Below are 55,136 nucleotides of genomic sequence, written 5' to 3'. Positions count from 1 at the left end.
AAAAAAAAAATAAAACTAGCAGTGCCGGGGGGCCTGGGGGGCTCAGTCGGTTGAGCGGCCGACTCGATTTTGGCTCACGTCATGCTCCCAAGGTCGTGGGATCGAGCCCCACATGGGGCTGCATGCTGAACGCGGAGCCTGTTTGGGATTCCCCCTCTCTCTCTTTCTCTCTCTGCCCCTCCCCCACTCTCTCTAAAATAAAGAAACATTTAAAAACCTAGCAGTGCCCTGGCACCCTTTACTCCTTCACTCTGAATTTTCCTCCATAGCATTTACCTGCTCCTGACAGGAGCCTATTGCTTTGTTTTTGTCATCCCCACGAAAAAATGAGTGTCGAGGGGCAAAAGCTTTGCCTGCTTCCCTCTCTCCTGTATCCCCAGAGACTGGAAAAGGGGCCAACACGTAGAAGGTTCTTGATAAATATCTATTAGATAAAGAAAGCGGAAAATGGGCGAGTATTTCCTGAGCACCTGTTATCTACTGGTGAACTAGGTAAACGGCAGCCCTACCCTCAAGGTGCTCGTATTCTAGTGGGAGAAAAGGAGGAGATGTCACACTAGTTCCACAGTTCACGCGCCGCAGAGCCAAAGTGCATAGTGCCGTGCAAGCCTGCGGCAAGGGCAAGGTGCTGACCTTGTCCGGGAGACGGCGATGGCTCCCGTGTGGAAGACAGGATTGGGCTGAGATCCACAGGATGAAGAGGGGCAGCCAGGTAAAGAGGGCAGGGGAAAGAGTCCTGCCCAGCAGAGGGACTGGTCTGAGCAAAAGCCCTGGGAAAGAAGGAGGGTGGCGTGAGGCTTGGCGGAACCAGGGTGGTTGCCATGAGGAACATTCAGGGAGATGAGGGTGGACCGCCAGCAAGCCAGGTCACTCCAGAGCTTGAGGGCCAAAGCTTGTTCTCACCCGCGGGGCAGTGGGAGCCACCCGATCCGCCCACGGGAGGAAAGGGTTAACAAAACCTTTTCCTCTTTTGCATGAGAATTTGACCTTTGGTTAACTATCTAGCTCTGTTTCCTTGGAAACAGATAAACATATGTCCACTATGTTACTAGGCAACATTGCCGTGATAAAAATGACCCCTGAGGAAGAGGCTGGAATGATCCATATGGTAATTGATGAGAATTGGAGGTATCAGGAGTATGAACTCATGAGTAGCTTAATTTAGATGCAGAAGAGTACATATAGAAATGTTTGTAAATATGTGTGTGCACCCAGGTGAGTACACAGGTGTACCTGTCCTGTCTCTATCAGCTGCCTCTATCTCGTTCGCCAACGCCTCTATCTCGTTTGCCAACGTAAGGAACCAGGGAGAGACAGCTGATGCTGGGCCTGGAAGAAGACATATACAAGATGAGCAGAGAGTGCCTTAGAGTGCCAGGAAGGAATACAATACAAAGAAAAACAAAAAACAACAAACAAAAAATACCCACACACACAATACATAAACATACACACACACTCACACACAATGATGGGGTGTGTCAAGGGGTACAGGGAGCAGCTGAAAGAGCTTTCGAAAGCTGAACAATCTTGATCAAATAAAATAAAGTACTATTGGATGATAAACGTAGAGTATGACAAATGAGAAAAGGGGAAGAAGTGATCCATCTCCCACACAAAATTTCAAAGGTGTAGATACTCCACCCCCAAGGAGGGGGAACATAAGTCCCCAGTTAAGTGTAGGCTGAGCATGGTGGCTTTTGGGGAGCACAGTAGGAAGAGAGTGTAACTTTACAGGGGAGAAGCACGACACACTGACTACCTCGGCCACATGTTCAAGGTCAACATCAACAAATCGCGTTGCTGGCGTGTACCCTTGATTGAATGTCAACAGAATGGCCCTTTACCTCTGCGTTCTTCCTCCCATGACCCACAACCCCAGTCTACTTATGAGAGGCACATCAGACAAATCACAATTGAGGGACGTTCTACAAAACGCCCCACCACTTCTCAGAACTGTGAAGGTCATCAAAAACAAGGAACACCTGAGAAACTGTCACAGCCAAGAGCAGCCTAAAGAGACAGGTAGTGTGGTTTCCCTAGTGGTATCCTGGACAGAAAATGGACACTAGGTAAACACCAAGGAACTCTGAGTAAGCGTGGACATTAGCTAATAATAATGTATTGGTTCATTAATTGTAATAAATGTCCCATATTGGCTCCCATGAGGCATGAAGCTTTTAAGTCAGGATGGCTCCTGCTCTCACTGTTGGGATCTCATCTCCTGGTACCTGTGCTTTAGTCTGCCGGGTTGGCAGCAAGGACCCCCATGGAGAGAAGTGCCTGGTGCTGGCATTCATTGAGTGCCTTGCCAGCAAGCTAAGGTTCCTGTCCTATATCCTTCAGAGTAGGTCAACGTCAAGTGTGGCTCAGGGTCTTCTGTTGCATCTGAGTGTGTAGCTGAACCTGAGAATACCCCTTTTGCCCACTGCAGTGAGTGATCAGCCAGAGAGTGCTGTGATCAGATCTGCATTTTAAGAACGTTCTCTCTTTGGCGGCTCCCAGGTGCAAGGGGACAAGAGAGAAAACAGAGACCCTTCAGGAGGTTATTGTGGTCGTGTTGACGTGCCACAAAGTTTTCAGTTAGTTTCCTGTTTGTGCATCTATCCGGTGATACTGAGTCTGAGAAAGCACGAGAGTTCTTCTAGAACATTAGAGGATCACTTAATCTAGAATTTTTCAAAGGGTAATGGTGCATAACATGATTTTAGGTGTTCCGTAGATAAATATGTTTTAGTTACATGTTGCCGTGTAACAAACCATGCCAAAACGTAACAGCCGAATAGAAAATCACCATATATTTGCTCAGTTTCGCAGCTTGGGCTGGGCTCGGCAGGGACAGCTCAATCCTGCTCTCCATGGTGTTGGCTGGAGTGGTCCAGACAGCTGGGAGCTGGCCGGAAACACTCAGACATAAGCATGTATGTGGGACTTGGTTCTCCCCGTCAGGTGTCAATCAGCCGGATTTTTCTGTTCTCTTCCACACGGTCAGTAGGTAATTAGCTAGGGCTTCCTCACACAATGGTGGTCTCAAGGTGGTCAGAGATTTGATATGGCCCTCGACTTTCCCCCGCAGACAGAAGAAGCTGTTAGAGCTTCTTGAAGCTGAAGGTTGGAACAGGCCCACGGTCACTTCTACTACATTCTGTTGCTTTAGTGCAGGTCACAGTCTAGGCCAGATTCAAGGGGAAGGGGTCCTCTTGGAGTAAGGATTCCATTTCCCAGCCTCCCTTGCAGTTAGATGTGACCAAGTGGACAGTAAGCCATTAGACTATCAGAGAGGTAGTGTGTTGGCAAAATGCATTGGGGGGGGGCGGGGGTATTGAGAGAGAGCATGCACACATGTGAGAGCGGGGGAGGAGCCGAAGGGGAGAGAAGCAGAGAGAGAGAGGGAGAGAATCTTAAGCAGGCTTCATGCCCAGCGCAGAGTCTGACACCGGCCTTGATCTCACAACCTGAGCCCAAATCAAGAGTCAGACACTTAACTGAGCCACCCAGGCGCTCCATGTGTTAAGTGTTCTTAAAGGAAGTGGGTATGCCCTCCTTCTTCTCTTTTGTTGTTCCTGCTGCCAGGATGGAGACCTGATACCTGGGGCTTATGCAGCCATCTTGCACCATGAGGTAGAAGCCCGTTAGGATAGAGGAGAAACAAAACTGAAGGAACCTGGATCCCAGATGATCATGGAACAACCAGCCTGGGAGAGTTCCCCAAACTTGTATTTGTGAGAGAAATAAACTCCTATCTTATATAAACACTATCAGATGGGATTTTCTGTCGTTCAGAGGAACTATTCCTCTCTAATACAGTTGGTTTAAAGACAAATACAGTATAAATAAATCACTGTGGAGGTAGCAGGCAAAAATTGAGAAGAAAGTGCATGAGTGGCTGAAGTTTGAAAAAAATACCGATCCAAGTGAGAAAACTCTGGAAACAGCCTGTAGTGCGTCTGGGGGGAGATATGAAAGAATAACCCAGGTAAGATTGAGGTTTTGCTGGGAGGAAGGAGGAAGGAAAAGTGTTCCTGGAAGATATAATAACATTTAACAGACGCAGAGATAATCGTAATGAATTACTTGTGTGTTTGACAAATGGTTACATAACCCTCCCCAAATGCCAGACACTGTTCTAAGTGCTTTACAAATATGAACCCACTTAATCACCTTAACCACCTTATCACATAGATGCTATTATCCTCCATGTTACAGTGAGGAAACTGAAGCCCAGAGAAGTTGATTACTTGCCCACAGACCCACAGACCTTGAACTCAAATCCAAACCTCAACTCAGTGCTCATAACCGCTGTGCTGGGTCCCATCAGAATTTATTTTTTTAATGTTTTATTTATTTCTAGGAGAGAGAGAGAGAGACAGCATGAGCAGGGGAGGGTCAGAGAGAGAGGGAGTCACAGACTGAAACAGGCTCCAGGCTCTGAGCTGGCAGTCAGCACAGAGCCCGACGTGGGGCTCGAACCCATGAACCGCGAGATCATGACCCAAGCGAAAGTCGGACGCTTAACCGACTAAGCCACCCAGGCGCCCCCCCATCAGAACATTATCCCCGTTTTTACGTTTGGAACAATTCGCCGAGTGCCGAAGAGAAAAGAGATGGTCTGCGGTCACGCTGAGGGTTTGTAGAAGTACAACCAGAACCGAGGGCCTCTGACCTCCGTATTGATCTGGGGATCTCAGACAGACTTCAAGTTCCAGGGCTGATCGGCCATGACCTACGGTCCCCCACAGCATTCACTTTTGTCAATCTCTGGCCACCCTGCTGAGTTCTGGTGTTTGGGTTTGTTCACGTGTTTTATATTTAGCCTCTAGTACCAACCTCACCTGGTTTTCCTGGAACTCAGATGCTTGTATGGAGTGGCTCTGATTTCACGGTAATGGGACACTGTTCAGGGATTGGAGGAAATGAGGTGGTGGCCGTGTAGGGGGGGAGTCCACACCCCCCTCCCACACACACCCCTCTTCAGCCAGCTCTGCCTCTCCACCTGATCAGTCTGAAGCTCCTGGTCTTGGGGAGTGAAAAACCTGGATGCTGTGATTTCTCCCTACCCTGAAGAGAAAAAAGAAGGGGAATGGAGGCTCATATCCCCAGGCTCTGCAAAAGTAAGCCCCTCCACCTGGCAACTCGGACGGAGACCTCGTCTTCTCTCATCCACGCGCCATTCTCCCCAGGCCGGCACAGGCTCCCGGCCCCGGAGGTACTGGGTTAGCTGTATTTAAAGCACCTGCTTGGGGGAGAGTGGGCCCAGGAAGAAAGGAAGTGGAGCCTCAGTGGAGCACCTCCTGCGTGCCACCAGTCCCCGAGCTGGGTCACGTTCCCTGGTCCCAGGACAGCTTAGAGCTGGAGCTCAGTCACCGGGGGAGGGAACCGGAGCTCGGAACAATCAGACAACTTGCCTCGGAGTCTCATCCAAGGCCAGCCTGGGTCAAGGTCAAGGGACTTTCTTCCCACTGTCCCATTCTGCTTCACCAGAGTCTCCACCACCTCATCGGGGGCAGGGGCCACACTCCCCTGACCTAGGAGGTAGGGATGTAGGATGGTGTACTGGACACCCGGGCACGGGACAGGTGTGTGTCAGGCACTTGTATACCAGGGGGCTAGTATACCCTGCACAGGACACTCTGTGCCCAGGTGTGCTCAGAAAGAGGTGCACGTGACTCAAGTGGTCGGGTGCTCGCGTGTGCTTGCCTGGTGGAATGGGGGCGTGGAGGGCTTGTGGGCTGTCACAGTGCAGACGCTTCTCTCTGCTAAACTCCCACCTCATTTGGATTTTGAAAATTGGGGATGAAGACAAAGGTGCCTAGGATACACGAAAGGACAGCCCCAAAGGGTGAGTAGGGGTCGGGCCCTAGGGGTCAGGCCTGGAGGAAGAGCTAAATGGTATCTTCGAGCCCACCTGCCCCACCCAAGAGCTGGGGATAACTGCTCATGTACCTCGGGGCAGGTCATCTCGTATTCTTGCCTCTCAAGCTCCCTCTCTGCCCAGTGAGCATCAAAGACACCCTCCCTCCACTATGGCCTTCCCAGAGGAGCCGAGCAGGTCATGAACGAGAAAACATGTGTAAGGAAATAAAATATATGGGGGGGAGGGGAGATTATGGAAAGGACCTGGCGAGGGAAACCAAGGGCCTGGCTCCTGCTGTTATATTTTTAGGACACTGGCTTGACTCCTGTAATAAAGAGACCCCAAATAATCGTGGCTTCAATAAAACAGAACTGAATTCTCTCTCATGTTAAAGTATACTTCACAGTTAAGGCTGGCTGGTGGCTTCTCCAATCACAAGAGACCCAGGTTCCTTCCATCTTGTTGCTCTGCCATCTTCTACCTTGTGGTCCAAGATGGCTGCTCCACCTTCAGCCCTTCCGCCCACTGACTATGTCCAATCTGAGGGAGGAGGACCAGGGGACGGGGCAGGAACCTTCCTCCGCCTTCTTTTTAAGGCACAACCCAGAAATTGCACATTTCAGTTCCCTTCATATCCCATCAGCCAGGATTTAATCACGTGGCCACAGTTACCTGCCAGGGAATCTTGGAATGGAGTCTTTTGCTGTGTGTGAATGGAAGAAGGGATATTGAGGGACACCTTGCTTTGCCACAGCTGCCGACTTGTGTGGCCAATTCACATCTGCAGGGGAGCACCATTTCTTCATCTTCAAATTCATTCACTCATTCATTCATTCATTCATCCATTCATTCAATATCTGTCTATGTCTGTGTCTATAGCTACATCTGTATCTATGTCTATTTGTATGTCTATATCTATATCTAATTTATATCTCTCTGTAGATCTATATCTGTATCTATATCTATGCCATTCTTGTAGTATAGAAAACAATTTTTGAACAACCTGATTGCTAATGGGTCTTCTTATAAGCCCCAGAGTCTGGTGCAAGGTCTTTCTTGATCGCCACTAAATACCCACAATGCCCAGTGTAGGGTTTGGCTCACGGAGGCCCTGTTATTAGCTGCCTGTGGATGACAAATGGATGGCCATTCTGGCTTTTGTATTCAGTGAAGACATTTCCCCCCACTCAGGGATGTAAGCTTTACCCTTTGCAGGCCTCCTGGCTCTACCAAACGTATCCCTGTGTGCCAAGCCTTGCAGAGCCTGTGAAGTAAAATGTGCTAGGAACCTGAATCTTGAGGGTGGGATTTAAAATCGGTGAAAGTGCATCAAAACAAGGTAACCATGAGAAATGGCTTTCCAGGGTAATCAGGCATCCATGCTAAAGGCCAAGGACAGAGTGTGAGATTCTAAGGGCCGAGTGCTCCTATTCATACCACTACTGTGTCAGGCAGAGAACCTACGAGGCCTGCCCAGGGGGACAGCACATGGCTTGGCTTGAGCCCCTGCACGACCCCCCACTACTTTGAGACATCAAGCAAGACCCTCCCATGCAGGTCAGGGAGGACAGGTTCTAGTTCCCACCCGGTTGCTTACCTGCTAGGTTGATCCTAGGAAATTCCATGCCTCTTTGAGCCTCAGTTTCCTCATCTATAAAAGAGGTTAATAATAGGATCTATCTATTACCAACTATGAAGTGCAGATAACAATGGTACCTACGTTATAGGCAGAAGGTCACTTAGCATCTCAGTAATTTAAAAAAAATTTTTAATGTTTATTTATTCTTGAGAGAGAGAGAAAAAAAAAAGCATGAGCAGGGGAGGGGCAGAGAGAGGGAGACACAGAATCCAAAGCAGGCTCCAGGTTCTGAGCCATCAGCACAGAGCCTGACGCAGGGCTCGAACCCACGAAACGTGAGATCATGACCTGAGCTGAAGTCGGACGCTCAACCAAGTGAGCCACCCAGGCGCCCCACTGTTTTGAATCTCATTATACCTAAGATGGAAAGGATGAGGTCCAAGTTCATATACAAAGTTTAGTAGAGCTGGGGTTAGAACCCAGGTGTCCTGGCTTCCTATATGACCCCCCTTTTCCTGCCTGGTGCATCTCATGCTTGCAAGGAGCCCCAGGTCCCTCCTCCAAGCCAGTGGAGCTCCTCCCCTTTCCTCAGTATCCAGGCTGTGCTTCCCCACTCCGCTGAACGCCAGCTTGGAAGAATTCTGTGCAGTACTTTCCTTGTACGGAGTTGGCCCAGCGCGCCTCCCTAGGCCCTGTACTCACTCCCCTAGCTCTGTTTTCTGGGACTACTCTGAAGGTGCACTCTTTTTTTCTTTGATTTATACACATTTGCTTTCATTTTTACTTCTACAAATTCTATTTAGTTCTTTTTTGAACCCACCTCTTTTTACTGTTTACTTATTTTTAATGTTTATTTATTTAAGGTTTGTTTATTCGGCTCATGACCTGAGGCAAAATCAGGAGTTGGACACTTAACCAACTGAGCCACCCAGGTGCCCTGAACCTGCCTTTTTATAAGAAAAATTTTGTTTAATGTTTATTTCTGAGAGAGAGATATAGAGTGTGAGTGGGGGAGGGGCAGAGAGTGAAAGAGACAGAGAGACAGAGTCTGAAACAAGCTCCCCCCCACATGGGGCTCAAACCCACCAACCGTGAGATCATGACCTGAGCTGAAGTTGGATGCTTAACCGACTGAGCCACCCAGGCACCCTCTGAATCTGCCTTTTTCATCGTGCTTTTTCCTTATGTTTTTATTCTTTCTTGTACGAAGTTAACTCTTTTCAAAATACTTTGTTGTTACCTTCATCTGGAGTTTCTCAGAAAAGAGGGGCCTAAGCCTGCTGTGGATGGCGTCTACTGACTCTCACTTACGGTTAATGGTTTCCTTGTGCATCTCACAATTCCAAATTCTGAAGTCCTCTGTAGGGAAGCTTTGTGGACAGATTGTGCAGCCTGGGTTGAGGGCAAGTCCCTCTGAAATGGGTTGAGTTTTGCTGGTCCCCTTAGCTCTTTATCTGGGACCACAGTGTTAGTTCTTCGTTTGGGGTACCTTGTTCATGTGGATAGAATAAACTATTAAACTCTATGTGGGAATAGATCCTGTTTATTTCCATCATAATATTAATTTGATTACTGTGTTTTCCATCCATGATGACATGCTCCAGGATATCTGATTCGGGGACACATCCCCAGAGCCAAGAGCAGAACTTGGCACATAGTAGGCACTCAGTAAGTGTTTGTTGAAAGAAACAACTGAAGTATACCCACTTCACAGTGTGTTGTGAAGAATAAACGGTGTGTCTGTTGGCCTGGGTTTGCCCAATTAAAAAGGAGGTTTTATTGTCTCACATGAGAGGCAGATGCTGTTGGTGATTCTGTGACTCAGTGGTTTCTAATGTCTCCACAATTTTTTCGATCTCTGCCTTAGGTTGCAAGGGGATTGCCAAGCTCCAGGCATCACATCCACATTCCAGGATGAAGGACTGGGAAGAAAGCAGGAGTCCAAGGGGAGCTTCACTGACATTTTTTTCCTGTATCAGGAAGGTAAGTTTTCCTAGAAGTCTAACGCAAATGTCTGCTTTGATCTCCTTTTCTAGAAATGGGTGGTAAAGACACCCCAGAAGCAAGGGGACCCGGGAAGTGAAGATTTTCCTTTTTCTAGACTCTCTGGAGAGCTGAGGAAGGAGGGAGGGCATTAGGGACACAGATGCATTATCTGCCCCATGTGGGATCAGTACATGTAAACCACTTAGAGCAAATCAAGCCTTCAGAAAGAGGCACCTAGTTTCATCATTATTAATTAATAATTAATAAAATATTAATAATTGTTATCATTTAAAGCTCTATAGTCACTGTGATCCTGTTGGCATCAGACCTAGGATTCTGGATCCACTGGGCACTGGTGCCCATACCCCAGTGGCCTCTCTCCCTCCCTCCTTATACTGTTCAGAGCACTGAAGCCCTTTAAAAAAAAAAAAACAACTACACTTTCCAACGTAAGCCACTCCCTGCTCTCATTAACTCTATCCTCAGTGACTTAGGCAGCCCCTGCTCCTTGCCTGAAGCAGGTAGGAGATCACACAGATCAAAGGCCCCTCGGGCCCATCACCAGGTCAGTGTCAAGGTCTCCTCCAAGGACGCTGAGATGAAGACAGCAGAGGAGCCAACCCCAAGCCTTGGGCAGACCCTGGAGTGGCTGAGAAAGGAGCTGGTAAGACCTTGCATGTCTTTGTACCTGACAACTTTGCCCGTATCTTCCCAGGTTCCCTGCGCCCCCTTCCTAGGGCCCCTTGTCTGGGGCAGAAGCCCCAACCAGGGCATAGGCCACTCAGGCTCCCCTCTGATACCAGCCGTGAAGTGCATAATCGCTGTCCCAGGTGCTGGCGTAAGTAGGTCGTGGCCTACATAGGAGGAGGCCGTGGGTGCAGTGCTGGCCAGACTGGCCTTAGAATTACACCGAGTCCTGGGAGTGTGCCCAGCCCTGCTGCTGTGTGCCTCTAGCAAGTGGCTTTACTTCCGTGAGCCTCAGTCTCCTTACCATTAAAATGAGAGGACAATAGTAGCGACATTGCAGGGGTTACTGTCACAGTCTGGTAAGGAAACGGGTGTGATTCACTTAGTGTCTGCTTGGCTAGCACAATCCTCCCCCGGGTGGACGCAGAGCACACCCAGTGTCCTCACCCGGGCCCTCTAGAGAGCAGAAACCCACACGAGGAGGCGCAGCCCAGAGTGGTGAGAGCGAGGGAAATAGGGGGAGGTGGCAAAGAGCGATGCCATGGGAGGCGATGCACTGTGTCGCTAAGCAGGCCACCACTTTGGAAGGAACCTCAAGAGGCAGCCGGCTCCTCTGCAGGATGCAGGAGTTAAAGGGGATCTGCACCCTGGGGGAGAGAGGGGGAGAGGTGGAACTCGACCTGCCCGGCTCCCTCCTGTCTCCTGTTTCCTGTGGGTAAAAGTCCACCCTGTGGGCATTACCCCTCCTGAATTTATGGATTATGTTACTTGGTTCCTTCATGGCGGCTCAGGAAGCCAGGCCTTATGCCCCTCTGCGTGCTGTTTTATCCAAGTCCAAAACCAGGGGTATGCCCCCAAACGCATGGGGACACCAGCCAAGAGAGAGAAAGAAGGGGTTTGAGGAATCTCAGAAGGCACCCAAGGTTTGGATCCCAATAGGCCAGCTTTTCAGTCAGGGGAGAGACAGGTGGGATTGTCCAAAAATGACCTTTCTCGGCTGCCAGGTGACAGACGAGCTGGGACCCAACCCTGTCCTCACCCCCAGTGAGAGAGGTTGACCCAGGAGGGCTTCTCATGGGACCATGGGACTCCATCAGTGGGAGCTGCAGCTTCTCACAATCCCCAGAGATCCCGAGGCTGGGCAGGGGCCTTCTCCATGCTCCTCTAAACCTTGGGCACCCACACTGAGTCTGTTTGGTGCCTGAACCCAAAGGTCCATTTTCCATCTGATAAGGCACCTCTCTCTCTCACCACGTAAACAGGAAAACCAAACAGGGCTGGAGGAAGCCCACCTAGGGCACAGCCTCCCCGGCCCAAGCACCTCCCTCCACATGATGCCAAGAGATAGGAACCTTGAGTCTCCACCTGCTGATCCCAGTCTTGTAAATTGCCCAGTCGAGCCCATTTTATCCTCTGTCATGTGGATTTACATAACTCCATATCGACACCTCTGGAGCCCAGCCAAGAGGCTCCACTTGACCACCAGGGAAGGATCAGCATTGGACAGTGACTTGAGGCAGCAGAGAGAACAAACTGGTAACACCCAGGGCTCTCCCTCCTTCCATGGCCCTGACGTGATGGGGATCCCAGAAGCCCCAAACATCTGGTGAGATCTAAAAGAGGGGAGACAACTATAGCCATCTTGTGACCAAGCAAACCAGTCTGATGACTAAGGGGCATTCATTTCAGAGGCAGGAAAGACTTTCAGCCCACAGGACGTCTCACCCTGTGAATGGGACTCCTCTCTCCTGTTGAAGCCAGTTTGCTCAGGGTTTCCGGCCCTCAAGTCCAAAGGCATTGAGTCTACCACCTCCCTTAACACTTGCTTCCATGCTGCATGCCTCTGGGAGCTGGTGCTAAAGGTTGGATGATAACGTGTAGGAGGAAAACCCTAAAATTAAGAAAACACAGACTTCAGGTTTCCCCCAACATTAAAGGGGTGGCCCTGCTACCACTCACATTGCAGCCTGGGGAGCCCCCGTGTTCTCGGGCGGTGATTTTCCCTTTATCCACTCTGTTGGTACTACTACTGCTCGCCTGTAGGAAATAGGCTTTAAATTCACATTTGTGACGTAATTAATTTTGTCATGAAAACAAAATACTATCCTAATGGAGAAATAATGTTTTTTTATATATATTTATTTGTTTTTGAGAGAGAGACAGAGAGCAAGTGGGGGAGGGGCAGAGAGAGGGAGACACAGAATCCGAAACAGTCTGCAGCTCCGAGCTGTCAGCACAGAGTCCGACACAGGACTTGAACTCATGGACTGTGAGATCATGACCTGAGCCGAAGTCGGGCGCTTAACCGACTGAGCCACCCAGGCAACCCGAAATAGTGTTAATAATCATCTCTTGGAGAGACAGACAGACGGACAGACAGACAGAAGGGACGCCATTCCCAGTGGTGCCTTTTGGGGGAGCAGACTGAATTGCAGCATGGGGTGGGATGACTCCAGGGAAACTTTTCACCACATGCCCCTTTGTAGCTTTGCAATCTTGTATTGCGTGTAAACATTACCTGGTCAGAAAAGTGAAGTTTTAACATCTTATTATGTGAGTTACACTGACCAGCGATGACAGAATGAGAAACCCAAACTGAGAAATGCTAAGTGTTTACTTAATGCATTAAAAAAAAAGAAAGAAAGAAAGAAAGAAACAATTGTAGGGGCACCTGGGTGGATTGGTTGGTAGGGCGACTAACTTCAGCTCAGGTCATGATCTCACGGTTCGTGAGTTTGAGTCCCGCGTCAGGCTCCATGTTGGAAGTGCAGAGCCTGCTTGGGATCTTCTCTCTCTGCCTCTCTCCCACTCGTGCTCTCTCTCTTTCTCTCTCTCTCTCTCTCAAAATAAATACAACTTAAAAAAAATAGTAAGCTTATTACAATAGAAAACTGCTGGATTCTCTTATCCGCTTATGCATGCAATCAGATCCCACATCACACGTCATGTAGCTTCTGGAAAATTCCACTATATGTTCATAACAAGATGGAAGTGAAAGGGCCAATCGTGTCTTACTATTGTAGTGAAAGTAGTTTTGACCTCCCTGACCCCCTGAAAGGGTTTTTGGGATCCAAGGGTTCCCTGGACCTTACATTGAGAATCGCTGTTCTGAAGGTCTCCTGCCCACCTGCAGAGTTTACTCCACCTTGTTTTCATTCGAAGTCACTTTCCCTTCAGTACCTATAGAGTGCTTTGTCTGTTGCAGTGAGGATTAAAGCATAGAGCAGGGCTGTTAATAAGAATAGCTTTCAACACTGGTGGTGGTGATGATGATGATGATGATGATGATGATGATCACAGAGCCTGGTAGTTGTGTATGTTGTATTCTAGAGCCTGGGCTAACTCATCCAGTCCTCCTAAGAGCCTTGCAAGGTAAATAATTGACTTTCCACCTTGCAGATGAAGAAACTGAGGCTTTGGCGGACAGGGTTTCTGTGAGGTTGTGGGTTTGTGTCCAGTGAGACAGTGAGGGGAACGGGCTTTCTGGGGACTGCCGGGCACCCCTCACCCTCATTCTCTCTCCTAGGCTGAGATGCAGGTTCAAGACCAGAGGCTCCTGCTCACCCTGAGGCACCTTCACAGTGTCCTGGAGGAGCTGCGCGCTGAGAGCGCTCACTGGGAGGATGCCAGGTCCAGCAGAGGGACGTCCCCCATCAGAGCTCGAGCAGGCTCCGAAAGCAGGGGCCGCCACCCCAGCTCCTCTAAGGGGCTGGCCCAGCTCCTCCAAGGGGCAGACAGCCGGCGAAGCTCCCTCCCTTGACCAGCTTGCCCAGGACTGAGTCCGGGCTTGAACTCTCCCCTCTGTTTGTCCAAGCTTCTGACTGTGATGTTGATGGGGCAGAGCACTGGAACGGGAGTCAAGGAGCCAGGGCTCTGGGTTCCTCTCTGCCCTCATCTGCTATGCGTCCCTAAATCCATCACTCAACTTGTCTGTGCCACCGGTTCCTTTTCAGTTGCCTCATCGGGGGGTTTTTGTAGGGCACAAATAAGGTGTCACGTGTGAACATGCTTTGAAATCACAAGCAGTAATCCTGCCCTTGGGCATTTCTCACAGGGTGATTGTCAAGACAAAGAAAGAGTTCAATGTGTGCAGAAGGTGTCTGGTGTTGCATGGTGAAAATTAGAGCCACCCCCACCCCCACCCCACAGTGACTCCATAGTTGTTTTCTGTCTTCCCAGAAGGCCTTCCCATTCCTCCCTCCAAAAGCAAAAGGCCCAGTCACCACTCTGGCCACAGGGCTTGGCATGTGAGCAAGCCTGGCCAATAATAATTCATAACCACCCTAATAACATGATTGGCCCAACAGGGGGCATGTGACTCAACAGAGCCAATCACAGCCCTTCTCTGGGATCGCTCTCTGAACGTTCTTTCCACTGCACTTGCAAAGCAGGGGCGGGGCGAGGGGGGCAGATAGGGGCTGCAAATAGCCATGTTCCCTCCCTACCAGGTGAAGGAAACCTGACCTTGGTAGGAATGAAAGAGGTAGAAGGAGGGCCACAGGACAGATGGACAGAGAGGAAGGGGGCTGGCTCTTTTTAGTCCCTGGTGTCAGGCCCTAGTTGTGTGTTACTCCTGCATTCTTTCCAGTGACAGAAACCAGTAAATTCCACCACCCCATCCTCCACCACACACCCCCCCCATGTGTTTCTGCTTAAGCTGACTTGAGTACGGCTTCCCTCCTGTGCAACCGAAACGATCCTGAAATACATAATCCAGATGCTCAAAGAAACAAACACTAAAGAGAAAGGCGTTTTGCTCACTCGGCGTTGGCAGCAACAGCCGTGTAACTGCAGACAACGAGGTTTGAGATGTGGCCGAACACTCAGTCGTATGCAGTGCTGGAATCATGACTTTGACAAGTTATCTGCCTATAAGAAAGACTTTGAAAATAGGCAGGTGAAAATGAAAAGGCCTCGTGTTAAGATGGTCCGATGATTGGTAGGACTTTTCATTTTTGAAAATCGACTTGCATGTTAGAATATTATTTTTATGGCTTTGAAAAAGTAAATGTGTTGTCTACAGATGCAAAGTGTGGGGAGATGTGTTATATGTACAATGCTTCCAGTCAGGCTAACCTGGGATTTTAATACAATACAGTGTCTGAGAATATAAAAAAAGACTTCGGACACCTGGGTGGCTCAGTCGGTTGGGCAGCTGACTTCGGCTCAGGTCATGATCTCACAGTTAGTGAGCTGGAGCCCCACATCAGGCTCTGTGCTGACAGCTCAGAACCTGGAGCCTGCTTTGGATTCTGTGTCTTCCTCTCTCTCAAAAATAAATAAACATCAAAAAAAATCTTTAAAAAATACTTCTCTATCGCCAGCTGAGTGGATAAACAAAACGTGATGTATACATAAAATGGAATATCAGTCGGCCTTGAAAAGGAAGGAAGTTCTGGCACGTGCTACAGCATGGGTGAACCTTGAAGACATGATGCTAAGTGAAATGAGCCGGTCACAGAAGGGCACTGTATGCTCCCAGTTACATGAGGCACCTTGCATAGTCCATCCATAGAGGCGGGGAGTAGAAGGGTGGTCACCAGGAGCTTAGGGAGGGGACAGTGGGGAGTTGGTGTTTAAAGGATCCAGAGTTCCAGTTTTGCAAGATGAGAAAGGTCCTACGGATGGATGGTGGCGGCAGTGCCTAACATTGTGAATACACTTGAGCTGCACACCGAAAAACGGTTAAAATGGTGACTTTTATGTTATATTTTACCACAACTGGAAATAAATACTTAACAAAAATTTTTAAGTGTATTTATTTACTTTGAGAGAGATAGAGTGCGGATGGGGTAAGGGCAGAGAGAGAGGGGAGAGAGAGAATCCCAAGCGTGCTCCGTGCTAGATGTGGGGCTCAAACCCACGAACTGCAAGATTGTGACCAGAGCTGAAATCAGGAGTCAGATGCTTAAATGACTGAGCCGCCCAGGCACCCCTAAAAATAAATACTAAAAAACTACCCGTTCTGTGATGCTGGGTCTGGGACCCCAAAAAACACAGCTCTGCATTAACCAGCTGCTCTGGGTTGGACTTTAGACCTTGCCAGCAAGCGGGGTGAGCCTGGAGAGAAACTGCGGGGCTCCAGCAGAGAGAAAGAACTTGCTTCTTCTTCTTCTTCTTCTTTTTTTAATGTTTTACTTATTTCTGAGAGAGAGACAGCATGAGCAGGGGAGGGTCAGAGAGAGAGGGAGACACAGAATCTGAAACAACTCCAGGCTCTGAGCTGGCAGTCAGCACAGAGCCTGACGCGGGGCTCGAACCCACGAACTGTGAGATCATGACCTGAGCCGAAGTTGGACGCTTAGCCGACTGAGTCACCCAGGTGCCCCAAGAACTTGCTTCTTCATCTCTGTTCTCCTCAGCTGCCTTCATCTCTGCTCCGGCTTCAGGGAGCGCCAGCCAGCCAGCAGTATGTCTTCATCTCACTGCACCAATTCCCTTCTCAAGTCCCTAGATACCAGGCTTGGGGGGCCCCATGCCCAGAGCCAGAGACACCGGCTCCAGATAGCCTGGAGCCTCCTTCCCTAACGCTGAGTTCCCGCCTCATCTTAACCTTCTTTGCCAGACACGAGCCCCAGCTGAGCAGAGCTCCCTTCCCAAAGATCTGAAGTTTACTCCCCAGGGCTCCTCCTCTGTTTCTAAATTTTAATAATTTCAGTCTCTTCTCTTTTTTACCCTCAGCCCTGGGGGTGGTAAATGCTTCCTGCAAGCGCTACCTTCATTATATCTTAGAGTTCTTTTTATAACCCTTTAGTCACCCAGTTAACAGCTATGTACCTAGTTTGCAATTCTCTATATTAAACTCTCTCCCTTAAAATAACTGGGGTGGCTTCTGTCTCCCGCCTGGCTCTGGCTGCCACAGTTCTGGCTATTCCCACCGAGGTTGCTGAGATCCCCGGGGCTCATGGCCCTCGGTGCACGAGAGCGAGAGTTTCTCCAGGGCATGTAACGGAGGGTTGAATTGGAGGTACAGTACAAGAAACGTGTTTCCCACAGTCAGCCACTTACACTCCCACAGCAGCATCTCAGCATCCCTGATGCTCCATATTCTCACCAACACTTGGTATGGTCAACCTTCCTCATTGCTGTCCGTAGAATGGGTGCAAAACAATATTACATTGTGATCTAAACTTGCATGCCCATGATTGCCTATGTGGCTGTTCACCTGAGTTTTCATTCCAGCTCCACAAATTTTTTCAATTTGTTACTCAACCTCTCTGAGCCTCAGTTACTTCATCTGAAAAAAAAAAAACCAAAAAAACAACAACAACAAAAAAGGGACTGGGGTGCCTGGGTAGCTCAGTCAGTTAAGTGTCTGACTTCGGCTCAGGTCATAATCTCCCAGTTTGTGAGTTCAAGCCTTGCGTCTGGCTCTGCGCTCACAGCTCAGAGCCTGCTTTGGATTCTGTCTCCCTCTCTCTCTGCCCCTCTTCCCCTCTCAAAAATAAATAAGTGTTAAAAAAATATATTTTTTAAAAAGGACAATAATATCTACCTCATAGGATGATTGTCAGACTAAATGAGATGATGCACAGAAATCACTTGACCTGGTACCTGCCATCGGAAAGCATGGCAGCATGGCGTTGCTGTTGTGTGATTATGTCCTGCTTTGTGCAACTCGATCACAGAGAGACAGGCTTATTAGCAACCATCACAGAGCGACATATCTGCCTGGCCATGCAACAGAGGAAGACGCTGGTCTGTCATGCCCAGTGCCAACTGCCAGCACCCTCTGCCTCTCCCAGCTTCCTACAGCTGGGGCCCCAGACCAAAACCCCCCTGGGGGCTGCACCTCTACCAACCTAGGAAGAGAGCCCCGGAGCCCCCAGAGTCTGCCCCTCTGCTGGGGTTTTTTGCTGTTCTCCAAGACTCCGCATCCAGAACCGATGTTCAGTTCCCGATCCCCGGTCAGAGCAAACTCTGACTGAGCCCCATGGCTGGGGCTCCGGGGCTTCGAGTGGACGTGGCGTCTTCAGCACGGGCTCCTAGAGGGCTGGGCTGGAAATCACATATTCCAGGACAGACGGTAAGCACCAGAGGGAGCATGTGGATCGTGGTCTCAGAAAGGAAAATCCAGGCTTTCCTCTGCTGAAGCAGCAAACACAGGACTATACACCCAAGCCTTGCATCCAAGGGTGAGAGGATGTGATGTGAAAAAGAATTGATGAGATTGGAAGCCAAAAATGAGGAGCAGGAAGAAGAGCCTGGAGGATGTGACAGCCAGAGTGGGTTAGGGCAGGCAGCCCAGGACTTAACACTGTGACGAATGCGAAAAGGCCAGAGGCTCACCTTTACATGACACCAGCTTCTAGTCCTGGGCCAGGCATGACACCTTGCAGAGCCCAGGCATTCTGGCTGTCTTCTGGCACATAACAAACTGCCCCCAGATGTGAAACAACAACGATCATTTTATTACTGCAACAACCCGTCATTATCACGGTAGAGCGTTATTTCCCACGCTTCTGGGGATTGACGAGGCTCAGCTGGTGGCTCTTGCTGGAGGTCCCTCAAATGGTTGCAGTCAGATGGTGGCTGTGGCCCCGTTCATCTCAAAGGCTTATTCATGTGTCTGGCAGCAGATGCTGGCTGCTGCCTGGGACCTTAGCTGGGGCTGTACACGTGACCCCTCCGTGTGGCCTCATAGCATGGTGGCTGACACCAAGAACAAGCATCCAAGCAGAGCCAAGAGGAAACTCTATGGCCTTTCTATTGTAGCTTTGGAAGTCACACGATGTCACACATACTGCATTCTGTGCAGTAGAAGCCAGGCACTAAAACCGGCTCCTATTCAAGAGGACGAGAATTATACTCCACTTCTAGGTGGCGGTGTGTCAAGGAGTTTGGGGACATATCTTAAAGCCACCACACCAGGAAGGCTGGAGATCTTTCTAGCTGGGCACACTAGCTGCAAGGAATAGGCACTAACTCAGTTGGGGCTTATAGTAAAGACAGGCGGCGTGTTACAAGAGGTCGAAGGTCACCGCTGTCCAAGAGCAGGAACCCTTGGAGGTGAAGGATAAGTGTTGATGTACAAGAGTTCGTTCTGTTGCTCCAGCACCGAGTGTGGTACTGACAGGTGGGCTCAGCTCTGCTGATGCGACAGGCGGACCTTGAGATCTCAGTGCCTCCACACCACCAAGGTCCACTTCTTGCTCACCCCACCTGTCTCATGTGTAGGGTGGTCAGGGGACCTAGCCAACTGGAATGTCACTCGATGCCACAGCAGGGAAGATACATTTGGAGAGCCCACGATGGCTCTTTGACACTCTAGCCAAGATGTGATTGATATTATGTCCGTTCTGCCCACAGCCTGTTGGCTAGAATTCATCATGTGTTCTATCCCAGCAAAAGGCTGGGAAAAGTGGGAGGCACATGGACACATCACCCCATCGGACACACGTTCATTCTCCTTCCACAGACAGCTGCTCACCCTGTCAGAGGGGGTCCCATCAGTCTCTCATGGGAAGCTCCCCAGACACATGTTAGAAATGCCGAGCCCTGGGGCGCCTGGGTGGCTTAGTCGGTTAAGCGTCCGACTTTCGCTTGGGTCATGATCTCGCGGTTCGTGGGTTCGAGCCCTGCGTCGGGCTCTGTGCTGACTGCCAGCTCAGAGCCTGGAGCCTGTTTCAGTCTGTGACTCCCTCTCTCTCTGACCCTCCCCTGCTCACGCTGTCTCTCTCTCCTAGAAATAAATAAAAATATTTAAAAAAAAAAAATAAAGTAATGCCGAGCCCTGGGTCCCACCCAGCCTGCTGAATCAGCTTCTGGGTGGGGGGCTGGGGATTGAGAACCTGGGCTGTAGCCTGCTCTACATAGTTTGCCCTACCTTGTGGCTTCAGCTTCCTATAACTATGCCTGGGCTTTACTTTCTGGTCTCTCTGCATCTTTTCAGTCTTCACTCCAACGGCAAAAGATTTTGGCTTCCTGCTCTTTCTCTATGTCAGAGCCTGCACAGAGGGAATCTGATGGATCAGCTCAAATTTTGACACCTGGACACATTGGAGGTTGTTAGCGTCAGGTACCTTTATTTCCTCCTTCTTGTCTTCCCCCTCCTACCACATCTCTTTCTTAGTCATCATCCTCATCAATACATAGGTAATCTAGTGATTCGGAGTGAGAGCTTTGACACCAGGCTGCCTGGGTTTGAAACCCAGGCCTGCTACTTACAAACTCTGTGACTTTAGGCAAATAACTCTTCTTGCTTTGTTTGCTCCCCTATTGAGTGGGATAATAACAGAAATGATCTCATTGGGCTATGGAGCAAATGCAATGAGTCAACAAGATCTTGGCACATAAGCTGTAGCTATTCTATTATAATTAATAAGAGCTACCATTTTTAAAAGCCAGGGCAGGGTGAGGTTGTAAGTGCAGCCTGGAACCTCACTGCCTATGTTCAAATCCTAGTCACTAATTATGTGCCCTTGGGCAAGTTATTAAACTCTCTGTGCCTCACTTTCATCATCTGTAGGCTGGGAATAATAGTATTTCCTACCTCCTGAGGTTGTTGAGAGGAACGAATGTGTTAATAACGTAAACTATTAATAATAGTGCCTGTCATCGAATAAGGGCTATGTGTGTGCGCTACACAAGCTATTCATTTTCATTATTAATCATTTACACTAACTACCAGCACCATATGAAACCGTGCAAGGATTTTATTGCACTGAACCCACTCAGCGGCTCTGGAAAGGTGGCATTACATCTCCATTTTATGGACGAAGGAACTGAGATTTGGTGGAGCTAAGCTGACCAATGTAACACAATAAAGAAATAGCAGTGGTGGCATTAAATGTCTAGGTGTGAGAAATAAGCCCACTGACCCAATCAAAGGAGGGACGTGGAGAGTTAGGAGCACAGTGAACTTTAAACAACATTCTTGGAAGAGCAGGTGTCTGATGGACGTGCATGCTTGGGGCAGTTATAGCAGACAATTTATTTCCTAGCATGCAAGTTCCTCCCCTGATTCCTCATTGGCTGAGTACTACAGAGGTTACAGCCTTACCGGGCTTATGCCCATATAAGGCAAAAAGCAGTCTGATTGGACTAAATGTACACTCCCTGAGGTGATGCAGACACTTTAAGTCCCACCTCCCTCTGTTTGGCACACGCTTATTGCAAAGCCCACAAAAATAAGCCCATGACACGGAGAGGGGAAGAAGACCCAGGAAGTGAAGCATCTAAGGGTTTGAGACTCCATTGTGGGAGGATTCATACATGTTTCCAATAGGTTGTAAACCTCCGTTAACTAGACAGCACAGGTTTTCTTTAGTATTTCTGAAAATGAACCATCTCCCTTACTTCTCACATAGACGAACAAACGTATCTCCTGCCTGATATGATGCTGCTCTTGTGAGGAGCGATGGTTGGGGGAGGGCTGCCATGGGGGAGGGGAGGCAGAAACTTCAGGCTCACATGCCCCGTCTTCCTCCTTCTGCGGGGTCAGGGCAAGAAGGTATGTGCCTGAGGGGACTCACGGTGGTTAGTAAGCCGTCCCAGAATCTAGTGTAACCAGCAGTGTACCTGCCCCCTGCCCCCAGTATACCTTGAGCCCAAGCTCGTAGGTGGAGTTTCTGCCCTGCCTCTGCCTGTCCTGTCTGTCTCCCGGGTCACAGTGCTGCTCCTGTTTCACTGGAATGGTCAGTTTCCATGGGCCAAAATCAGGGTGTCGGCCAGGGTTGCATTCCCTCCGAGGCTCCAAGAGAGAGTGGGTTCCTGGCATCTTCTGGCTTCCGGTGGCCCCCAGTGCTCCTTGGCTTGAGGCCACGCCACTCCCATCTCCGCTCTGTCTTCACAGCTCCTCTCCTGTGTGTGTGAACTCTTTCTCCATTTTCCCTCTTACTGAGGATAGAAGTGAGTGCCTTTAGGGCTCACCCCGATAATTCAGGATCATCTTACCTCAAGATCCTTAACTCAATCACTTCCACAGAGACTGTTCCCCCTTCTCTTTTCCACGTAAATTAACATTCACAAATGCCTGGGATTAGGGTGTGGGAGTCACTTTTCAGCTACCACAGTGGGTAATCAACAAAAGGGAATTTTGCTCTCATGCCTTCTGGAAATCATTCTCTGGCCAATGTTCAGGGCTAAGAAGAATTTTGGATAGCTGGAGATAACCTTGGGCCCTGTCAGAAGGAGGGCACTTGCTTGTTGAACATTGACTCTGCACATATCACCTGGTGAGGAAACACATACCAATATTCCCGTTTGACAGAGGAGAAAACTGAGACCATGTGAGATAATAGAAAATATATATCGATCTCTGCCCCTGGTTCCCAGTACAGAGCTTCTCAGGCCCTTGTAGTCTCTTAAGTGATAAGACCAGCAGGGGCATCTCTTCTAATAATATTTGTCTTTGACCCTGACACAGAGCACCTAAGTCTCCGGTAAATTCCCAAGTGATAGGAGCACTGGACGCATCCTTTGTTCTAATGAGGAGACTCTGGTCAGCTCATGGGTGGCTGGTTCCCAGATAGGGGCTGGTCACCAGAGAGACTAAGCCATGGATAAAGCTTGGAATTTTCAGCTCCACCCCCATGCTGCAGAGATGGGACAGGGGCTGGAAACAGAGTTCGCTGATGGTGCCTACATGAGGAAGCCTCCATGAAATCCCAGTATTAGGGGGTCCGGGGAACTTCCAGTTTAGTGAACACATCCATGTACTAGAGGGTGACATACGCCAGCTCCTGCATTTGGGACACTCCAGAGCCCACCCTATGCATCTCTTCATCTGGCTGTTCACCTGCATCCTTTAATAAACTGGTAAAGGTAAGTGTTTTCCGAGTTCTGTGAGCCATTCTAGCAAATTAATTGAACCGGGGGGGGGGGGGTCATGGGAACCTCCAATCTGTAGCGAAGTTGGACCGAAGGTGTGGGCAGCCTTGCCACCTAACTACTTGCTAATGGCACAATCGAGCCCTTCACCTGTGGGATCTCCCAGTATATAGTGTCAAACTTAGTTAAACTGTAAGCCCACCCAGCTGGTGTCACGGTGATTTGCTTGGAGTGGGGGAAAAAAACACCACATTTGGTGACCAGAAGTACTAGAAGTGTAGGTATGAATAAAGGAGAAACATACAGGAGGTGTGGAGAACTGAATGTTTCCCTACTGAGGAGGAAAAGATCAGGTTTTTCTATGCAGGCCCAAAGAGTAATTGCCAAGGAAGCAAAAGCAGAACAGTTGAGAACAAATTAAACGGGCGGTTCAAAGTTTGATTTTTTTTACAAAGGTTTTGCGGTCCTTCCCAAAGGCTGTCAGCCTGGGGGAACTACTCTGTACATGGGCGCCACCTGGTGTCCATGCCAAGTAATTCCTCCGGAACCTGCCTGCCATGGGTTACAGGACTGGCTCCTTCACCATCGCTTTCCTGTTGTGGACGTTGTGGAATATCTTATTGGGAGGGCCTCAGAGGATGTGACCTTCTGGTCCTTGAGGTCTGGGTTTGAATTTCAGCTCTGCCACTGACTGGGTGACCTGGAGCGAGTCACTTGTCCCCCTCTGATCCTCCATTTAACCTTAACTCTAAAATGACAAATTACACCTCTCCGAGCTATGGAGAGGATCTTGAGAAAGTGCTTTGTAAACTGAGAATAATTGGAGGCAATGGAAAGAAGCATTACCTGTGGTCGAATAGGACTGGATTCATTTTTTAAAAATATGAATTGTGCACCTGCTATAAGCCAGGCAATATTCTAGATGTGGGAATGTAGCAATGAATCAAACTGACAAAATGTATGTTTTCATGTACTTAACATTCTAGCATTCCAGTTTCTGAGTCATTCATCCATCTACAAATATTTTCCTGGTATTACTATGTGCCAGGCACTTTCTTAAGTAATGGGCACAGAGGGAATCCAATATGGCTAGAGTATAGGAAGCAAGGGGAACAGAGTTGATCAGGGATAGGACCAGGTTTTGTGGGACTTGAAGCTTTTAAGATCTAGGATACTCTTCTTAAAGAAACAGAATACAAGTCTTACAGAACCAGGTTAGAAAGAGAATTTTTAAGAGAATTACAGAAGAAATAACAAATTAGAATTAAAAAAATTTTTTAACATTTATTTATTATTGAGAGACAGAGCAGGAGCATGGGAAAGGCAGAGAGAGGAGGAGACACAGTATCCAAAGCAGACTCTATGCTCTGAGCTGTCAGCACAGAAACCAACACGCGGTTCAAAAACTGCAAGATCAAGACCTAGGCTGAAGTCAGACACTTAACCGACTGAGCCACCCAGGCGCCCCACAAATTACAGAGTTTATAAAGCTAACAAATATCACAAACACCATACATTCTAGAGACATTTAATATTTTCATTAATTAGCTGCATGATATGGTTTTATGATAATTTTGCTCTGTTTATTTTATTATTTATTTTTTTGCTGTGTATTCTATGATCATCCAGTCACAAAACAATGATTTTCTTGTCTTTCTATAAAGATAAGGAAGGTAATCGGTCTTTACAAGATCAATTAACTATTTTGTGGACAATTTAAACAATTTTATTTAGGTTGTAAAGCTTAATGTCATGTAAAATTTTCAGATTATTGTCACATTTGTCGTACATAAGTTTCTTTTATGTAAGAGCCGTGAGTCTTCTTATGTACAGTAGCGACTAATTTTTTTAATGCTTATTTATTTATTTTTGAGAGAGAGAGAGAGAGATTGAGTGTGCCCTTGAGTGCATGCACAAGCAGCATAGGGGCAGAGAGAGAGAGGGAGACAGAGATTCCCAAGCAGGTTCCACGTTGTCAGTGCAGAGCCCGATGTGGGGCTCGATCTCACAAACTGTGAAATCATGACCTGAGCAGAAATCAAAAGTTGGAGTCATGCAGGCACCCAGTAGTGACTAATTTCAAGTACTCTGAGTTGAAAGCACCCTAACCAGTTTGTCAATATCACTTCCTTCCCCCAAAAAGAAATCTTTATCCATGTCAGTATTTCATGTCAAATAAGTGAGAAATTTTAATCTTTTCCTAGGGAATTTTATAATTCACTCCATTAAATTAACTAGATTATTAAACAATCCAAGTCTATTCATTACTTTGAATTAAAATGTACCTATTCTTTATTTTTTTTAATTCAAGCTAGTTAACATTTGGTGTAGTACTGGTTGTATCGATTCTTCTCAAAGAATTACTACTTTTGTTATGATTTGTAGGCCATTTTACCAGTAAGCTTCAGATATTGCTAGGGCAGGAATGCTAAGTACATATGACCCAATACAATGAGATCATGAAACATCCAACTTCCCACATGGATATGCTAGCTGTTTATAATACTGTTATGTCTTTGAGACACAGCCTATAAACCCAGAACTCTGATATTTCTAGTTTATGCCGTTCTTCTTAGAAAGGAAGGAAAAGACACCAGTGCATGCTTAACTGCATAGGCTGCACTGCCCAATATATTCCTGACAGTAAAGAACTTCTGCTTTAACTAGGCTTTGCTGAGAACCAAATCCTCTCCATGTGTGATGACTGGGAGAGTTTTTGGTAGACTAGCTTCTGGCTCTGTATGTTTCACATCCCGTTTCCCACCCACGATGCACATACTCTTGATGCTGGGCCCTAATATGTCATCGGAAGGCCTTGCACCTTCACCTCACAGTGCAGGATGAGTCCACAGTGGCCAGGAGGTGTATTCCTGACCTTACTGTAGATGAAAGCAACCGTGAACCATGGAAACAGGTCCCTCTTGTCTTAGTCTTTTCGGGCTGCTACAACAAACTAACCCCAGGCTGGGTGGCTTAAAACACAAACCTACATTTCTTACAGTTCTAGAGGCTGGGAAGTCCAAGAGTAAGGTGCTAACACATTCTGTGCCTGGCAAGACCCTGCTTCCTGGTTCACAGACACCTCTTCTGGCTGTGTCCTCACGTGGCCAAAGGGGTGAGGGAGCTCTGCAGGGCCTCTTGTAAGGGCACTAACCTCATCCATGAGGTTTGTGGCCAAATCACCTCCCGAAGCCCCACTGCTTCATATCAGCACCTTGGGGGGTCGGATTTCAACATATGAATCACTTCTCCAAGGATCCCTTAGGGTAGTAAGGGGAAGAGGAGAGTCCATCCTAGGAAGACCGGGCGGAGGGGTCAGATCACCTTTCAGAATTGTTCTGTAGGGTCCGGCCCCGCCCCTGTCACCCTTTCCCACCCCCTCCCACACACCGGTGCCGTCTTAGATTAGAACTCAGTGCAGGCACAGCGCGCAAGAGACTGCAAGCCTGGCCTGTACGGTCCGGCCGGTCTCCGCCCCTCGCCCCGCCCCATCCCCTCGCCCCGCCCCGTCCCTGGTTCCTGCCCCGCCCATCTTGCCGCCCCGCCCCCCGCCCCTCCCACCACCCCGCCCCGTCCTTTGCCACCCCGCCCGTCACTCCGCCGCGCCCTCGCAGACGCCCGGCAGCTCCGGGAGCGTGCAGTCTCCGACTCGACGCGCGGACCCCTGCGACTTGTCCTCCAGTCCCAGCTTGGGCGCACCTCTCCTCAGAACCGGCGCCGAAAGTAGGGCGCTGTCTGAGGGGCCGGGAGGGAGCCGGGCGCTGAAGGCGGGCCGAGTGTTGGGGGGCGCGGCCACCGGCACCCCGACACGCGCCCCGCAGGCTCCTCGGCGGCGCGAGCCTTGCGGACCGCGCGCGCGGGCGCGCGCGCGCGAGAAATCCGGTCGCCTGCAGCCCTCTCGGGCTGGAGGCGTGACCTGGCGCTCCTTCCCCGCGCGGGGGGCCACCCCTCTGGCCTCAGTTTCTCTGAGCAGCCGGCCTTGAAGTCTGAGGAGATGTTTGTGGAGGAAGCCCTTGGCGTCCCTGCCCTGGCGCTCGCCGGCTTTCCTTCACAGCCGGGGACCCCCCCCACGTCGCCTCCAGAGCCTTCCCTTTCCTTGTCGCGCACCCCGTTTTGCCCCCCCTGAAGGAGCTGGCCCTCTGGCGCTGTCCCTGAGCGTCCCGCCCGCTCGGCTTTGCGCCCCTCACTCCCTCCTGCGGGCGGCCGCCCTCCTCCGCCTCGCCCCCTTCCCCTCGTTCTCCTCCTCCCTCCTCCCTTCCTCGTTCTCCTCCCCCTCCCCTCCCCCTCCTCCCCGCCCCTCCTCCCCCTGCCCCTCCCCTTTCCTCCCTCTCCCCCAAGTAGTCCCCTCAGTGCCTGGCCCTGGCTCCCAGTTCCCTGGTTCTCGCCAGCTCCACCTTGTGCGCGATGCCAGTCCAATCCAGAAAGAACCTTTGGGGGTGGCGGGAAGGTGGGGAGGGTGGAATATGTACTTGAGAAAGTCAGTGTCTCAGGAAAATTAAATCACAAACTTGGTTTTCCTTAAAACAACGTCAATAACCACATAATTTTGGAACAATTTTATAAGATAAACTGGAGTATATTCCAAGATACCAAACAGCATAGAAAAGAAGGAAGTGAAACCAACGCAGGCACAGGCCATAAACATTAAAATCTCCAGCTCTTCTGTTGGAAAATGTGGTTTGGTACATTGCCTAGCTTTTCGTTTCGGGCACAGTGATTTGATTTTTGGGGTGGCAATGGGCATTGATCAAAGTTCACCTGAATTTTGAATTCTGTGGCTGAGTGTTTTGGTGTTCCTTTTGGCTCAGTTTTCTCATTTAGGCAGGACTTTAAGTAGAAAAGAAGCAAAAAAAACACAAAACCTTTTATACGTTCATAAAACTTTTATAGTGGAAGCTTAGGATTTCTTATATGTGAGCAATAACTTGATTCTTCTCTGGAAGTCAAGGTATTATAATATCCCTTTCCTTAAAGGAGCCTTATGTTATTCTCGTAGATACTACAGTTTGTAGAAATGTGCATAAATTGTTTCAGCTCTAAGTGAAGGTTTTCTTTCACCATTCTTGTTTGAAAACATTTAAATTTGATTCTTGTTTCCTTTCTTGCCTTTCGATTCTTTTCCTTTTGTTTCTTGTTTTCTTCATTTTTCCACTTTATTGTCCTTTCGAGTTCCATTATTTTAACTTCAAAAGTTAACAAGTTGTTGAATAAACCAGAGAATCTTGAAGAAAACAAAGAAATTCAATACCCTGTTATAAGTCAGTAGTCTAACATTTCTCAGTTTCCTAAGTTTTAGAAAAGAGGTGAGAGGTGTTTGCCTTTCTTAGTTTTGTGCACCTTTTCCTGTTCTGTTCTTTTCCCCCTATTTCCATCTCTTGTTTTTTCCCCAGGCTTCCTCCTCTATTTATTTGACCATATTAATAAGAGAACTCAAATCCTTTGCAGCATAAAATAAGTAGAATGTAAGAACATCAGTGATCAGAATACATTTAAAACAGGTGTGGTTCACAATCTAAGAGCTCTCATTAGTTTACAATTTTGTATTTTAAATAATGTGTTCTTTGCAAGAAACTGAAGTGAATAACAGCTTGAATCGGAAGATAATCTGTTTAAAATTGATAAAGAGTGTTTTTGCTAAGAAATAGCACTGAAATGTTTTTGTAACCAAATTTTAAATATCTTTTAATGTTCTCTCTACTATGTTAAATACTCCTAAGGAATATAGACAACATGTTCTACACACATGTGCTTATGAGTAAGCGAGGGCCATTGGCCAAAATTTGGCTTGCAGCTCACTGGGAGAAGAAACTCACAAAGGCTCATGTATTTGAATGCAATCTAGAGATAACCATTGAAAGAATTATTTCACCTAAGGTATGTTATTGATTCAAATTATAGTATGTATCTGGCATGACTTATGGAGAGGAAAGGAACTAAAATATGTTCTATCAGAAAATGCATTTCCAAGGAAGTATTACTTCCGAAATGGTTTCTCTCTTTTCATTCCTATAACATTTACTACCTGAGCACAGACATATGTCGATTTCTGTTGGTAGCTAACTGTTTTCATACGTTTATCATAAATAGATTAGACCCTGAAGGAGGAAGGTCATGTTTTGTACATGTCTTGTAATCCTTTCTTACTCCCTTAACAAAATACTGTAGACACAGTAGGTACCAAATAAGTATTTCTTAGAAAAATAGTGAGTGAATGAATATGGAGAGTGGAAACAAAGGATAACTGAGTATAAATGAAAATATGTGTGAAAACACTTCATAAAGTACTATGTTCGTAATAAAACAATATGATATTAGAATTTGTATTAAAATATGATTTTAATATTTTTAGAAGTCAAGTATTTTTCTGCTTGCAAGAAGGATGAATAATAATTGAAAACTTTCCATGTGTCGGGCACTGGGCTAGACTTTATGTTCATTAGATCATTGAATCTTCACATCAACTCTGTGAGATGGGCTTCTTTCAGCCTCAGTGAAGTGTGGTAGTTAAGAGCATGAACTTTCTGAGTTAGTCAAACTTAATTCCTGCTTCATCACTTAGTAGTTGTCTTACTTTGGCCATGCTACTTATCATATCTGAATCTCAGGCATTTTTCTTCTGTAAATGGAGGTTCATGTCAAAATTACATAATATATGAAGAGCTCTTAGGACAATTCCTGGCACAAAATAAGTATATAATAAGTTGTAGCCATTATTAATAAATTGAAGTTCAAGAAGATTGAACTTCAAGCCTCAGCACCTGGGCCAAAACTTGAACCCAAGTCTGCCTGACTGCAGAGTTTATATTCTTCCGTGAAACTAATAATCACATATTTCACTTAAATGGCACATTAGAGTCTCTTCATTGAATAAGAACAAAAGTTAATCATTTTACAAGATAAGTTAGAAGTTAAGTGATTCACTTTTTTTTTTTACTGTTTATTTTTGAGAGAGAAACAGAGTGCAAGTGGAGGAGGGGTGGAGAGGGAGACACAGAATCCGAAGCAGGCTCCAGGCTTTGAGCTGTCAGCACAGAGCCCGACAAGGGGCTCGGATTCACAAACCGTGAGATCATGACCTGAGCCGAAGTGGGATGCTTGACCAACTGAGCCACGCAGGCACCCCAAATGATTCACTCTAAATAAGAATACAGAATGTCTTCTTTTTAAAAAGAGGAAATTCTATGATTTTATAATTTTCAAACAGAGTTTATGAATCTAATGCTTAATGTTCTAATGCTTTAAAAATTCTTGAAAGGTGAAAATTGCACTTCGAACTTCAGGACACCTTCTTTTGGGAGTTGTGCGAATCTATAATAGGAAGGCAAAATATCTTTTGGCAGATTGCAATGAAGCATTGCTTAAAATGAAGATGACATTTCGCCCAGGTATGCTTGGAACATTGATTTGTCTCACTCATCTTGCTTCCCTTTTGCATTTTTATTTTGGGTGGGCTCTTTTAATTGGTGGCACTCTGTAATTCAGGGGTGTGTATGTGAATATAAACTTCCTTTTCACTGATTCTAAGTTTCCGTGGTTAAGGACAAATTATATTCTTTCCCTTGCTGTTTTCCTGTGTTTGCAGGAACCAGTTGTGCTTTCAAACACTTGCAAAGTTCCTGCATATTGACATTAAAAATCTATGTAAAGCTACCACACTTATGTAAGAAATTCTGATATTCACTTTTAATGGATTGCTTAATTTACTGTATCTGTTTTTGCCTGTATGAAATAAATTAGAAATAGTGTAATTGAGGGGCACCTGGGTGGCTCAGTCAGTTAAGCGTCTGACTTCGGCTCAGGTCATGATCTCACGGTCAGTGGGTTTGAGTCCCGCGTCAGACTCTGTGCCGACTGCCAGCTCAGAGCCTGGAGCCTGTTTCAGATTCTGTATCTCCCTTTCTCTCAGCCCCTCCCCTGCTTATGCTGTCTCTCTCTCTTTCTCAGAAATAAATAAAACATTAAAAGAAAAAAAAGAGAAATAATGTAATTGACAAAGCCTGGATATCGTAATTGTCATTGTTTTCAGAATTCTCAAAACTCTAAGTAGCAGACTATTTATGAAACATAAAATTTTTTTTAAGATTTATTTATTTTTGAGAGAGAGACAGAATGCGAGTTGGGGAGGGTCAGAGAGAGAGGGAGACACAGAATCTGAAGCAGGCTCCAGGCTCTGAGCTGTCAGCACAGAGCCCAATACGGACAGGGCTCGAATTCTCTAGCCGTGAGATCACTACCTGAGCCAAATTTGGACGCTTAACCAACTGAGCCACCCAGGCACCCCAAAATATTATAGAAAATCTCTAGGCCTTCCAGAATGCTAGGGATTTACATGTGTCATAAATATCAGGCCTTCAGATTTTAATTTAATTTTAAGACTTTCATCATTTCCACCTTGTATTATAGTTATTGGGGTACAGGCCTTGTCTCTCATACTAGTTTGCAAGTTCCTTGAAGGCAACATCTTTGTTGTAATATTTTCTAAACCTCTTATAGTACTTGTCTCAGTGCCTTGAACATACTATTCCCTCAATATTTGTTGAATCGGGGTTGACAGGTTTTTTTTTCTTTATTTAAAATATTTGTAAGTTCTCAGCATAGATTTTTTATACTCGTATCAAATATGGTTCATATGTTTATTATTTCATTTATATAATCCAAAAATATATATTGATCCCATATTTTGTGCCAAACACTATTTAAGGCTCTGGGATACAAGGACAAATAAGGCAAATAAGGTCCCTTTCAGTTTGGAGAGGATATCAGGTAATAAAAAAGTTTTTTAAAATTATTATAATAATTGTACATTGTGATTGTGCTATGAAGGAATCTAAGCAGCATATTACAACAAAAAATAGAAAACTTTACTTGCACTAGACTAATTAGAAAAAGCTTTTCAGAGAGGATAGAATTTAAGCTCAAACTTGAAGAATGAGAAGTCCCCAGCCTTGTAAAAAGTCCCTGAGGGAATAGCATTCTGGGCAGAGGGAACTGTGAGAGCAAAGGTCTTGGGGGGGGAAAGTGCTCAACTTGTTCAGGGAACAAAAAGGCCAGTATGACTAGAGTCTAGTGAGTGAGGGAAAGAGTCCTTAGATGATGCTGATAGGTTTGTACAGCTGCAGAGGCCCTGATTAGGAATTTGGATTTTATTTAAATACGCTAGGGAAGTCACTGAGTCACTTTAAGCGTGGGAGTGAGCTGATATGATTGCTTTTAAAATATTTTTTAATATTACTCTGGTTGTTCGTAGAGAATGGGCCTGAAGAAGGGCAAGAACTGGGAGTTAATTATCTTACATAGCATTATTGCTCATTGGATGTGGTTTTTTATTCTTTTCAGGACTGGTTGACCTTCCAAAAGAGAATTTTGAAGCTGCTTACAATGCTATCACATTGCCAGAAGAGTTTCATGATTTTGACACCCAAAATGTGAAGTAAATGATTTATTTTCCTTCAATTTGATTTTCCTTTAAAAAACAAAAAGTGTATTGATCAATTTTGAGAGAGAGGGAGAGAGGGCAGGTGAGTGGGGCAGAGGCAGAGAGAGAGAGGAGAGAGAATCCCAAGCAGGGGCTTAGTCCCACTAACTGAGATCATGACCTGAGCTAAAATCAAGAGTTGGAGGCATAACTGACTGAGCCACCCCGGGAACCCCCTCAATTTGACTTTCTTGCTTTCATCTTCAGATTTTATGAATACAAGTGGAATCTAGTTAAGAAGTGAAATATACATACAGTTGAGAAGACTTAAATTCAGTGGGAAATTTTGAAAAATAACAACAAAAATGTATCATTGTATTTGCTGAATGTAATTTGTGATATTAACAGTATGTTCCTCCATGCATTCAGCAAATATTTATTGGGTGCCTTCCATATGCCAGGAGCAGCTCTTGACACTGAAGACATTGAACAACAGCTTCTGTCTGCGTGAATCTTACATATTAGACAGACAATAAACAAAGAAATATGCCAGTAAATGATCAGCAATATGAAAAGAAACAATTGAAAAAAAATGATAGGATTCTCAGGAAAGGCTCTTCTAATAAGGTCAGAACTGAAACCTGAGGAAGGTATAGGAACAAATCATTCAGTAATGTGGGGAAGAATGTTCCATGTAGAGCAAGTGAGAAGGCCCTAAGGCAGAACACATTGGACCTGTTCAGGGAACAGCACGGAGGCCATGAGAGTCTGAGTGGTAGGAGATGAGGCGAGAGAGGTAGCTGGGGGTGCAAAGATGTAGAGTGCTGTAGGCCCCAATAAGAACTTTTATGTTACTCAGATAGGGAACACGGGAGGGTTTTAAATAGGAGAGTGACACATCTGACTTGATTTCAGCATAGTCCCTCAGGCTACTTAGTGTAAGTGGGAAAGGGAGGAAGCAGCGAGCCTATGAGAAAATTATTTCAGTAAGAAGTCCAGATGACCCTCCTACCCAACACCTACTCAGGGCTGCAAGGGAAACCTCACCCCAGCTCTTACCAGGAGCTGCTACAGGCAGAGTCCAGCATGGAATGGGTCTCCCCACCTCATGCCAGGCCGTATCTCCCCCCACTGTTGATTTGGAAGTGAAGGCGCAGGATACACGGGCAGAGAAGGGCATTGAAAACAGTTAGTGCCTTGATTCATGCCTGGGAGGGACAGGAAGGGGACATGGCACCTCTGCCTATCTGTGGGAGCCTGAGAGCCCAACTGGGGACATGTGCCCTCCCCACCAGTAGCCCGCAAATGTGGGGTCAGGATGCTTGCCCTCTGTGTCCTAGAAGGGACTCCCCTATGGTCATTGTCTTGACCTTCCTTAATAAATGGTGCTATCTCTGCCAAAAAAAAAAAAAAAGTCCAGGTGAGAAATGACAGTGTCTGTGGTCACTTCTCAGTCTTCATGTTATCAAGGTGGTAGCAGTGAAATTATGAATATATTTTGAAGACTGAGCCGACAGGATTTGCTGAAGAATTGGATATGGCTTTAAGGGGAAGAGAAAGGAAGGATGACTATAGTCATGGGTAAACTGGGCTTTAGAGATGATTGTTTCACATCCAAGGGGAGCAGGCAAGTCGTCGAATATCTGGGTCTGAAATTCAGGAAGGAGGTCTGGACGGGATATATAAATTTAGGAGTTGTGCGTATATAGTTGGAATTTCAACCCCCCAGAGAGTGAGTGTAATTATTTTAAAAGAGAAAGAGCTGAGAACAGAGTGTTGGGTCATTCCTAATAGCTAATAGTCTGGGAGATGAGGAAGAACTAATCAAGGAGATAGAAAAGGAGCAGCCAGTGAGGTAAGGAAAAACTCAAGAGAAAGTAGTATCCTGGAGGTGCAGAGAAGAACGTGTTCGGTGAGGGAGTGAATATGTGTTTCAGATGCGGTGGTTAGAATAAGAAAGGACTGAGAACTGACCATTGGATTTGGCAGCCCAGAGACCATTTGTATATATACATGTGTAATCAACCAGTGTTTATAAATAACACTATTGAGAAAATAAAAGTCTTTATTTTCATAATAAAACCTGTTTTTTGTTTTAGAGTTTTGGGCTTTTGCCGGTATACTGCAAAACCCTTGTGTTCTGTTGGCATATTTTTCTCAATCTTCCCAAATCTTATGTTTCTCCATAGTGCTATTGATGTTTCAGAACACTTTACTCAGAACCAAAGCAGACCAGAAGAAATCACACTTAGAGAAGATTATGCTAATGATCTACTTTTCCAAGCTGGGAGCTTTGGTGAGAATCTTTGAGAAATTAAAATCACAAGCCATAGTCAATTATATTTGCATTTTTGTATTGAAACCGTGTCAATAGAAATAGCTATCTTTAGAATGGATCTCTTAATGTCTAAATGCCACTCTCAGCAGGTTTGTCTTTACTTTTTTCTAAATAGGTGTTAATGCCAAGACTCAGTCTTAGACTATAAACTTCCCTTCTTAGTCTGCAGTCATTTATTGAATACTTACTATATGTCATGTTCTATCATAGGCATAGGCAGTACAAAGTTTGCAGAAGCACTTTCTGCTCACAAAGAGCTTCAGGCTGGGAGAGAGACATGCAAATAAACATTTGCTGTAGTAATATATGTGTGTGTGTGAGTGTGTAATATATATATATATGTAATATATTATAGTAATATATGTGTATGTATGTATACACATAGTAATATATGTGTATATACATATATCCATAATAATATGTGTATATGTATACATATATGTATTATATATAACCATATATATAGGGTTTTACATGTATGCTATATATAGTGCCTTTAAAATATGAAAATTCCTCCAATATATAATATCAATTGTAAAATGAAATATTTTAGCATGGCTTAGGACTGAGGAGGAAATAACACATGCTAAATACATAGTCATTGATTATGAAACAAACTGTTGAGTATATCTTATAATTAGAGGTATATATTATTTGTTCTTTTTATGGCATTTCCCTCTGTCTTGAACTATGATATTATGTACATCCTGTATTGGTCTGAAAACTCCATGAGGAGAAAATCTGTGTCGGATTCATCTTTAGCTCTCTTACAGTGCCCAAAGCAAGTGAGCATAGAAGGGTGGCCTACTCTGTGTTCCCTGGGGAGGGTGGTCAAGGCAGTAATGCTTGAGCTACATCTCCAACCTCCGCTTCTCATCCTTACTCTTTCTCCATAACTCTTATGATCTATAGCTGTGCTCTTAAATGATCTGTGGTGCGGGACAAGTTTTAGAATTTTGGTTAACTTCCAGTCTGTCGTAGAATGATACTTTTGTAAAATATTAAAAAGCTGATTACCAGAAAATTGAAAGTTTAAAAATCAAAATACATGCTTCAATGTTTTGTTATTAAATTCAACATATAATTCAAATTACTCTGTGAAATTGCTTTAAAATGCTCTAAACATTTACCTCTAATTTGTGTATTTACTCTGTCGTGGACAAGCACCAACCCACAGACTGTATTTTGAGTAGCATGGATCTCTTACTCTCTGTAACCCCAGAGAGTAATACACTGACAAAGGGTTAATCATATTTCCTACTGCCAAGACACCCTTTACACATTTCCCTGTAAACGCTGCTACTGTTCTTTAGGCCTAAAACTTTAGGACCACTTTTAACTGCACTTTCTGTAAGCTTCATACCAGTGCTGATTAACAACAACGACAAATTGGAAATGCTTCTTAGGTCTTCTTTCTATTTCTCTAGCCACCAGCATAGTTCACCAGTACTAAAGACCTCGAGTACTGTAATACCCTCCTACGTATCTCCCAGTCTCTTCCCACATTTTATGTATCTCTGCAAGAGCAATTGTTCTTAAATCGAATTTTTTTTTCATATCACATTCCTCTACTGAAGCACCTTGAGTCCCTATGACTTACTTTAGACACCCCTGCTTATCCTCAAGGCCCTCTACCAATTTATCACCTTTTTTGTTTTATCAACTTTATTTCATTTTATCAACTTATATTCATTTTAATATAAGTGATACTTCATGATTTTGTTTACTAACTAGCACTAACGTGGGTTGTTGAGAAAGGGAGGAGAACACCAACCTCTGTCTGATCTCTAGGGTTTCAGACTCCTGGACCTAGAGATTCAAACGCAAGGAAGGGAAAGAATATACATGTGCTGACAACCAATGTGAAAGCAAGTCGGTTTGAAGCAGAGAGTTCATTTTATCTGCTGGTGTCAGCGCCTTAGGAGTTTGTTCTCATAAGTCTCCATTTTGCAAGATATTTTACCAGTGGAAGTTTTAACTATCACTGTGTCTGCTGGATTCAGATCCTAGCTTTGTCATTTATTAGGGTATGACTGTGTGCAAATTATAAAACCTTTCTATGGACGTGTTCCCTTGTCTGTAAAATTAGGATTATAATAGCATCTTCTATTACATAATATAATACACATAGTAAGTACTCAGTTAATGTTAGCTGATTGGGTTTTTTATCACTGTATCTCTAATCCCTAGCCAATTGCCTAATACCCAGTCATTCAATAAATACTTATTGGATGAATGTTGTAAGCCCATCCTTTAATATTTTACCTACCTTTCCATTCCCAAGAAGGCAGATATGCTCCTTATTTTCCAAACCCCACTGTGGACAAACAATGCAAGAAATTGTGCTTGAAATAATATTAAATAATACTTGATCAAGCAGGACATGACCTATCTAAAGTAGAAGGAGTCATTCTGGGAAATTATTAAATTGAACCACAACTAAAAACTCTATCCTGATGTTTTTTTCCCTATTGTTTTGGAAAAAATGTTAGACTAGAAATCCAGCCTCCACTGATTAACTGATTGACTTTAGTTGAGTAATTCAAATAAGTTTTTGAGCTCTCATTTTTCTTATCTGCAAAATGGGAGGGGCTGTACAAGAAGATACCTAAATTTCCATCTAACTCTAAAACTCTATGTTTCTATGGCTAACTCAGCGTTAATGATCTATATTTATTTAGGAGAGGAATCTGAAATTCTCAGAAGACATAGCTTTTTTGATGACAACATATTGCTGAATTCCAGTGGTCCTTTAGTTGAACCTAGTTCTGGAAGCCTCATTGGAGAAAAATCTCTGTTCTATGACAGTGGAGATGGATTTGGAGATGAAGGAGCTGCAGGAGAGATGATCGGTATGTTTTCTGGTTATATAGAAATTGGGTATTAAAATAAGAAGAAATTGGATATTTATTTCAATCATTCTAAGAATGTATTAATAGGCTTATTATATCAAACTAAATTCTCAGGTATGCCTCTGTGTCATATAAATCAGTGCCTTTAAAATTTATTTATTTATTTATTTTGAGAGAGAGAGAGAGAGAGACTGAGCATGTGCACATGCAAGCAGGTCAGGGGCAGAGAGAAAGGGAGGGATAGAATCCCAAACAGACTCCACACTGCCCGGACAGAGCCTGATCTGGGGCTCTATTCCATGAACAGTGAGGTCATGACCTGAGCTGAAATCAAGAGCCACACATTTAACCAACTGAGCCACCTAAGTACCCCTAAATCAATACACTTTTTTTTAATCAATTCATTTTTTACATACATTTTTAAAGTCTGTGGTGTATTTAAACATTTAAGCTAGGTCTAAGTAAATAGGCATCTATTTAAAAACATTTTCCCTAAAGGTTATAAAATACTACTTGTTTTTATTTTTACAAATTCCTAATTTTTAGAGGGAAAGGAGTGAGTTTAGTATATTTCCTCACAAAATATATTAGATCATATATTGGAATCATTGTTTCCTTAACAGAAATTGTGAAACAGTTATTCTAAGGATCTGTCCAACATTTTATATTATATTTTTATATTTATATTATGATGTTACTATAAAATAATCATAGAAATGGGGTAGACAAAAACTGGGAAATCTGAATACACATACCTCTATTTTAAAGATATTGATGGTAGGGGCGCCTGGGTGGCTCAGTCGGTTAAGCCTCTGACTTCGGCTCAGGTCATGATCTCACGGTTTGTGAGTTCCAGCCCCACGTTGGGCTCTGTGCTGACTGCCAGCTCAGAGCCTGGAGCCTGTTTCAGATTCTGTATCTCCCCCTCTCTCTGACCCTCCCCTGCTCATGCTGTCCCTCTTCTCTCTCAGAAATAAATAAAGCATTAAAAAAATAAATAAATAAAGATATTGATGGTTAATATAGCAAGTCTTTTCTAACTTCTCTAGTTTACTTTAAAGGGCTGGTTGTGGCAAACTTTTTGAAATTTCAAATTATGGAAAAATAGTGGTTCTACCTTAGATATCTACCAAAGCAGTTTGAAAGCTTTCACTTCTTGATCTGAAATTTAAACATGACTTTGTAACAAGATTATCATCTTGGTATTAGTTAAGTAAATATGTCCTGAAATTAAACATCTACTTAATAAGGGAAAGAAAATGAAATATATGAAATTCTATACTATCCTGCATGAAATATGATAATCTACGTAGCCAATCAAATCTACTTAAGTAGGGTTGATTCCTTTTTGTATCTGTTTATAATCCTTATATACAATAATGTCAATTAAACGTTTAGTGAAAAAAATGACAGATTCTATTCTGTATGACAAAAGTATTTCTTGTACTTTTCAAGACAATCTATTGCAAGATGATCAGAATATCCTGTTAGAAGACATGCATTTGAACGGAGAAATTTCCATGCCTCCTGAGCCTCCTGACACTATAGTGGGTATGATGAAATTATCTTTTGTGTAGAAAGTGAACAGATACTGATGTTCAAACTAAACCTTACAACTTCCTCAGTTTAAGTAGTGATGTAATATACTCAAACTCTCTTGAGTCTGACTGTAGACAATAGGGAATAGGAAACTGGGTTTCGAGAAAGATACAACAATGGCATTTAACCAGTATTGGGTTTATTTGATATGACAGCGCATCTAAATACTCTGAGAAAACACTATGCTTTTGAGTCATTAAAATAATATGTTAAGCACTCTCCACAATAGCTAAAACATGGAAAGAGCCTAAGTGTCCATCAACAGATGAATGGATCAAGAAGATGTGGTTTATCTATACCATGGAATACTACACGGCAATGAGAAAGAATGAAATCTGGCCATGTGTAGCAACATGGATGGACCTTGAGGGTGTTATGCTGAGCGAAATAAGTCAGGCAGAGAAGGACAAATATCATATGTTTGCACGTATAGGAGGATTAGGAGGAACTTGATGGAGGAACAAGGGAGAGAAGAAGGGCGGAAATGGTGGGGGAAAGGGAGAGAGGCAAACCATGAGAGACTCTTGAATGCTGACAAAAACTGAGGACTGATGGATGTGGGGGGGAGGAGGGATGGGCATGGAGGAGGGCACTTGTGGGGATGAGCACTGAGTGTTATGTGGAAACTAATTTGACAATAAACTATTTGTAAAAAAATAATAATAATAATAATTACCCAAGAAAAAGATTGTTCCTCTCTTATGCAATACATTTTAGAATAAGAAGATGATTTATTCATTTTGCTTTATGGGTAAGACATAATTTTAAAATAAGAAGAGGGGTAAAGAATACAAGAAGAATTGTAAAATGGTATGACATATAAATATAGATTAAAATCCAAAATAAAATATTCATAATAAAAAAAATAAAATAAAATAAAATAATATGTTACATGTTAGAAACATCACTAATGTTTGACATTACTATGGTTATTAATTATTAATATTAATACCATATTAACATTAGTATAATTGGGCAATCTGTACACAATTTGAGAGAAATTACAAATATGGGCATGTTTTCTACTTGAAATCCAAGTGAAGCTACCTCAGATCATTTGAAGTACTTTTGTATGATTTTTCTTAAGAATTAAAAGTACAAATAGTCCCATTTTGACTCCTCACTGTTTTTGATGTTACATTTCCCTCCTAACACATAGTAGAAATTTAAAATGTGAAAAAGAGAGATGATATAAATTTATTTATGGTCCTTTATGGGTCAACTAATAGTTAAGAGATTTAACAGAATACAAATTTTTTAGCAGACATATAATCAAATATATGTCAGTCATTTATTGTGGTTGCTACCACTGTTTCTACTAAGTTTCTACCACTGTTTCTACATCCAGCCTTAGATGTCACATGTGCAAAAGAAGGTGACAGTGCACGACTCACCTAGGCACTGGGTCCCAGACCATATAATCTCTGTGTCTCTTCAACTCTCTTAAGTACTTGTGATTCGAAACATCAGATTGGGCTCCAGTTAGCAATATAAATCTTCAATTAATTTATCTTTTGCTTTCATTCTCATATAAGTATCTAGATTAAACATAACTCTTATTTTTCTAATAATTCCTCTTATGGTAGAACCAGATAATTCAGAGTATATATGTCTACCTGAAAATGAAAAAATGGATGAAATCACATTATCAAATGAAGAACATGGATTTACCCTTGACCCAATTGATGTTTCAGGTCAGAGTCATTCATGTTTTTGTTTTTTATTTTTGATACACTACTCTCTTATTTACTGTGAGATAATCTATGAAGTATTATAGGAAGTAGCCAACCTAGTAATAACATATGCAATACAATAGGGAAAGAGTAGGGAAAGAGTGTAGAGGAAATTTGGGGCGATTCTTTCATTATAGTCAGTTCTAGTCAAACCATATATCCAGTTCGGGAAAATGGAAAATTTAAAACTGAGTTCAATGCCAGTAGTTATTGAACTATTACTCTCTTTTGGGCACAGGAATGAAGAAGACATAGTACCTGCTTTTTTTTTTTTTTAATGTTTATTTATTTTGAGAGAGAGCACACGGGCACACAAGCCAGGGATGGGCAGAGAGAGAGGGAGAGAGAATCCCAAGAAGACACCATACTGTCAGCAGAGAGCCCAATGGGGAGCTTGAATTCACAAACCATGAGGTCATGACCTGAGCTGAAATCAAAGAGTGGAAGCCTCAACCGACTGAGCCACCCAGGCACCAACAATAGTACCTGCTTTTAAGAAGCTTACAATCTGGTTGGGAAGATAAATAAACATGCAAATGCATATAAAATAAGGCAGAACAAAAGGATCAGAAGAGAGGTCTGTGCTCTCTAACATTTAACCTCAAGCATATTTTTAGGAATAAAAAATAAATATGAATATAACTTGACCTTGTAAGAACATCCTAGTTTTAGGTAGTATAATTGATATGAATTTCAGTTATAAATTCAGGCATGCAAGGAATAAAGCATTCCAGTTTTTTATTTACTACATTCAACTCTGAGCCTCTATCCCACTGGGTTGGCAAAAATTTCAATCTGTACAGCTCCCCTATCTGCCCTAAGCCACGTGATATCAAAATTTGGGGGAGGGGTGTGGCAGGTGGAAAGGAAACTTTGGTCATCAACCAAACAGTTTGTGGTACCTACTGCCCCAGCCTGTGTAGCCTCTGGGGTCATCACACCCCCAGCCCTTCTCAGATCTTGTCATGTTCCCAGAATTTTACTAAGGCACATTAGCAAGCAGGTGACTGTTCCTTCTGGCTTCATCTGATCTCAGATCTTCACCCATTCTGGGAAATCTAACCCTCCCCCTTTGCATATTTACTAAGGAAAAGTTTGACTTCTGCTTTTTACCTGGTAAAATGACCTAAAGGAGTGAAACTCCATGGGCCTAGCTACCTACTTGGAATTTGTGTATGAATTTCAATGGAGGAGGGAAGAATAATATACTGGACAAATACAAATTAATGTTTCAGAATGTCCTGTTAGATAGATATTTTAGGGAACTTCAGAACTGAGCAACTTCCCTCTCATTATGTCCTCTGCTCCACATATTCCTCAGTTATCAACCTGGCAGGTCAACAGAGTCCATCCTAAGCACCCTGAAGGAACACATTACAAAATGCATCAGCTATTGGCTGCTGAGATACTCTAGCTCTGCAAAAACCTAGTGAAGCACAATTTTCAGTAAAGAGAAAGGGATTTTTCTTCCCATGGCAACTCTGTAGGTTGCATTGTGGTAGATATTTCTTAGGTATGCACTGCCTAGAATATCATTTTACACAGCTGTACAACCAGTCCCAGTTGTGTCTATTTCTTATATTTAGACCTTGCTGAGAAAAGGAAAGGGAAAAAGAGGAAATTGCTCATAGATCCAGTCAAGGAGATCAGTAGCAAAATTATGCATAAACAGCTTACTTCCTTTACGGACACACTCATGGTTTTGGAACTAGCTCCTCCGACCCGAAGATTGATGATGTGGAAGAAGAAGGGAGGAGTGGACACACTTCTGTCAAGTGCTGCCCAGGATTTGACTCATGCTGAACTGAGAATGGTAATCATTCCCATCTTTTTACATAGGTGCAGTGTTTGGTTATAAATAAATAAATAAATAAATAAATGCATATTTACATTCATGTATACAACAGAATATGAACTTGTGAAAAATACTCCCTTAACACTTTTGAATTAATTTGCTTGATGTGTGTGCATGAATTATAGTTTTCACTTTTTAGCATATGTGCTTATATTTTTATTGAATTGCTTTGGTTGTACAAAAAAAGTAATAAAAGTGTATATTTTTACAGCTGTTTACAAAATGCTTTCTGTCTTCTGGCTTTAAACTTGGAAGAAAATTGATACAGAAGGAATCAGTAAAGGAAGAAGTGGGAAATGAAAACATAATAGGTGAGACATCCTAACTGTTGGTTTTGAAGGGATTGTTACAGAAACAAAACTGTCATTTTATATTTCAAAATGAAGATGGGATCCAATTCCATATTCCCAAATAGATGCTATCTCTAGAATATTTCAACTTAAAAGAAATTGTTACATTAGCATTGCCTTCTTTGCTTTGCAGATTAATTTTTGTTCAACAAGCTACATTAAAAAGATGAAGCATATATACTATGTGGATTCTTCCTAATCTCACTCCTTCCTACCTCCCTTCTCCCCACAGGCAGTACTCACAAAACTTCAACAGAAAAAAATTATTTTATCTAGTAGGGTAACATTTCACTTTAAGACCACTAACATGAGAAGTCACCTAGTGATAAGAATAGCATTTAAACAACACAATTAACCTGAGACATAGAAATTTCCATCCACCTAGAGACTACAGGGAGTATTAATAATTGCTGATTATTATTATGACTATTGTAAAGGAATGATAAAACCAGTTTAGGTAATGAGTGAATCTCTGCTTCCTGATCACCTGTCCTGAAGGCATTAAAATCTGCTAACGATACACCAGGATGGGCTTGAAGTATCCATGTTGTGTCGTGAGTGCATGTGTGGGAAGGAGTGTGGAGAAGATAGTAGGTGGATGATGGGGAGTGGAGGTGATGAGGGGAAGGGGCAGAGAAATATGTGAGACTTAGGAAACTATAAGAAAGTGTGTGTACCCTTTGCTTAAATTCTTAGACTCCAGGCTTCCTGTCAGAAGTTTTCTTTTGTAACAATCACATCCCAATTTAAGTTTGAAGGATAGTTTGGTGAAATCTTCTTTACTTCCTTAATAATTCAGAGACCTCTGAGATGGAAGAGCCAAATTCCCAGCAAGACTTAAGTCAACCCAAAACTTGGAAGGATGTGATTAACGGACCTATGTGTAACTCTCATGAGGATACCAATAAAAATATTAATTCTGAGGTAAGTTAACCAAAGAGAATCATAAAAATATTATTTTTCTGACACAGATACGGTGAAGGAACTTTGAGACTCTGGTGTGTCTTCTTACATTTATAGTTTATGTTTCGTCTTATGTTATTCTGCAATTTGTTTAGTAAGGGGCAGTGGTATGTAAAGCATGATTTTCATCTGCAGAACAGTATTTTCTAGAAGTTTAAGAGCGTAAATAACAAGATAAGTAGTTTCATACTGAAATATTTTGCATGGTACATCAAATAAATGATTGTATTGAATCCAGTTATATCCTGAGAATCCTCCAAGGCCCCACATTCAGTACATCATGGAATGTTTTTAGGACTCTAGACAATACACCTATGTTTTGTTTCTGATCAGAAATTCACTCTTCCCACCTCTAAGAATATGTTTTAGATCTATAATTACCTTAGCCTTGAATCCAAGAGACTATCTGAAGATCCATGGCCAAACAAAATTTTAAAAAATTTTACTCGAAGACATAATTTTTATTCAAAAAACATAGTTATTTAAAAACGTAGTTGGAAACAACATGTTTTAAAGTATTTTTCCCATTGTCACTTTAGTGATTGCACAAATATAGCCAAACCAGATAAAAATAAACCAGTGCTTTTCTGGTTTGTTCCACCATCACTGCATTTTGATAACCACTCAGGGAATTCAAAATCAGTCCACACTGAAACTGAATGCTCTTGGAAGGAAAGACAATTTCATAATGCATTAAAACAGAAGGTATTTTACTAAATATTTGATAGTATACTGGATGTTGAGTTATCGGGTTGCCAATACTACTATCTTCCTTATTTGGGCTCAGGCATTTCTTAGAGTGCACCTACTGAAAATTATGATCAGGCAAGCTTGTTTAGTTCATGATTTTTTTTAACATATTAACAAAATAGACTTTCCCTCGTGCTTGAAGTAAAGGAAAGAGATTGATGTATGAGTTCTCTTGAGCCATTTAACTCCTCTACCTTAACTTAGGCTTTAACCATCAATTCCATTCTGCTTCCAAAAATGGTGAAGATATGAAATACAATCAGGAATGGGAGCACGTTGACAGGATAGAAAAATATTGATTCTGATTAATCATTTTCAATCTTTATTAAATGTTTTTTATGTAAAGAACTACAAAATTGAGAGTCTTTAAAATGTAGAATATTCATAGAGATTAAAAGGGAAAAGACATAAGTCTCCACTGACATGTATATTAAAGAATAAAATGCAACTCTTTATATTCCCTAAACATTCTAAAAGCTAAAATGAAAAATGAAAGAAGCTTTGTTGTAGGAAGCTCCTAGCCTGAAGACTGGTTAAAGACGAAAACGGGGTCTAACAGTTTCTATAGCAATTAAAAAAGGAGATGATAAGGAATATAGAATTCCTGGCTTCCTCTTTTTCCTTCTTCTTTGTGCCTTTGCTTCTCTTTCAGAGGACACAGGTTTTCTTCCCTGTTGCCAGTGACAGCTCCAGCAGCGGTGGCAAGAATCTTGTCATGGCCCTCGGTAGAGATATTAATATCCCTTCCCCCATTGCACCTCTCTGCTCACAGTTCTTCTTCCCCTGCCCCCTGGCACCGGCCTGAGGATAGAGGTAGAGGCTGGGACTGGACAGAATGCTCCAAAGGAAAGTGGTCTCAGCCACACAGCCAAAGATGTGTGTGATGCCGGGTCTGCAGTGGTGAAGAGAACAGGACTAGAAAAGAGGGTGGGGAAGTGCCAGTTCTTCATCTGTGGGAGGCTTATGGAGAACGGGGGCTGCCTACCTGCGATATTTCAGAGATAATATTTTGCAAATGCAGGTACTATTTTAAGTTAGTTTTAGAGGAGCGCCTGGGTGGTGCGGTTGGTTAAGCGCCTGACTCTTGATCTCCTCTCAGGTCTGATCTCACGTTTCCTAAGTTTGAGCCCCTCATTCGGCTGTGCGCTGATGGCACAGAGCCTGCTTGGGACTCTGGCTCTCCTTCTCGCTGCCCCTCTGCTGCTTGTGCTCTCTCTCTCTAAAAGTAAATAAATAAAATTTAAAATAAATTAGTTTTAGAAAGGAGCATTATGTGATTAAAGCATTTAACAAAATAAAATTGTTCCTATGATAACTACTACTACTGTGATGACCTACCTGTCTTTCCCTAATTTGCTTTAGGAGGATATTGTTGAAATGGTATCTTCAGCTGCTGAGGAATCCTCTTTAATGAATGGCATCTTAGCACAAGACATTGAAAATAGTCCAGTTGAATTGGTAAATATATGCAGAGTCTCAAGAATGTTCTTAAAAACTTTGTTCCTAAGTAGTTAACACCTTATTTACCTGAAAATTGGTTTTAGAGCTGTCATGTTACTTTCTCGAATTACTGTTTAAATTAGTGATCTCAACAAAGAGGTGTGTCAATAGTTTGATAAAACATACTCAGAATTGCTTTGAACCTTTTTTCTTTAATTTATTTTGAAACTTCAAATAATTTTAAAGAAAATTGTGAGATTTTTATATTATCAAAGGTAGTCAAAGGTAAAAATATTGAGAATCACTGCTTTAAGTTATTCTTGTAACAGCTTTAAAGAAACAGAGCTATATTAGAGGTACGTCCTGGGGCATTTGAAATTTTACTTCATTTACAAATAAAAAAAAAAAAAACATTTTTATCCACAACATTATATGGCTCAAGGCCTATATCTGTCAGAGATTTCTAGAGATCAGAAAGAGAAAATGGTCTGCTGAAAGGGCCACAATTCAACAGCAAAGCCAGAAGTAACGTGGACTCACCTGACTGTCCTATTTCTCTAGTCCTTGTATCACCGTGCTGAAGGCATTTTTAAGACTGTAATGAATTTTAATCAAAGGTTCTTATTAAATAATATCAGAATAGCTATTCATGCCATATACAAGCTGTCCTTAAATAAACTATCTTAATAATGAGTTCCAAGACTATTGGATTGTTTTTTCATACGTGGAAAACACTGAATTCTTCGGATAATCTAGGACAGGATAGATACCTGAATTTTCTACCTGAAACATCCAAACAGCTAAGGTAGAAGAGAGTTGGTTAATTTCGCCTTTCTCTTTGCTTCTACAGACACAGGTTATTTTCATACATGGTCAAGCAAACCACAACACAGCACAAGTTCAGCTGTTTTAATAATCCGCCCGGCTTTCCACACAATGGATTCAGCTGTAGGGTGTCCAGATAGATCAAGTAGACAGGCTTCAGCAAAGCGCATAGACTATTTTTTCCGAGCCTTTTCCCCCTGAGTTTCGTTGTGCAGTATAGGCGAAGCTGCCGTCTCCTGCGTCTTTAACAAAGAGCTGGGCCACTGCTTTTTCTATTTGAAAAACAGCATTTGTGTATTTAACAATATAATAAACATTACTAATTGGGTGAACTCACTGATCCCAGGGCAGACCAGAAAGAAATAAAAGTAAATTGTACCTGGAGGAATTTGGAAAACTCTTCAGAATAAAGTGGCCATATTTTCAGATCACTCCCTTTGCAGTGTAAGAAGGGATGCTATATAGTCAGGACCAGGAAGCCAGTACAGCTAGTAGGAGTGAGGACTCGGTGGTCCCCTTAGCTCCAAATGATTTAAAATACTATCCAGGATATTCTGGAACTTTCTGAAATCATCTCGGAGTCTGAAATTGAAAACACTGTAGGACGTATCTGGGATTCAAAGGTGCGCACGGAGGCTTGACAAACAGTGCACCTCTGATAAGGATGACACAGAAGGTATCGGGTCACATGGCCGGAGCTAGCCTGGGAAAAATTACAAAGTAGGTCAGATCTGTGCCACCTTCCTCCCTACAGCCCCCCACCCCTGCGCTCTGTAGGCCTGCTCTTTTGTCAGATTCATCAGCACCTTTCCTATGCCCGATTTTGTTCTCAGCTTATCAAGTGTTAGTAGATAAGAGCTTAGAGTGAGTTCCTGTGAGGGATTTCAACTTGACAATTTTTAAATATTGAGGTGTTTCTGAAGGTGGCTAAGCTTTAAAGACCAAAAAGAATGAATCTATTCGGATAATATGAGAGGAAGTGGGTTGATCTTTTTTGGACAGGTTACCTTCGAAATCCAAAAGGTTCTCACCCAACTGTACACAAATTGCCAAGCATCACTTATTAATTAGAGCCTCTGTATCACCAGGTAAGTTCAGATAAAGGCCTTGACAAGGCACTTTTTCTACAGCTTTATGTTTACCCTGTCAACTCAGTTCAAATTGGCCAGAGCTGGGATAGTCCTAACCAAAAGTCACTTCTGACTTTACGTTTGAAAGTAAGGCCACAGTGCCCTGGGACGCACTACCAATAAAGACTGCGGAATCTCCCCTTCTGGAGCCCCTCATCACCTAGGGAGTAGAGGTTCATATGGTTGTATGTTTCATATTCTATTGTCAGACCATAAGCTCCTTATTTATAGCAGGACCCGGTATTATAGTTGGGTTTCCTGTAGCAGCTAACACTGTGCTTAGCAAATAGTAAGCATTTGGTAAAATGTGTTTCATTGAGGTATTTTATTATTCACTCAAACAGGAGTCCTTGGAGAGTCAACAAAATACTGAGGCAGAGAGATGGAAGGGAAGAATTCTTCAGATGTTAAATAGATTGCGGGTAAGATGCTAGGGTTTGTCAATCCTATTTTTGTTGTTAAAAATAAATAAAACATTGCCTTGGATCTTCTAGACATTACTAAAAACGAAATCGTTTTTGAGGTGACTGGGTGGCTCAGTCAGTTAAGTGTCCGAGTCTTGGTTTTGGTTCAGGTCATGATCTCACAGTTGGTAAATTCGAGCCCCCACCGTCAACATGCAGCCACACTGCCAGGGCAGAGCTGCTTGGGATTCTCTCTCTTTCGCTCTCTCTCTCGCTCTCTGCCCTTCCCTGACTTGCACGTGCTCTCACCCTCTCTCTCAAAATAAATAAACTTTAAAAAAAATCATTTTCCTTATTTTTTTGTTGAGACCAAATTCCATTAGGAGGAAATTATTCTGAGCAGTATACCCAGGGCTAACCACGGGAATTTGCTTTCACTGCCTGCATATTCTAATCAACTTCTTACTTATCCTCATACTTCTAGACATATAGTGTCTCATTCTTGGGCTTAGTAGGTTATCAACTAATTCTCTATATGGAACTCAATTTATAATAGCGTAAGAGCGGGGCACCTGGGTGAGTCAGTAGGTTGAGTGTCTGACTCTTGATTTGGGTTTGGATTATAATCCCAGGGCTGTGACCGAATGGTCTGGGATCGAGCTCTGTGTTGGGCTCCACAAGGAGCATGGAGCTTGCTTAAAGATTCATTCTCTCTCTCTCTCTCTCTCCCGCTCTGTTCCTCTCCCCGACTCATGCACTCTCTTTCTCTTTCTCTCTCTTTCTTAAAGAAAATAATAGAGTAAGAATAAAACAGATAATTTTAAATTTTAATTACATTTTTACCAAAACAATACATGTATATAATTTTAAAAGTTCAATAGTTCTATGCTATAAGAATGAAAAGAAAACACAGAAGTTTTTTTGTCCTAACCCCTCCTTATCTCTAAGTCCGGCTCGCCAGAGGCAGCTATGTTAAGCTGTTTCTTTTAGCATTTATATCTCTATTTCCAATTACATGTTCTTACTGTTCTTTCTTGATATTTCAGCTTTAAATTTTACCTGCTGACTTCTTTCAACATAAAATGAATATTTAGCTGAGTTGTATCTCCCCCACCTCAGTCTGTTTTTAACACAATATTCAGTGTTTACAGTGTTATAATTGTAACAGTTATGATGCAGGTTTGATTTTGATTTTTTTAAATGTTTTATTTATTTCTGAGAGAGAGAGAGAGAGAGAGACAGCATGAGCAGGGGAGGGTCAGAGAGAAAGGGAGACACAGAATCCGAAACAGGCTCCAGGCTCTGAGCCAGCCATCAGCACAGACCCCGAGGAGGGGCTCGAACCCACAAACTGTGAGATCATGACCTGAGCCGAAGTCGGATGCTTAACCAACTGAGCCACCCAGGCGCCCCATGCAGGTTTGATTTTGACAGAAAGCCAAAATACCAATGGTTTAAAAAGATAAAGTAAACCTGGTATGGGTGCTATGCTCACAGAATGTCAGAGACCTAGGTTACCTTTATCTCATTTTCTTTATTCTCAGGATCAAAAATGGGTAGTACCCCCCATGTCTGCTTTCGGTTCAGCAACAAAATTTCCTTTAAGTGTACAACCAGAGATTCTCTGTATCACTTTCCAATTTCATTGCCCAGCACTTGGTCACCTTGCCACATCTAGCTGGAAAATGTAGTCTTTGTCTGGCAGCCCTGGGCCCAGCTAGTAATTCTATTCCTTTGGAAGAAGACAAAAATGGATATTAAGGGACAATCAGCAGTCACTGTTAATATGTAGGGGCACCTGGGTGGCTCAGTCAGTTAAGAGTCTGACTTCAGCTCGGGTCATGATCTCGCGGTTTATGGGTTCAGGCCCGGCGTCAAGTTCTGTGCTGACAGCTCAGAGCCTGGAGCCTGCTCCGGCTTCTGTGTCTCCCAATCTCCCTGCCCCTTTCTGCTCATGCTCTGTCTCTCAAAAATGAATAAACGTAAAAAAATTTTTTTTAAATAAAAAGCCCCCAAAGACTATGTAAAAATTAGTGTCATTGCATTTCTTTTCTTACCTGTTTAAAGTGTTGTGGGTTTTTTTTTTTTGTTTTTTGGTTTTTTTTAATCATTGCTTCATTTTCCCCATTGGCTTAGTGTCTATATACTCACCCTTAATCCTATTTAAAAATTCTCTGACAATATAATGAAACCCCTTTTAGTATGGTTAAATGTATCAAATGATTCATCAGTTCCATTTTTTTTTTCTTGAAGATACTCCTTCCAGAGCTCATCATCCTCTTGTTCTAATTAGACTAGTTGCCTTCTAGGTTTTTCCATAGTTTTTGTCTTGGGAACCGTCCTATATCGTAACATGGGAGTTCCTTTGTCTCTTTCCTATATTAGTTTCTCTAGTTCTTGATGCGTTGGTCTGTCTTCCTTTACTTTGAACTTTTTGGTGGTTGACATCCTCTCATAATTTTCTGAGATAAAGAGTGCATAGGAGATAGACACCCTATATATAAGTCTGAAAATTCCTTTATTTTACCTTTAACTTGATTGGATGTTCTGAACCTAGTTTGAAAATAGCATCTTTCAGATGTTGAAGGCTTTGTAACACGTCTAGGCTTCTTGCGTTGTTACTGAAAAATTAGATGCTGTTTGGTTGGCTGTCCTTTGTAGGCGACCTTTATTTTCTCTCTGGAAACTTCAAGATCTTTTTTTTTTTTTTACTCCTAGTGGTCTGAAATGAAATTTCATGGTGATGTGTTTTGAAATCGGTCTTTTTTCATTTATTGTGCTGACCATGTAGTGGTTTCTTTATTCTGAAAGTTCAGGTCCTTGAATTCTAGGAAATTGTATTTCTTAAATTTCCTCCTTGATGTTACTCTGTTCTTTCTGAATTGTCTATGGATCAGATGTTGGATCCCCTGAATCGCACCTTTTACATTAAAAAAAATCTTTTATTCCTTATATTAATTCCCTTCAACTTTATCTTCTAGTTTTTATTGAATTTTATTTCTGCTTTCATATTTTTTGTTTTCCAAGAGTTTTTCTTAGTTATTAATTATCGTTTTGTTTTGTAGCATCCTCATCTTTTCATTTATGTATTTACTTTTTTAACAGCTTTATTGAAGTATTATTAAAATACAATAAATCATACCTATTTAAAATACAGTAGAACAGGGGCGCCTGGGTGCTCAGTCGGTTGGGTGCCTGACTTCGATTCAGGTCATGATCTCACGGTTCATGGGTTTGAGCCCTGCATCAGGCTCTGCGCTGACAGCTAGCTCAGAGCCTGGAGCCTGTTTCGGATTCTGTGTCTTCTTCTCTCTCTGACCCTCCCCTGATCATGCTGTCTGTCTGTCTGTCTGTCTGTCTCTCTCTCTCTCTCTCAGAAATAAATTAAAAAGAAAATGTTTTAAAAAATAAATAAATAAAATACAGTAGAACAGTTTGACATCTGTATACACCTATGAAAACATCACCACAATCAAGATAGTGAACATATATGTCTATAGCCCCAAAAAGTTTCCTTGTGCCCCTTGATAATTCTTTGTCCCATCTCTCCCACTGGTCTCTCCACCCAACCCCACCACCCCCCAGCAACCCACTAATCTGCTTTCTTTCAGTAATCATCCTCATCATGTTATATAGACAGAGTCTTCTCTTTCATAGGTTATAGTCTTCCTCTGCTCCCTGCATTGTCTCTGTTTGCTTAGTGATTCTCTTGAATGCATTCTTTTTTTTGCTCTTGAATGTTAGAAATTACACTCAGATTTCTGGTAGGTCTTTGGTTATCTGTTTGTATTTAAGAGTGAGACAGCCAAAATCGATTGGAAGTTATTTTTCTTTAAATGTTTTTATTTATTTCTGAGAGAGAAAGAGAGAGACAGCGTGAGCAGGGAAGGGTCAGAGAGAAAGGGAGACCCAGAGTCTGAAGCAGGCTCCAGGCTCTGAGCTAGCTGTCAGCACAGAGCCCGATGTGGGGCTCGAACCCACAAACTGTGAGATCATGACCTGAGCCAAAGTCGGACGCTTAACCGACTGAGCCACCCAGGTGCTCCCAGATCGGAAGTTATATAAACAAGGGTGGTCTTGTAGACATACGGCCTCTATGGTGAGATGATTGGGCAGCACCCCCTGCATACACACACACAAACACACATGCATGTGCCATCGTCCGTTAAGCACCACCTCCACGGTCATATTTCCCAGCTAAATCTTCAGATCTACGGCCTAGAAGATAAAAGGATGGTGCTGGTGGTTCAGGAACGAAGAGTAGGTAAGGGAGAGGCCGTCTGTCTGTGTAGCATTTCACTTAATCCCCCAGTTTGTGGTAAGCCACAGTGCCTGGTGTCCCAGCTCTAGAGCCTTAGTGGTTAGGATCTCTAGAAAGACACCTTCCTGCCTCCTGACAGGGTATTGGAGCAGTGGTTCGGGGAAGTGGTGGAGTGCACCTCTAACTGCGCCCACGTAGACTTTTGAGAAATTCTTATCTCCGTCCTAAACAGTTGTTGCCTCCAATTCCTAAGCTTCTCCAAGGTTCTGTAGCTCACACTGGCTTGCTTTTTGCTGGCTTTGCTCCCTGTTGTCACCTACGTTTTAGCTTCCTCTACTCTGCAAAGTCAGTCTTTCAGTTTATTTGTCTTTATCTCCTTCCTTTGTCACCTTTTACTCTTTTACATTCATTTTAGAGGGGTTTCTGGAGGGAACAGAATAAATAAGCGCCAGTGGGTTCAGTCTGGCATACTTGTTTCCTTGGAGTGTTTTTCAGAAGGATTCTTGAAATCGAGAAGGGTGTCCCTGCTCTCTCCCATGGGAAAAACCCACATCTTCTCTCCTCAAGAAGGGACAAGTGAAGGTTTGGCATGCAATTTCTGAAAGGTTGCTGATACCCATACACTCCTTTTGTTGAGATAAAATATGATTAACTGTTTAACTTATTAATTTGCTGAATGTTATGAATTAGCCAAAAAAAAAAAAAAAAGACCACCTGTATATGCTATTTCTAAAAATACTTCACACTGTCCAAGGAGTAAGATACCCAAGGGATCACAGTATTTCTAACTAAAAAACCTATACTGTACTTCTATTCTAGAAATCTGACTCCAAGTACTAGTCTTCATAAAAGGAGTTATCTTTATCCATAACTAAATTCCTTATTGTATCTCAACTTTTTCTAGTAGGTTCGTAGGTGCCCTATGGTGAGTCCAATACCTTTTTGACCTATGTCAAAAAAACCGGGAGGTGTTTATAAAGTCATATTCCTCCACCACTAAGATATATAAATATAATTTTACATTTATCACTATAGTTGTTTATAATCACTCCCACTCCCCAGTACCTTTAAGAAAAAGGAGTCTGATAAGGCTGATAATTCTCGTATCTAAAGCCCCCCAAAGTCCTGCCTACAAGTTTAAACCAACTGCACTTCTACACAAGCCATTTATTTATGTTAACATCAAATTTCTAAAAGAGCTAACATTTTATAACACGTTAGAAATTGGAATAACACTTCAAAAGTTCTTTTTGCGGGCATTTTCTCAATGAACCAAGCTTGTATTCAATGACCTATGATGGTTTTTTTAAATTTACTAATGACTCATTTGCATTTCCTCCTTTAAGGATTTCACACTCACTTCTCAAGAATACCAATATTTTATTCATCATGCACCCGCAGCCTGCTGGACTTACAGTGATGTTGTTTCTCTTTCCTTTCTTCTTTTCTAATTATTTTTCCAGGAATCCAACAAGAAGGGAATGCAGTACTTTAGTCTGATGAAGCTCTGCAGACACAGTGACCGGAAACAAGCCGCTGCCAAATTCTACAGCTTTCTCGTCCTAAAGAAACAGCAGGCTATTGAGCTGAGCCAGAGTGCTCCCTACGCAGACATTGTAGCTACAGTGGGACCAATGTTCCATAAAATGTGAAGGATGCAGATTTATGTCATTATTGGAAGTTCTGTGTCGATGGCTCAATTTAACGCAGAAGCTGTCTAGAAGCAGTTGGAGGTCTGATCCATTTCATATATAAGCCGACCGCCTATTTCATGGTTGTCAAGTCAAAAGAATCACAGCCAGAATTGGAAACCTGTATGCTTACAGAAATACTTAATTGTAGCTAAGTAGCATTTTTAACTTAGCTAACTTGAATGTATAGTAGTCACCATTTCCCTGACCTGAATATTGCATTTAGAATACATTTTTTTAAATACTGTGTTCCTTCAAAAAACATGTAAGGATATTTTTAAAAGTATTTTATGTGGGGTTATTTACTTAAATTGTATGGGAGTAATTAATAATTACTATCTCATTTCCCCACAGGCAATAATTTATTTGATTCTGATGCAAATCATCCTTGATTTGACCTAATGCCATGCTTTTTAATCTAACATCCTAATTTAAAAGTTCTAAAATTCATCTTTGTTTTAAATTATCTGAGTGGCTTTTAGTCTATTTATGGGTTATTTAACATTTTATTTACTATTTAATGATTACTATAACTACCAGTCGTGTTTCAGCAAATCTAAATCTCTTATGTTAAAAAAAATTAGGAGACACTCATTCCGCATGTTTTCTGAAGCTACAATTGAAGTAAAGGTCATAAAAATAAATGTTCTTTT

At 43.3% G+C, this 55,136-nt stretch overlaps 2 protein-coding genes across 4 annotated transcripts; both read left to right on the top strand.

Moving 5' to 3' along the window:
* The first annotated feature begins 5,545 nt into the window (after nucleotides 1–5,545).
* On the top strand, nucleotides 5,546–13,866 carry CUNH20orf202 (chromosome unknown C20orf202 homolog). The gene is made up of 3 exons (XM_039237713.1): nucleotides 5,546–5,576; nucleotides 9,941–10,083; nucleotides 13,633–13,866. The coding sequence occupies exons 1-3, from the start codon at nucleotides 5,546–5,548 to the stop codon at nucleotides 13,864–13,866; spliced, it is 408 nt and encodes a 135-aa protein (XP_039093644.1).
* Nucleotides 13,867–28,607: 14,741 nt separating this feature from the next.
* RAD21L1 (RAD21 cohesin complex component like 1) lies at nucleotides 28,608–54,686 on the top strand. Of its 3 annotated transcripts, none has more exons than XM_039237800.1 (13): nucleotides 28,608–28,751; nucleotides 30,133–30,262; nucleotides 32,214–32,307; nucleotides 34,482–34,588; nucleotides 37,312–37,482; nucleotides 38,938–39,033; nucleotides 40,668–40,775; nucleotides 42,401–42,627; nucleotides 42,881–42,980; nucleotides 43,819–43,943; nucleotides 46,098–46,190; nucleotides 48,472–48,549; nucleotides 54,256–54,686. In XM_039237800.1, exons 1-13 carry the CDS (start codon nucleotides 28,608–28,610, stop codon nucleotides 54,442–54,444), a joined length of 1,662 nt encoding a protein of 553 aa, XP_039093731.1. In that variant the 3' UTR covers nucleotides 54,445–54,686. The 3 variants fall into 3 exon arrangements, with proteins under 3 accessions (XP_039093731.1, XP_039093730.1, XP_039093732.1); XM_039237799.1 differs by having other exon boundaries at nucleotides 46,095–46,190; XM_039237801.1 differs by lacking the exons at nucleotides 28,608–28,751; nucleotides 40,668–40,775 and having other exon boundaries at nucleotides 30,206–30,262; nucleotides 46,095–46,190.
* Nucleotides 54,687–55,136: the final 450 nt, after the last annotated feature.

This window comes from Hyaena hyaena, unplaced genomic scaffold, assembly GCF_003009895.1.
Source record: "Hyaena hyaena isolate Hyena2069 unplaced genomic scaffold, ASM300989v1 scaffold_131, whole genome shotgun sequence".
Taxonomy (NCBI): Eukaryota; Metazoa; Chordata; class Mammalia; order Carnivora; family Hyaenidae; genus Hyaena; species Hyaena hyaena.
This window is presented reverse-complemented; position numbering and strand designations above follow the sequence as displayed.

What these genes read in the sequence shown, in the direction of transcription:
- CUNH20orf202 (XM_039237713.1), top strand. Translation starts at nt 5,546, where the DNA reads ATGGTGTACTGGACACCCGGGCACGGGACAG. An exon ending in GACACCCGGGCACGGGACAG is followed by an intron (nt 5,577 to 9,940) that starts GTGTGTGTCAGG and finishes TGCCTGAAGCAG; the next exon opens with GTAGGAGATCACACAGATCA. An exon ending in AGTGGCTGAGAAAGGAGCTG is followed by an intron (nt 10,084 to 13,632) that starts GTAAGACCTTGC and finishes TCTCTCTCCTAG; the next exon opens with GCTGAGATGCAGGTTCAAGA.
- RAD21L1 (XM_039237799.1), top strand. Translation starts at nt 28,608, where the DNA reads ATGTTCTACACACATGTGCTTATGAGTAAGCGAGGGCCATTGGCCAAA. An exon ending in GAAGATGACATTTCGCCCAG is followed by an intron (nt 30,263 to 32,213) that starts GTATGCTTGGAA and finishes TATTCTTTTCAG; the next exon opens with GACTGGTTGACCTTCCAAAA. An exon ending in TTTGACACCCAAAATGTGAA is followed by an intron (nt 32,308 to 34,481) that starts GTAAATGATTTA and finishes GTTTCTCCATAG; the next exon opens with TGCTATTGATGTTTCAGAAC.